The sequence below is a fragment of the Bison bison genome, unplaced genomic scaffold, assembly GCF_000754665.1.
Source record: "Bison bison bison isolate TAMUID 2011002044 unplaced genomic scaffold, Bison_UMD1.0 scf7180017864491, whole genome shotgun sequence".
Classification (NCBI taxonomy): Eukaryota; Metazoa; Chordata; class Mammalia; order Artiodactyla; family Bovidae; genus Bison; species Bison bison.
The window spans coordinates 463,798-526,884 of NW_011495050.1; the positions used below are offsets into that span (position 1 = coordinate 463,798).

The window sequence follows — 63,087 nt, forward strand, 5'->3', positions numbered from 1 at the left end:
GTGGAAAAGAATCTGCCTGCCAATACAGGAGACACAGGAAAGTCAGGTTCAATCCCTGGGTTGGGAAGATCCCCTGGAAAAGGACATGGCAACCCACTCTAGTATTCTTGCCTGGAGAATTCCATGGACAGAGGGGCCTGCCAGCCTGCAGTTTTTGGGGTCACAAAGAGTCAGACATGACTTGAAGCTACTTCTCATGCACACATGCGGATATATATACATATATATATATATCCCCTCCCTCTTGGACCTCCCTCCTACCCATCCCCCCACCATCCCACCCATCTAGGTCAACACAGAGCACCAAGATGAGCAACCTGTGCTATACACCAAGTGCCTACTAGCTATCTGTTTTAAGCACAGTAGTTTACTATTCTTATACTCTCTCAAACCACCTGAAAATTTAAATACCTCCTCTTACCTGTCCTCACACTTAGCTTATGAGTCTCCTTCATCGAGCAGATGAAATAATTGTACGATCATTTCCACACACTCCCACTAACACCTTGCTCCACCTTCCACACTTCCGCTCGGCCATCCTGTCTGTTACTACAGGTGGGCTGTTCAAAGGCAGCCCTTCCATCTGTGCCCTAGATCCCACCTCTTCTCACCAGCTCAGAGAGATCGCTCCAGGTATTCTTTCCTCTCCCTTCTAGTTCATCATGTTTTTCTTTCTACAGTTTCAATATTCAAACGGCCTATTATTTCTCCCACTATAAAACAGTTTTTATTGATTTTTCCCACTAGCTATTGACATTTCCCTCTTGCAGCAAAATTCCTAAGGGTCCCCTCACTACCCTGTGTCTCCTCTTCTCTCATGAACCCTCTCCAATAAGGCTTTTACCTCCATTCTACTACATGTACGCTGTTCTGGTCAGGTTATCAGTGATTTCCAGGTGCCAGATACAAATCGGTAAATACTCAACCCTCATCTTATCTGACCTATTATTTGACATAACTCTCTCCTCCATGACATCTTTCTTCACTTGGCACTCACTACCCTAAGTTATTTTGGCTTTCCTTTCATCTCAGTGTTGCTGTTTCTCCATCTCCTTTGCAGAATCCTCTGCTTCTGCCCAACCTCTAGGTGTTGGAGCCCCTCAGGGATCAGTCCCTGGACCGATCTACTCTCACTCTTACTCCCTTGGTGTTCTGTACCAGTCTCAAAACCTACAACCTATAGCAAGGAGCTTAACCCCTCTCCCTCTGTTTATTCAGGTAAATTTGGGGAATGATAATAGTACCAACCTCATAAAGGTATCAGTTCAGTTCAGTCACTCAGCTGTGTCTGACTCTTTGCCACCCCATGAACCAAAGCACACCAGGCCTCTCTGTCCATCACCAACTCCCATAGTCCGCCCAGATCCATGTGCATCGAGTCGGTGATGCCATCCAACCATCTCATCCTCTGTCATCCCCTTCTCCTCCTGCCCTCAGTCTTTCCCAACATCAGGGTCTTTTCCAATGAGTCAATTCTTCACATCAGGTGGCCAAAGTGTTGGAGTTTCAGCTTCAACATCAGTCCTTCCAATGAACACCCAGGACTGATCTCCTTTAGGATGGACTGGTTGGATCTCCTTGCAGTCTAAGGGACTCCCAAGAGTCTTCTCCAACACCACAGTTCAAAAGCATCAATTCTTCAGCACTCAGCTTTCTTTATAGTCCAACTCTCACATCCATACATGACCACAGAAAAAACCATAGCCTTGACAAGATGGACCTTTGTTGACAAAGTAATGTCTCTGCTTTTTAATATGTCTTCTAAGTTGGTCACCTGCCTCAATAACCTCAGATATGCAGATGACACCACCCTTATGGCAGAAAGTGAAGAGGAACTCAAAAGCCTCTTGATGAAAGTGAAAGTGGAGAGTGAAAAAGTTGGCTTAAAGCTCAACATTCAGAAAACGAAGATCGTGGCATCCGGTCCCATCACTTCATGGGAAATGGATGGGGAAACAGTGGAAACAGTGTCAGACTTTATTTTTCTGGGCTCCAAAATCACTACAGATGGTGACTGCAGCCATGAAATTAAAAGACGCTTACTCCTTGGAAGGAAAGTTATGAGCAACCTAGATAGCATATTCAAAAGCAGAGACATTACTTTGCCAACAAAGGTCCGTCTAGTCAAGGCTATGCTTTTTCCTGTGGTCATGTATGGATGTGAGAGTTGGACTGTGAAGAAGGCTGAGCGCTGAAGAACTGATGCTTTTGAACTGTGGTGTTGAAGAAGACTCTTGAGAGTCCCTTGGACTGCAAGGAGATCCAACCAGTCCATTCTGAAGGAGATCAGCCCTGGGATTTCTTTGGAAGGAATGATGCTGAAGCTGAAACTCCAGTACTTTGGCCACCTCATGCGAAGAGTTGACTCATTGGAAAAGACTCTGATGCTGGGAGGGATTGGGGGCAGGAGGAGAAGGGGACGCCAGACGATGAGATGGCTGGATGGCATCACTGACTCAATGGATGTGAGTCTGAGTGAACTCCGGGAGTTGGTGATGGACAGGGAGGCCTGGCGTGCTGTGATTCATGGGGTCACAAAGAGTCGGACATAGCTGAGAGACTAAACTGAACTGAAGTTGGTCATAACTTCCCTTCCAAGGAGTAAGTGTCTGTTAATTTCATGGCTGCAGTGATTTTGGAGCCTAGAAAAATAAAGTCAGCCACTGTTTCCACTGTTTCCCCATCTATTTGCCATGAAGTGATGAAACTAGATGCCGTGATCTTAGTTTTTTGAATGTTGAGTTTCAAACCAGCTTTTTCCCTCTCCTCTTTCACCTTCATCAAAAGGCTCTCTAGTTTCTCTTCAATTTCTGCCACAGGGATAATGTCAACTACGTATCTGAGGTTATCGATATTTCTCCTGGCAATTTTGATTCCAGCTTGTGTTTCATCCAGCCCAGCATTTCTTATGATGTACTCTGCATATAAGTTACATAAGCAGAATGACAATATACAGCCTTGACGTACTCCTTTCCCAATTTTGAACCAGTCCATTGTATAGAATAGGGTATAAATAAATATATTTCCACTCACAATTATTGTGATCACAAAGCCCAAACATGTTAGCAAAATAGATATTCGGCTGAAGGAATACAACATTTAACTCAACAATAAGAACCACTTATAAATTTAAGCAGTTGTCAACAATTTTCTGTCCGTAATTCATTTGTTTATTCATTAACAAGCACTCATGTCGCCACAATATTTTGCCTATATACCTTTTTTATTATATACTGGGAGGTGAACACTTACTAAATTATACACTATTAAAAACAATGAGGAGCAACAAAACGCCTCAAAGATTTCCCCTAGAGTTTAACCTTTAAATAATACCTCTCTGGGAAACTTTTAATGTTGCTGCATTCAATATGAAATTAATGGTTACAGAAGAAAAAAATCATTTCTAGTCCAGAGCTATAAATCAAGCCTAGTTATATAGTATCACAAAAGGAGTGGGAAATTTGTTGTTGTTGTTGTTGTTTAGTTGATGTCATGTCCATGGACTGCAGCCTGCCAGGCTCCTCTGTCCATGGGATTATCCAGGCAAGAATAGTGGAGCAAGTTGCCATTTCCTTCCTCAGGGGATCTTCCCAACCCAGGGGGAGAAACTGTGTCTCCTGCATTGACAACATGAGCAATTATAGAATGCCTATTATAGGAAATAGTTGGGGAAACCGTGGAAACAGTGTCAGACTTTATTTTTCTGGGCTCCAAAATCACTACAGATGGTGACTGCAGCCATGAAATTAAAAGACGCTTACTCCTTGGAAGGAAAGTTATGAGCAACCTAGATAGCATATTCAAAAGCAGAGACATTACTTTGCCAACAAAGGTTCGTCTAGTCAAGGCTGTGGTTTTTCTAGTGGTCAAATATGGATGTGAGAGTTGGACTGTGAAGAGGGCTGAGCGCCGAAGAACTGATGCTTGTGAACTGTGGTGTCGGAGAAGACTCTTGAGAGTCCCTTGGACTGCAAGGAGATCCAACCAGTCCATTCTGAAGGAGATCAGCCCTGGGATTTCTTTGGAAGGAATGATGCTAAAGCTGAAACTCCAGTACTTTGGCCACCTCATGCGAAGAGTTGACTCATTGGAAAAGACTCTGATGCTGGGAGGGATTGGGGGCAGGAGGAGAAGGGGACGACAGAGGATGAGATGGCTGGATGGCATCACTGACTCGACGGACATGAGTCTGAGTGAACTCCGGGAGTTGGTGATGGACAGGGAGGCCTGGCGTGCTGCAATTCACGGGGTCGCAAAGAGTCGGACACGACTGAGCGACTGATTTGATCTGATCTGATTATAGAAAGTCTATTACAAAATCACATACAACCTTCTTGTTAAACTAGTTTTTATTCTTTTTTCTAGGTTTTCAATTTTGTAAAATGCTGGTGCGCATGCTCAGTCACTCAGTCATGTCCAGCTCTTTATGACCTTATGGATTGTAGATTGCCAGGCTCCTCTGTCCATGGGGTTTTCCAGGATAGGTTGCCATTTCCTCTTCCAGGGGATCTTCCCTACCCAGGGATCAAACCTGCATCTCCTGCACTGCCAGGTGGATTCTTTATTACGGAGCCACCTATGAAAACCTTTGTAAAATGGTCTAAGAGCAAATGCAAGAGAAGAGAAAGGAAAAAAGTGTAAAAATAGGACAGCCTTTGCAAAGAAAAAATCTTACCCACCTCTAATCTGTTCTGTGTACGATAGCCAAGGTGGAAATTCATAAAATTGATACCTGATTGGGTCACTTCTCCACGTAAAATATTTTGGTGGCTTCTCATTGCCTTTAAGTTATTCTAAATGCCCTAATCTAATTTACAAACCTTTGATCTCACTGCTTTCATGTCTTATCATTACAGCCCTATAATCTATATGACAACCTTACTTTCTGTAGTTTCTGGAAAATACCATGACACTCTCTCCCAACATTTAACAGAGTGCCTGGTTTGTAGCAGAAGCCCAAAGAACATTTGTGGAGTGAGAAAAAAATGAAAGAAAATGAATGAAACAAAGGGAATGGTTTGATTCATTTCTTCCTTTCATAGTTCAGTGCAGAAGCCTGACTACTGACATTTTAAATTTTGGAGGGTAAAAAAAAAAAAAACTCAGAAGCAAAAGTAATCTCAAGGGATTAACAAACTGATTTTTCAGACATTGAGCAGATCTGCACATAATGTATAGGAACAAATTGTTGTGTTATAAATCAAGGGCAATAATTTTGAATAGACATATTTCAAAAATTATTTCTTAATTAAAATTCTAAAAGCAAAGGGTGGCTTCCTCTAATTTGAGCAACAGCATAAATGGTTTAAGGAATAATTTTTTTTTAAGAAAACATAATTAAGAAGCCTCCAGTTAGAGAAAGATGGAGGCTTGGATGCACTCATTTCTCATTGTTTTTGCCCAAAATTTGTGAAATGGCATAAAAGATAATTAAGATAAAGTAATTCCATTGCAATATGGAAAATAGAATTGTTATAAATGGATCAGAAATTTTGAGCAACCTTTGAAAAACGGTGGCTAGTTGGACTCAGATCTGTACAGAAATCCAGCTAGAGGAAGGCATGTATTTTAAAGATAGGTGCAGCTGAGGAAAGTGCTAAGTCCAGAGTCAAGAGGTAACAGGTGCCAGGCAACCAGGCATCAGGGTGTCTAATTCAGAGTGTACAGAGGAGATTTCCAGGTTACTCAGATGGTAAAGAATCTGCCTGGGTTGGGAAGATCCTGTGGAGAATGAATGACTACCCACTTAGTATTCTTGCCTGGAGAATTCCATGGACAGAGGAGCCTGGCAGGCTACCATTGCAGAGAGTTGGACATGACAGAGTGACTAACACTTTCACTTTCTCTTTCATCTAGACCAGCTGATTTCTTTCCCCTTTCCAGGGTTTAGTAAGCTTTAGGCAGTAAGTCATCTGTGTATTCAAAGGAAAACAATGAGTGTAAGCCCTAAGGACATAGAGGGAAAAAAAAATTTTATATAGGTGAAAGTGGAAATACAGCATACCAAAACTTATCAAATGAAACAAAAGTATTTCTAAGAAATTTACAAAATTGACAAAACTTTACCTAGACTTACCAAGAAAGAAGGGAGGAGGATTCAACTAAATAAAATTATAAACAAAAGAGAAACCATTACAACTGATACACAAAAAACATGACAGATCATAAGAGACTATGAATAATTTATATCCTAACAAATTGGACAACCTAGAAAAAATGGATAAATTTTGAGAAACATACCACCTACCAAGTCTGAATCATGAAGAAAAAGAAAATCTGAGCAGATCAATAACAAGTAAGGATAGACTCAGTAATCAAAACCTTCCAACAAAGAAAAGCCTGGGACCAGATGGCTTCACTGGCAAATTCTACCAAACATCTGCTGCTGCTACTGCTAAGTCACGGCAGTCGTGTCCGACTTTGTGCGACCCCATAGACGGCAGCCCACCAGGCTCCCCCGTCCCTGGGATTCTCCAGGCAAGAACACTGGAGTGGGCTGCCATTTCCTTCTCCAATGCGTGAAAGTGAAGTCGCTCAGTCATGTCCGACTCTTAGCGACCCCATGGACTACAGCCTACTAGGCTCCTCCATCCATGGGATTTTCCAGGCAAGAGTACTAAAGCAGAACTAATAAGAATTCTATGCAAGCTCTTCCCCCAAAAAAATTAAAGAGGAAGAAACACACTCATCTTACTATCTAAAGCAATCTACCAATTCAATACAGTTCCAATGATATTTTCAATATTCTAATGACAATATTCCAATAACATTTTCCCAGAAACAGAACAAATACCCCTAAAATTTGTATGGAACCATAAAAGACCCTGAATAGCCAAAGTAATCATGGAAAAGGTAACAAAGCTGGAGGCATCATATTTCCTGATTTCAAGTTATATCACAAAGCTACAATAATCAAAACAATATGCCACTGGCATAAAAACAAATCAGTGGAACAGAAAAAGAGTCCAGAAACAACCCCATGTACATATGGTCAGTTAACTTATGACAAAGGAGTCAATAATATAAAATGAGGAAAGCATAGTCTTTTCAACAATGGTTACTGGGGAAACTGGACAACCACATTCAAAAGGTGAAAACGGACCCGTAACTTACACCAAAAATCAACTCAAAATAGATTAAAAACTTGAACATAAAACTACTAGAAGAAAATATTGAAGGTAAGCTAGTTGGCATCAGTCTTGGCAATGTTTTTTTTTTTTTTTTTTAATTTGACAGCAAAAGAAAGGACAGAAGGAAAATGGATTCAGTTCAGTTCAGTCGCTCAGTCGTGTCCTACTCTTTGCCACCCCATGAATCGCAGCACGCCAGGCCTCCCTGTCCATCACCATCTCCCGGAGTTTACTCAAACTCACGTCCATCAAGTCGGTGATGCCATCCAGCCATCTCATCCTCTGTCATCCCCTTCTCCTCCTGCCCCCAATCCCTCCCAGCATCAGTAGTCTTTTCCAATGAGTCAACTCTTCGCATGAGGTGGCCAAAGTACTGGAGTTTCAGCTTTAGCATCAGTCCTTCCAAAGAAATCCCAGGGCTGATCTCCTTCAGAATGGACTGGTTGGATCTCGTGGCAGTCCATGGGACTCTCAAGAGTCTTCTCCAACATCACAGTTCAAAAGCATCGATTCTTCGGTGCTTAGCTTTCTTCACAGTCCAACTCTCACATCCATACATGACCACTGGAAAAATCATAGCCTTGACTAGACAGACCTTTGTTGGCAAAGTAATGTCTCTGCTTTTGAATATGCTACCTAGGGTGGTCATAACTTTCCTTCCAAGAAGTAAGTGTCTTTTAATTTCATGGCTGCAGTCACCATCTGCCGTGATTTTGGAGCCCAGAAAAATAAAGTCTGACACTGTTTCCACTGTTTCCCCATCTATTTCCCATGAAGTGATGGGACCAGATGCCATGATCTTAGTTTTCTGAATATTGAGTTTTAAGCCAACTTTTTCACTCTCCACTTTCACTTTCATCAAGAGGCTTTTGAGTTCCTCTTCACTTTCTGCCATAAGGGTGGTGTCATCTGCATATCTGAGGTTATTGATATTTCTCCCAGCAATCTTGATTCCAGATTGTGCGTCTTCCAGCCCAGCATTTCTCATGATGTACTCTGCATATAAGTTAAATAAGCAGGGTGACAATATACAGCCTTGACGTACTCCTTTTCCTATTTGGAACCAGTCTGTTCCAAACCATTCTTGGAAAATGGATTGAAGACTCCAAAATTCATCTCAGAGCTCTTCTGGATTACTTGGATGAGTGATGAGCAGTTTGTATAGGAAATAAGAAAAGAAAAAATAGAAGAAAATTTCCTAGCACTACAGGGCTTCCCACATGGCACTGGTGGTAAAGAATCTGCCTGCCGATGCAAGAGATGTAAGAGACATAGGTTCTATCCCTAAGTCAGGAAGATTCCCCTCAGGGAGAAAATGGCAACCCACTCCAATATTCTTACCTGGGAAATTCCATGGGCAGAGGAGCCTGGTGGGCTACAGTCCATGGGGTTGCAAAGGAGTTGGACGCAACTGAACAACTGAGCACAGAGCAACATGAGTCAAAAGATGGAAAGAACCAAGTGCTGAACAGTAAAGGCAAAAAGACCACACTCACATCAATGCTGGTATTTGTAAACATCCACTCTTTTAAATTGCCAACAGAGTTAAAAATAACTTACCTACAGAGGAATGAAAATCAGATTGCCTCTGACTCCCTGTTGGCAACTCTGAATGCTAAAAGATAAAAGAGAAATATCTATAAAGTCTTGAGGAAATAATGTGGGGTTCTATATCTATCAAATGATCAACCAAATGCAAAGGCAATCTAAAGATATTTTCATTCATATAAGAACTCATAAAAGGTACTGCCCAATTTTTGAGAAAATCACTCAGAGATATACTCTGTCAATATAAGGAGCCTGTAAGGTTTAGCTCTTCTGGATTATTGCTGATGAATATGTTTGGTATCGTCTAACATCGTTTAGCGTCCTTCTCACCCTCTGTGCTTTCCCTAGGAACTACAAGCCTGTGAACTACACTTCCTATCTTCTTTGCCCGCAGAATTCCTGGTACTCTATAGACTCTGCCAATAAGTCCTTGCATTAGATTTGGAAGGTGGAAGGGAAGTAGAAGCCATCCTTTCCCCCTGGAATTGGCAGTGGATGTGTGCGCTTCCCTGGCAGCTCAGCAATAAAGAACTTGCCTGCAATGAAGGAGACTTAAGACACGTGGGTTCAATCCCTGGGTCAAGAAGATCCCCTGGAGGAGGAAATGGCAACCCACTCTAGTATTCTTGCCTGGAGAATCCCACGGACAGAGGAGACTGGCAGGCTACAGTCCATGGGGTCACAAAGAGTTGGACATGACTGAGTGACTTAGCAAGCACGCACATGTGAGCTTAAGCAAATGTGTAGTAATCACATTTTTGTGGCAGTCACACCTGTGACTTCTACAGCAGTCACATTTCTCTGACGATGCCTTACTTCAGAACAACTGTGACCATGGACACTGGCCTTTCCTGCCATCTTCCGGCTCCTGGGTGATGACAACTACTTCCTAATTTTCTGTTCCACACAGCTGAAGTGCCTCTGACTTTCACTCTTTCAGCACTTCCAAAGTTCTGGAAAACACCAAATTCCCTTAAATCTCTTTCTGTTTGACATAATTAAAATGGTTTATGATTGAATTTTTACCAAAAATGCCCTTTTCAAAAGTAATAACCATTTGGAACTTTTCAGAAAATGCTATCCAAAAAAAGTATTATTTAAAAAGAGAAGCTCTCTGCAGTTCAAATCAAGCTTCTTTCCAAGCCTCTTATCAGACTCCTTCCACACTTAGAGGACTCATTCCATATCATTAAAGAATTCACTAAATTTGAGAATATAGGAAACCTCAGTAAAAACAGATGAGTCTTTAAAATTTTACAAAATCTAGAACTCTTGTAAATTGTTGCACTTGACTCTTAAATTTTCAGGTCTTCCAGAAACTGCAATAAATTCTAGAAAGGTCTTGCCATGCAATGGAATTCATTCTCAAGTAATATGTTTATTAGAAGACCCATGAATTTCAGTTAGTTTCTGCAAAGGGAAAAACATTGAAAGAAAACTTCTACAAAATGAATTTTGTTCTGTTTATAAGTGTAAGGTAATATCCTACACTATGAATAACCCAAACCACAATTTTCATGGTGACACATCCAGAGCAAAGCTTCAAAACTTTAAAGTAGGGGTCAACTTCTAGAAGTTAAACCCAGATTTCAGAGGGTTCTCCTCAGTCATCTCACAGTTGAAACCTTACGAAATGTAGGTTGGTGATGCTTTAGTCACTAAGTCATGTCCGATTCTTGCGATCCCAAGGACTGTAGCCTGCCAGGCTCCTCTGTCCATGGGATTTCCCAGGCAAGAATATTGGAGTGGATTGCCTTAAGCAAATCAATGGTCTCAGTCTTTAAATGGCATATACAACAAAGGCACTAGAGAATGAGCAGAACAACACCAAACTGAGAACTAAGGTAGAACGTGATCAATTCAACTGGCCCAGTGCCCAGCACATGATAAACGTGGAATGAAACTGCACAATCTGTAGAACTTCACTGCAACAGATTCAGCTCACTGTTTCTCTGGTAATGAGCACTACAGTTCACTGATTCATTCAGCAAACGTTCGTTAGGATCCAGCATGGAGTTTACACAATCTGAGAAAACTGTCACTTACATTCTCCTGCTTTTGCTCTTTCTTCTACGCACGGACTTGTGCCCATTCTCTTCGGTTATTTCCTACTTGCTTTAATCATCCTCAGGATTGTCCTTCTCTTACTCCTTGTTCTTACTGATTCGTGTCTGCATCCAATATTTAGAGAGTGATTCCTGCACACCAAGCCTTGTGTATATAAATGAATAGAACCTGGTCCTCAGCTGTAAGACCATCCAGATGCTAATCTGCCTAAAAAACAAATGTAGAGGCTTCCCTGGTGATCCAGTGGTTAAGACTCCACATTTTCATTGCAGGGGATCTAGGTTTGATCCCTGTAGGGAACAAAGATTCCGCACACCTTGTGATCTGGCCAAAATAATAATAATAAAAGTTATTTTAAAAAGTGAAAACAGACGTAGCTATCTCATGATCTGACAATAGCTGTCAGTTGCCCCCCATCCCTGTTGGTCCTATCCATGGTGCCTCTGAAATGACTGAACTAATAATCACAGCTCATAGAGCTGTGGTTCTTCAGCCTTGGGCTTTTGCTTAGGTAGGTCTTCTGCTTGCTTAACATCCTCTCTCTGCAGCTCACATGTCCACTGTTTCCTTAGGAACCTATCTTGAACACATCTTCATCCTTTCCCACTTCCCCGCATTGGCTGGCTCTCCTCTCAGCTTCTGTAACTCCGTATGTTTGCTTCTATCAACAATTATCAGGACTTCCTTGACAGTCCAGTGGTTAAAACTCTGCACTTCCACTGCAGGGGACCTGGTTCTATCCTTGGTAGGGGAACTAAGATCCCACATTCTGCACCATGTAGCCAGAAAGTTAAACAAATAAAAACAACACATTGCAACTAAAATTATTTGTTCCAGTTTTATCCATTCACTCCACTATTGATGGACTATTGATGCCAGATACTTGGCTAGCTGCTAACTGCACAATATTGAGTAAAACAGATGGGATTCTTGTTTCCATGGATCTTACATGATTGTGAGGGGAGACTGACAACAAATAAGTAAAAATGTACATATATAAAATCATACAACTTGGGGAAATGGCCATGAAAAGGATGAGATTCATATTCTGTTAGAATAAAGGATACGTAAGATAAAGTTGTCCAAAGATTCTTATCAGAGGATAACAAATGCTTGACATGTAGTAGACACTTAAGAAATGTTTCCTTAACCTTTAAACCTGTGTTTGGCAAAGTTACATTGGAATTAGAAAAGTTATAAATGTTTATGTATAAAAATAAAAACTACAATGTGGCAGTTATGATGGTGTAGATAACATGGTGTAGTAGGGAGAACAATAGAGAAAGAAGTTGCAAGTGTGTGAGGGGGAGGAGAGACAGAGGGGGGCCCTCAGATCCCTCAGGCTAGGATGTATTACATGTTTCCCTTCAGGGTGTATGTTTTGCTTTCTGGATAAAATGTGAGATCATTTTAGACCACCAGAGGGCAGTATGTGACCACGTGTGACAACAACTCTTCTGACCCAGACACTAATTTTGTATGGGACCTGCTGCTGTCTGTCTCATATATTAAAAAATAGAGGGAGTAGACATAAAATGCTATTCATTCCTTTCACATTACTAATAAAACATATAATCATCAAAGATGACAAATATTGTAATTGGATTAAATGCATTAAAAAGGAAGGAAAAAAAGAAGCATTTCATATTCATAATTCTATAATTATCCTTATCTAATGGAACAAATCTCTACTTCCTAATCATTTATAATTTTCATCACTCCACACTAGGTCACAGCAGGTATTAATATCAGGTGAGAAGGAATGTTCCGGTTTCCATTCCGCATTGATGTTTAAGCACTTCCAAGGCATGCTTCCTTCACGCTGAATAGTCTAGTTTAGCCTCATCATAACTCATTGAGGTAGACGAGAAGCAATTATCATTTTTGCTTGGCATACCAGGAAGCGCAGAGGAGTGCTCTGCTAGTTGAGGCAGAATAGAAAATGGCCACCCAAGTCTGACAGGCTGCCCAGACTTCACTCCACTCACTGCCAGCCAGATGAACAGGCCCTGGAGCGCTGCCATCTCCTGGCAGAAGTCAATGGCCAGGTGCTTTCAAGAGTGTGTTGTCTGAGACACCTAGAGATGTTATTCCTGTCAGAGCACATCAGAACCCTTATAAAGAGCTTAGAGCCCCTGCTTGGCCCAATGAAGGTTGTCCCAGAAGTCTCAGCAACTTCTTTACTAAGCAGCATTCATGGGAAAGACCACATACTGTTCCAGGAAATAAAAAGCCATAAGAGTTGGAAAGAAATAATCCAGGCTTTGCTACCTGGTTATTCAATTAACGGACACCCATTAAACAGCAGGGCTTCCCTGGTGGCTCAGCAGTAAAGAATCCAACCCTGGTTTGACCCCTGAATTGGGACGATCCCCTGGAGAAGGAAATGGCAACCCACACCAGTATTCTTGCCTGGAGAATCCCATGGACAGAGGAGCCTGGTGAGCTATAGTCCATAGAATTGCAAAGAGTTGGACACGACTTAGCTACTGAGCACGTTTGCATGTATGTACATTAAACAGCACTGCATGGATCACTGTGGGGATAGCAATGTGTAAAATATTGTCCTTACCCTGAAGGAACTTGATCCAATTATAAGAGCATGGCACATATGCATAAAAACATTTGTTAATAACAATATAAAGGATTCCATTTCTGTATGGTGAAGTTCAAAGAAGATAGTCAGTACCTGTTTGTTGGTCACCAGCTAAGATCCAAACATGAATGAGGTACAGGAGTGTATATAAAAGGCACTGTGCGTGCCCTTGCAGACTTTTCACTCTAGGTGTAAAGAGTATGAGTCATTCTATTTATTAATTTAAAAAATATTTTTTTGGCTGTGCCAGCTCTTCAATCTTCATTGCAGCATGTGGGATCTTTAGTTATGGCATGCAGATTCTTAAAAAGTGAGAGTGAGGAGTCCCATTCACCATTCTTTTTAAAAATATTTTTATTTATTTATCTGGTGGTGCCAGGTCTTAATTGTGGCTTGAGAGATCTAGTTCCCTAACCAGTGACTGAACTCAGACCCCCTGCATTGGGAGCGTAGAGTCTTAGCCACTGGACCACCAGGGAAGTCCCTCTGTTTATTAATTTATTTAATGAAGATTAATGGACCACCTATAACATATGAAGCATTGTGTTGAACAAGAGGAATATGAATAACCAACAGTCCCACTCATGAGGAACTCAGGCTGGTCGGGGATGTAGACCTGGAAACGCACGGTTTACTTTCAGTGTAGTGAATGTGTCTGTGCAGTAATAAATGTTGGAGAAGGAAATGGCAACCCACTTCAGTGTTCTTTGCTTGGAGAATCCCAGGGACAGCGGAGCCTGCTGGGCTGCCGTCTATGGGGTAGCACAGAGTCGGACACAACAAGCGACTTAGCAGCAGCAGCAGTAATAAATGTATTTATTACTTTGAAGATTGAATTACTTGTAGATAGATAAGTATCTACACATACGTATAATTATTGATAAATAAAAAGATAAATTGTAGATAGATTAGACAAATAAATAATGCTTAAGATAAGTGTGAGAACTAGAAGAAACATCACCAAAAAGGTGGCATTTCAAGAGAGTCTTGAAAGTGTTTTCCAAATAGACTCATGAATGAAGGGTCTTCCAGGTAGAAGGAAGTAAGTGTACAAAGGCACAGACTTAGGAAATAGACTTAATGGACTGAGATCAAGGTAAAACTGAGCAATGATGGGATGTGAGAATGGTAGAGGGGGCAGAAGGGAAGGAGAGTTCGGTTTCACACAATAGAAATCCTGGCTTGCAGCCATAAAAGAAAAACTGTAAGAAAATGAATGGGAGGAGTGGAGGATAAAGATTTCAGGTCTAAGTATGTTGAGTTCAAGTTACATGTGAACCAGCTCATGGAGATGCCCCATAAATTGAAAGCTAAGGTGGCCATGGGATACTTCCTGGGAAACGTACTAGATAAATTTATATCCAAAGATCAGTAGATTCTGTGGAAGAGAGGTAGGGAAGAGAGAAGGAGTTGAAAGGGAATGAAAGACCTTCCAGGCAAAGAAATATTCTTAAGGAGAACAAAGCAGTAGGAATAAGACAGTATATGAGACCACCCTGAACAAAGCTGACACTTCACAGATAGAAAGAATCCACTGCTGCTAAGTCGCTTCAGTCATGTCCGACTCTGTGCGACCCTATAGACGGGGTCCCTACCTACCAGGCTCCCCCGTCCCTGGGATTCTCCAGGCAAGAACACTGGAGTGGGTTGCCATTTCCTTCTCCAATGCATGAAAGTGAAAAGTGAAAGTGAAGTCGCTCAGTTGTGTCTGACTTTAGCAACCCCATGGGCTGCAGCCTTCCAGGCTCCTCCATCCATGGGATTTTCCAGGCAAGAGTACTGGAGCAAGGTCGTGTTAAAATTGAGCCATGAGGAAGAGTATCCTGGTGATAAGGTGCAATACATGGTTTAGAGAATCTGGATCAAAGTGGCAAATGGCAGGTTAGGAAATTTTTCAATGCATAAGAATATGAGAACATGTCATTTACCTTAAGAAAGTAAAATGTAGAACCTCCAAAACTGAGTACCCAAAGTAGAGTTTCCTGGTGGAAAACAGAGGTTGATATAATACTTACTATATGCTAGGCACTGTTCTAAGCACATTACATATATCAATATATTTCATCTTCCCAGCAACCATATTGAGTGTTTATCATTATTGTCATATTATGGATGAGGAAACAGACATAGAAGTTTCTAGTAATTTGATAAAGTTCATACAGCCAGCTAGTGGTGGAACAGGGGTCTGGCTACACAGCCTTTTCACTACATCACCTCCCAAGTACTCTAGGTGATCTGACTTAGGCCCTTGCCTTGAGCCCACCCACTACAACTGGCATGCTGATTCCAGGGGAGCTGGGCTCTATCCCTTTGCAGTGCTCACGCAAGCCAACCCCTATAAAAGTCTTAACTAAATAAGAAGAGAAACTAGAGGGGAAATGCAGAACAAGTACTCAGAAAAGTAATCTGACTTGTGAAACACAAGTCTCCAGTCCTTTTCTAACTAGCTTGCCCTCATCTTCCTGATTTTCTCTGAACACCACACTCACTCCAAGGGCTGATAACTCTGTGTGCCACTCATCTGAGATCCACGCCTTTTTACTTGCTCTATGGGGTCGCAAAGAGTCGGACACGACTGAGCGACTGAACTGAACTAAACTGAACTGATGTGGTAAAAGCGTCTTTAAAACACATGATACAGATCAACTACCAAGACATTAACTCAGAGTTCTCTGTTAGAGGAGTTCCTTCCTCATTTCCACAGATTGATGTGGTCCACTTGTTCCCCAGGTAATTGACATCACACGAGACTTCATTCAACCAGTAAGATATCTTGCCCGCAACCCCTGTGCCCACAACCTTCACCCTGAAGTCTGTCTTCAGTCTTCTAAGATCATTTTCTGACACACGACACCAAACATTGTGTACAAATGGGAAGAATAACCTGCCTGTAAAACAGTACTTCCTCACAAAGTGACAGGTGTTAGATGGGGGGAGGGGGAATTGGGGCATACAGAGGGAAAGATTGGCCTTGACAGGGCTAAGATCGGTGCTTTGCTATAAGACTTGAAGCTGAACCCCAGGGTTCAAGTCCAGATGACAGAGAACTAATTGTACTGAGACATTCAGGGAAGTTGGTGTGAAGAACTGGTTTGGGGAGTTAAAACAAAGAATGTGTTCTTACCCAAGTTGTCTGGGAGGTGAGGGAGAGCAATCCAAGTATGGATGTTTGATGCGCAACTGAACGCCTAAGGCTAGAGATAGAGACAAGGATGTCAACAGTGTAAAGGTGAGAAACAACAAAGAATTAATAGATGTTCCAAATTCTGAAGAAGAGACTTTCAGAATCTCCTGACCTGAGATTCTACCCAAGGGGGCAGAATTCATAGCTAGGGGCAAAATGAAGAAGGAGGAGGAAGAGGAAGAAAGAAGAAGGAAATACGTGGAAAAGGAATCATTCCAGAAAAGGGGGAAAAAAACAGAGATACTGCAGGATCATAGAATCACAGTAGATAAGAGAAAGTGAAAGTGTTAGTCACTGTCATGTCCAACTCTTTGCGACCCCATGGATTGGAGTCAGCCAGGCTCCTCTGTCCATGGGATTCTCCAGGCAAGAATACTGGAGTGGGTTGTCATTTCCTCCTCCAGGGGGCCTTCCTGACCCAGGAATCGAACCAGAGTCTCCTGCATTGCAGGCAAATTCTTCACCATCTGAGCCACCAGGAAGATTCTTTACCCCAGATAAGAGAAAGTTTTCTGAAAACAGAGTGATTACTTTAAAATTGTCTGTGGCAAGAGACACCATAATAAGAGCAGAAGGAAAACAACAGACTATGAGAAAACATCTGAACTACATATGGCAGATGAGTTAACTTCAATACAAAAGGAATCTTCCATAGAAAAAGTGCAAATACATGAATAGCAATTTCACAGAAATGTAACTGAAAGTGTCCAGTTTACATATGAAACAGTATATTCATCAATATACTGGGTGGATGAGGTATATATTCAGCCCGGACAGGGACACCTGGCATGCTACAGTCCATGGGGTCGAAATGAGTCAGACACAACTGAGCAGCTGAACTGAACTGATTCATCCATAACCAAGAAAATGCACAGGAAAGCCCATCAGAAATGCTGATTGTAGAAATTCCCTGATGCTCCAGTGGTTGGGACTCCGTGCTTTCACCACTGAGGGTGCAGGTTTGATTGCTGGTCAACAAACTAAGAGCCCACAAGCTGCAAAGCGTGAACAAAAAAAAACAAAATCAAAAATTAAAAAAAAGAAATGTTGATGGCATCCATACTGGCCAGGAGTTCACCATGGAGTCACGCTTTATCGCTTATTGCAGGTGGAGGTGTGAACTAATACAATCTTTTTGACAAACATCTGACACCATTAATAAATTTTCAAAGGCATTTGAAAATTTGTCATTTATCATTTTGACCCCATGACGCCCCTTTTGAAAACCTATCACAAAAAAGTGAAAGCATTGATATATTTAAAGATCCTTGTACTTGATTGTGTTTTTTTGCATCATTTTTGGTGAGGGGAGAGACCTGAAAAATTGAATCCAGGTAAACAGGAAAATAACTGAATAAATTATGGCATATTCAGACCATGAAGTATTGTATATCCCATATTCCATCAAAAAGAACATAAACATTTAAATGAATATGCTATATATTAAAGCAAAATGCAAGTTGCAGAGCAATATTTATTGTGTGATCCCCTTTCTGTATAAAGGCGGTAAACCTCTATTTATGCATATACAGTTGAATGTATTTGCATATGCATAGTGATTGGAGGGGAAGCATAAACAATAACTTGGTTAATTTTTGGTTACTGGAATGGGATGAGAGCAGAGGGAGGGGAAATTAGTTAACTTTTTCTTTATATGATTTCTGGGTAGAGTTTGATCTGTTACAATGTACATGTATCTTAAGGGTTTGGGGGTTGTTCTTTTTGTAAAATACAAATGAATAATTGTAACCATGAAGACCTGAAAATAACAGAAGCCACATTCTTCTAGAAGACTGAACATGGAGACAAAGCCACTGGACAAGTTCTTTTCGAAAACACTTCACTCAGGAGAGTGAAGGTCAGTGGGTGACTCAGAAGAATCTGGAAGAATCCTGATTCCAAGAAATGCGAAGGAGGTGAGTAGTAAATAAATAAATTCCTACAGAATGTTCATGCTCCCAAGGGGGTGACTATTTAATAAGTATATGTTTCTGTTTGTGGGCTTCCCTGGTGGCTCAGACGGTAAAGCATGTGCCTGCAATGCGGGAGATCCAGGTTCGATTGCTGGGTCCGGAAAATCCCCTGGAGGAGGAAATGGCAATCCACTCCAGCACTCTTGCCTGGAAAATCCCATAGACAAAGGAGCCTGATAGGCTACAGTCCATGGGGTTGCAAAGAGTCAGACATGACTGAGCGATTTCACTTTCACTTTCACTTTCTGTTTGTATGACATTTTCCATTTTAAAAATAAACAGTCTTTTTTTTTTTTTAATGAAAGCACTTTCTGGTGTATTATCCCATTTGGCATTTACGGAAACCCTGTCCTGCATAAATATTGCATCTCCATTTAACACAGAAGAGCTGAATCTCAGATAGCTAAGAGACTTTTCCAGGATCACACAGCTATTAAGATGCCCCACTAGCTGGGCAATCAGATCTCCTGGATCAAATCCTTTTATTTTATTCAGCAAAAGCCCCAAATTTAAAGGTTCTTCCTGGACTCCAAGAGAAGTAGGCTGGCTAAGGAGAGCTTACTCTCCTTGCCAGATGGAAAATAAGAGGGATATCCAGTCCACATCAAAATCTGTCTTGCTGGACCCAAGCTGGAGACAGGAGGCCAGAACCAAGAAGGCAGCCTGTTGGAAGTGTCTATTCTTGTCACAAGCTCTCCACAACCTTGAGAAAGTAACTTCACCCCTGTGTCTCAGTTTCCCTCCTTTTAAATAGGATACCCCACCTTCCTCCCAAGAAAAGGCATGCTGAGATCAATGGGGCTTTGTCTGCAATTGCTTTGAACTTGTTGGTAGGAATTACTGCGTGCGTTACCATTACCCACTTCCTTAGAGAACTCGCTCAGGAAGGAGATTTATAGTATGGCCTTCCACCCTCACTCACCTCAAGGTGAGAATGAGCCTGCTAAGTGTGTCTAAGGGACTAAATATAAATTGAAACCACACCTGCTGAAAGCTGCGGGGCTGCCAGGAGCTGTGAGGAAAACCCGATATCTTTAGTGGTCACTGTTTGCGTGAAAGAATGCGACAGACCTCAGGCAAGGCCAAAGGGGACCCACCCTAACCCAAGAAAACCACGAGTGGGTGTGCACGTGTAAAATTCAGCCACACAGATAGGAATCCAGTTCCACTTGGAAAAACTGAGTTTGCCTTTCACTACTTTGAGAAAACACATTCTAACACCCTCAACACAGCTTCTTGGGGTTATTGATGAGCTAAGAATGAGTCAACAGCCATATATGCACGGGCAGGTGGTGAGCAGGGATGGATTTGCATGCATTTTATATTCACCCAGCAAGATGGTAAGTTCTAGAAGCCAAAGAGCTGTCTTGTGATGGTCTATCTGGTGTCTGCTCTTCCTCCTGCCCTGGTCACCCTTCACACATGGCGTCCGAGCAGGGCTGCACACAGAGCTCGCTCATTGCTGAAGCTCACACGCTAGCTTTTCATGGCTGGAAGATTTCTGGGAGATTCTACAAGGAAATGCCAATAAGCAGCCATCAGTGAATTCTAAAACATGAGATTATAACTAAAATAATACCCACACTAGTCACACCCATTTAGACGGTTACAGCCCAACCTATAACCATCTTGGTGTCCTTTTGTCATTTTTCTAAAATTATAGCAAAATAAACAGAGTATCTAACACTGTGTGTGTGTTCTCAAAAGCACCCAGAGGTCCTCATACAGCTAAAAATCAATTCTTGGGGACTTCCCTGGTGGTCCAATGGTTAAGAATCCTCCTCCCAATGTCGGGTACACGGATTTGATCCCTGCTGGGAAACTAAGATCCCACATGCCATGGGGCAACTAAACCACAGGTAGGAAGAAGACCACACTGCAACGAAGACTCGGCGCAGCACCACCCCGCCCAGATCAGCTCTCTCCTCACTTACTGAGCATAAGCCATGCTATAGTTTAATTATTGCATTATGTCATATCTAGTGTGGGGGACTTGAAGTTTTGGTTTGGGGATTTTTTTAAGGCACAGTTCCTTCCTTCTGAAAAGTCCAAGTAGAGTGAGGGAGACAGCCAGTTGAGACTAATAGCCCCAATTTCCACAAAGTTCAATGAAAGTCACTTACGTGAGACAGTAACCTGGATTCCCCAGGGCAAGAGTGTCAAAGGAAGCCCTCCGCTTCCAGAGACAGACTTATAGTCCCCCTGAATGGCTACATTGAGTTTTAGATGCTTGGTTCCACCACATCTTCCCAGGTTCTATTTCTTGCCTATTAAATGTGGAAGCCAAGGCAGTAGATGGCAGAACTATGAAATGAATAAACGTAAAAGGCAATTTTTCTTAATGCCTGCACCCATAATCTTTGGTAGGCATCATAACACAGTCTAGTTTAACTAGGCTTAACTAGAGCACCCAGGGCATCATAAAATGTAATGGATAATTTGGGCAGATGCTCCACTTTTCAATGAAGAAATAACTTTCTTGGATTCTTTACACTGGGAAATATTGGCAAAAGAAAAAAAAGAAAGAAGGGAGGGAGGGAAAAAAGAAGAAGAAAGGAAGATGAAAGAAAAAAGAAAAGAAACAAAAAGAAATCTTTACACTATTTTGAAAATTGAATAAATTCTTTAAAAAAAAAAAACAGCAACTCTACAGATTCCCAGCAGAAATGACATCACTGGATCATCCCTCTGATTTGGGAGGTGGTGGGGCAGAACCAATGGTTTCAAAGTCTAAATGCATTGTGCCAGGACAAGAATCACAAGCTCCTTCCTCAGTTCAGAGGAGCCCCAGGTGTCAGATTCACAATTATTCTTCTCAACCTCTGAATTCTCCACAGAAGTCGCTTCCCACTCCTACCCATGACCTCTTAGTTACCCATATCATTGGCTTTTTGTGGTAGCTCGATGGCACCCCACTCCAGTACTCTTGCCTGGAAAATCCCATGGACGTAGGAGCCTGGTGGGCTGCAGTCCATGGGGTTGCAAAGAGTCGGACACGACTGAGCAACTTCCCTTTCCCTTTTCACTTTCATGCATGGGAGAAGGAAATGGCGACCCACTCCAGTGTTCTTGCCTGGAGAATCCCAGGGACGGGATAGCCTGGTGGGCTGCCGTCTACGGGGTCACACAGAGTCGGACACGACTGAAGTGACTTAGCAGCAGCAGCAGCAGTGGTAAAGAATCTGCCTGCAATGCAAGAGACCCAAGTTTGATCCCTGGGTCAGGAAGATTCCCTGGAGAAGGGAATGGCAACCCACTCCAATATCCTTGCCTGGAGAATTCCAAGGACAGAGGAACCTGGCAGGCTACAGTTCAGAGGATCCCAAAGAGTTGGACATGACTGAGGACTGAGCGGCAAACACTTTCACTTTAACTACCTTTATTATAGACTCAGTGTCAGGTTTCAACTTGGAAACCTGGACAAAGTTAGAGGCTGTAAGAGTCCTTAAACCAGTTTGAAATTTACCCACTTAATTAAAAATAAGAAACTACATCAGGGGAAAGTAGGAAGACATTGGTAAAAGGTTACAGATTTTCATCTCTAAGATAAATAAAGTTTGAGGCATGCTGACTATAGGAAAGAAAGAGAGAAAGAGAGGGAAGGAAGGAAGAGAGGGAAAGAGGGGACAGGGAAGGAAGAAGGAGGGAAGAAAAAGAATCAGTAAATCTAGATTCTTGGTTGAATGGAGGCCTTGGGGCATTCCTAGTGTCAAAGACAAAACAGAGCTGGGGAAAATGAGGAGCTGCCCTGGCGCGTTGCATTTAAAATTTGAAGAACCATGTTGGTGTTGTTCAGTTGCTAAGTCGTGTCTGACTCTTTGCAACCCCATGGACTGTAGCCCACCAGGTTCCTCTGTTCATGGATTCTCCAGGCAAGAATACTGGAGTGGGTTGCCATTTCCTTCTCCAGGGGAATCTTCTCAATCCAGGGATCTAACCTGAGTCTCCTGCATTGGCAGGTGGAATCTTCACCACTGAACGACCAGGGGAACCCTGAAAAACCAGAGCTGGGCCTAAAGAACAATCTGGAAATGAGCATAGCAAGCTCTTCAAACAACTTTTGTTAAAATTCAACTGTCCCTGGGCCAGTCCTGGCTCAGGCCACAGATGGGCCATCAATCAGCACTTCACTCTGCCCCCAGGATCCCTGAAAACGTGCATATCCCCTGGTTGACACAGGCTCAGTTTTCCTAAAATGAAAATGTCCAAGTCACATTAAGCCTGTAGAAAAAGAAAGGAAAAAGCAAAAGGACTCAGGCGTAGGACTGAGATCACTGCGGGAAACACTGATCTCAAGACGATTTGATTTTATTGCCAATGTTCAAGTCCTTAGAGCGCTCCTGAAATGCACAAGATCTCCAGAAGAAAACTTGCAGGAATGGAAGCACTTTTAGTGCCAAAATTGAATCCCCTAGCTATTCTGACTCTTCTTACAGAAAGCTCTCATTCAGAGCACCAAGCTTTGCAGTTGCCACTTGAGCATATAAGACATCAAAGCCTTGCTAAATAGCCCAAGGTCACCCCTTCCTCTTTCCACTAGGGGTTAGAGAGTCAGAGTTCTAAAAGTGAGTCAACATTTTACAACTTTCTTTGGAGATACTGATCTCAAATTATTAGCGGTCCAAACAGCAAAAGAGAAGAGATCCCAGTACGTGCTCGGCTGCTGGTAAGCTGTTTCCAAAATAATTTCAGTAGCCCATTGTCTTCATACTGAATTCCTGATTTCACGTCACTTGGCAGGAGGCAAGTCTCTGCTTCCACAACTGTCCCTTCTGTGTTTCTCAGTTCCTGTTAGTATCAAATCTATCCCCTTAGTCATTTAAGAATCTCATATATTTGTTCAAATCACTTTCATTTTATAGAAATTTGAGTTCAAAGGCCCATGAACCTGTGGTACCAATACCACCTTATGTTAGTTTCTCTATATCTTCAGCAGAGAATCTCGAGAGTTCTAATCATGAGAAGGAATCCCAGCCCTTATTTAGTCAGTTAATTAGCAGATGCTGGGACAGTGGAAAGGAACTGTTCAAGGGTAAGAGCAAGACTGAAACTCAGCCTGCATTCTACCTCATAAGGGTTAAGTGACTTCCTCTGCTCCTGATCATGTGTGCCTTCTTTTTGTCCATCGTTGAAATCACTTTTTAGTGTCTCCTCCACAATCTAACATCTCATGGACCGCAGTGACCTAGACATTCTCCAAGGACTTTCAGACACTGGCCTGGAGTAACCCAGAGCTCCCTCGAGGAAAGGGAACTGGGCTTCAAGGACCATCCTGGCCTTGCCTTTAATCAAACCAGATGACACAAATTCCACCGGTCTTGCCCTCATCCTTGTAATCATCTTGGGAGTTTTCCCAGACTGTTGGGCAGAAATATTCCATCAGAGTTCAGTGTCGGAGCTTTGTTTAAAATACCGTCTGGGTTCCTCCTGAGGTTTCTAGGCAGAAGGAGGATTAGGCACGTGGGAATGTGGTCTGATGGAAGAGTTGCTAGTAGCAAGAGGGTTTATAAGAGACTTTCTGTTACTTGCTGTCTCCCCTTTATCACCATCACTAAGATAATTCTGTCAACTTTTCTGTAACATTCTGTCTCTTTCCAGTAACTCATAGTCACAGAAATTATAAAGATGGGAGAGATGGCAAGAGTGCATTTGCCTAATATGCACCCAGTTCTCTTCTCAGCACTGTAACCTGGTTCTTTTTAAGGAAGAAAGCATAGAAGGAAAGGAGAGAAAGAGGAAGAAATGGAAATGTTTAAGTAAAATGTCCAAAGTTGGAGATATTCTAATGTATAACTTTTAAGGGTAAGGAAGATCATAAAACATCACCTCAAAGAAATGTCTCTTGCACATATGTCTCCCCCACCATTTTTCTGGCAGAGGGCTGGGGGTGTGAGGGGCATAGCCTATGTGTGATGCAGTGCTGCATGCTAAGTCATTTCAGTTGTATCTGACTCTTTGTGATCCCATGGACTATAGCTCACCAGTTTCCTCTGTCCATGGGATTATCCAGGCAAGAATAGTGGAGTGGGTTGTCATGCCTTTCTCCAGGGGATTTTTCCAACCCAGGGATGGAAACTGAATCTCTTGTCTCCTGCATTGGCAGATGGATTCTTTACAACTAGCACCACCTGGGAAGCCCCTGAGAGATGCCACTGAAGGGAAACAACACCTTCAGACGCTGCCCATTCCATCCACGCTAATACAGTCCAACATTTCACAGCAGCATGACACCGAGGACCCCCTTGGGCTTTCCCACTAGTAGTATAATGCAATCTTCAGGCTGCAGCCTGAGTTCCTTTTATGAAGCACATCACTTCCCCATATTCTAAGGCAAGTACAAGTGACCCTGGTTTGTCTTCAATTATTGCACTGTATTTCTGAATCAACAACTCTGACTTCTTTCTTGATCTTTCTCAACTGAGTTATGCATGATGCTCTCTTTATATTTCTACTCATAACACAATCCCTAGTTCCTTAAAGTATTGGTAGCCACCTCATGGACTTTTTATAAGAACTAAGTTAAAGGACTTACCTGGTAGTCCAGTGGTTAAGACTTCGCTTCCCAATGCAGGAGGTATGGGTTTGATCCCTGGTCTAGAAGCTAAGATCCCACATGCCTCATAACCAAAAAACAAACAAACAAACATAAAGCAGAAGCAATGCTGCAACAAATTCAATAAAGACTTTTAAATGATCCACATCAAAAAAACCCCCACTAAATTAAACATAAGCATAATATCACTATAGTACTGCCCAGTACATAGAAAGACCTTGACCAATATCAGCTATTATGAACATCATTATTCACAGACATTTCTCTTTTTATTCCACTCACATGAGTCTCTTTTGAAGATGGGGAATATGGATGTAAAATTTGACCCTGAAATTCGAAATGCACTGGTACCTAAATGATGCTTTGAGGAGGATGGGCCCTTTCTCCTCCGTGAGGCACTGCATTCAGAAGAACCCTGCTCCTTCCCATGGGGAGGTCATGTGACACACATGGGTCTCACTGGCTTTGGGTTTTGGTTTTTTTTTTTTTTTTCGGTTGTGCTGAGTCTCTGTTGCTGTGCTCAGGCTTTTTCTAGTTGCAGTGATCGGGGGCCACTCTCTAGTTGCAATGCACAGGCTTGTGATTGTGATCATGTTCTTGTTGATGAGCACAGGCTCTAGGCACACGGCCTTCAGTAGTTGTGGCTCTTGGGCTCCAGAGCACAGCTCAGTAGTTGTGGCGGAGGCACTTCGTTGCACCATGGCATGTGAAATCTTCCTGGGTCAGGCATCAAACTAACATGCCCTGCATTGGCAGGGGGATTCTTAACCACTGGACCACCAGGGAAGCCCCTCATTGGCTTCTTCTTATCACAGTGACTACTTTGACACTTGTGACTTTGTCATTGTCCCTAGAACCTGATATATATATATTTTGAATTATTTGCCATGAAAATAAACAAAAACCATCTTCACATAGGTTTTATTTATTGGTTCAAGTCCTTCGCTGGTATTTGTTACTCCTTCAATTTAGCATAACCTCAAAGTTGTGAGGTACTGGCTATATCCTTTTTTTTAGGTTCAAAAGGTGTTTGTTGAGGTAAATATGCACGAAGGCATATATAGAAATATTGAATTCGAATGTATCCATCAGTGGCAGGTGATTGATTACATGCTGAGTGCACAGCACTGTTGTGGGAAAACACGACTGATACTTAACAAATATTGATTGATTCCTGCCATGGGCAAGTTACTGGGGGGAGGTTTTCTTATGAGGAAAAGAAATGTAATTGTATAGGGAAAGATGCTTTTTTATTGAAAATAAATATATTTAAGGTGCATAATAACAAGATATTTGCTATAAAGAATCATCTGAGGTATTTCTCCATCAATCACCAACAATGGCAAACATCCCCATCATAAGTTCAGAGCAGATATCAGTAATTGATCATGGCTCAGCCAAGATGAGGGGCTTCCCTGGTGGCTCAGACTGTAAAGAACCTGCCTGCCAATGCAGGAGACACAGGAGACTTAGGTTGGATCCCTGGGTTGGGAAGATCCCTTGGAGAAGGGAATGGCAACCCACTCCAGTATCCTTGCCTGGAGAATTTCATGGACAAAGGAGCCTGGCAGGCTACAGTCTGTGGGGTAGCAAAGAGTCAGACATGACTGAGCAACTAACACTTTCACTTTCACTTTCAGCCAAGATGAAGCCCAGGAATCCTCTTCAACATGGCCAATTTATATCGATCTATCAGAACTCAACTAGTCATTCATGTATTCAACAAATATTTGTCAAGTACCTCCTAGGTGCCAGACATTGTAATGGGTGCTAGGCTACAACAGTGAACAATACAGTATATGGTCCCTGCCCTCCTGCAAGGTCAGTGTGATGAGGCTGGCATTCAATACCAAAGATTTCTCCATTCTTGACTTAGACTACCCACATGCTGTTATACCTTCTCCCTTGAAAAGATAAGACGATTTCCCTGATGGTCCAGAGGTTAAGGCTCTGTGCTCCCAACGCAGGGGACCCAGGTTCAATCCCTGGTCAGGGAATGAGATTCTGCATCCCACAAGAGTCGGATGCTGCAACTAAAAGAACCTGTATGCCACAACAAAGACCCGGTGCAGCCAAATAAATAAATAGTCTTGTGTGTGTGTGTGTGTGTGTGTGTTAAGATATAAGACAAGAGAAGGGAAACAGACACAAATATTCTTCCTCTGTTGATTCAAGGTCCCCAGGACTTGAACTTCAGGGTAAAACAGACTGATGAAAAAAGAGTATTCTAGATTATACTGATACACTAGAAAGAGGATGTATTAGTCAAGATCTTTTTGGCTATGCGTTAACAGAACATCTGACATAAACTCATTTTAAGCAGTAAAGAAGTTCATTGCCTCACTATGTCAGAGACTGAGCTGTCTCCCAATATCCCTCAGCCATGTAATCCCATGATTGCTTGAGCATCTGGCCACCCAGAATAAAAACTACTTTCCCAGCTTCCCACACACTAAGTTTTAGCCAGCAAGATATAAGCCAAAGTGTTTTTGGCAGCCTCTAAGAATCTTCCCCAAGAGACAGATACTTAGCCTTCTTATGCCTTCCTCCTCCTAGCCTCCTGGAAAATGAATGCCTCTGTCTCAGACCTTAAGGGCAAGGCCCATATCCTGGAGATAGAGGACTGATGACCTGGAAGGACCTGAGCCACTGAGGACTTCAGAGAATGGTGGTTTCCACACCAGCCCTGACCTGCTTTCCTACACTTTTCTGTGACAAAGAAATATCTATCCTGTTTAAGTTATTGTTACTTTAGATCTGCATGACACAGTAAAACTTGACCCCTAATGATACACTCCTATAATGGGAAGTCTTGCAGTAGGGTAAGCTTCAGGAATGGTTTGATCTAGTGGTTCTAGCTCTGTTCCTCTGTGATACCCTTGGCCTCTACTCTCCTCCATGATGGAGATTCATCTCAAGCTGGTAATGATATAGGTGCAGTGGTTCTGGACCTCACATAGGCACATAATGAAAATCTAGGGAGGCAGAAAGTAGTTTCTAGAAGTTTTCCCAAAAGAGAGAAAAAGAATATACCAAGAAGTCCCTAACAGACCTCTCCTCTTGTGAAAGCTAAAGTGTTAGTCACTCAGTAGTGTCTGACTCTTTGCCACCCCATGGACTGTATCCCACCAGGCTCCCCTGTTTATGGATTCTCCAGGCAAGAATACTGGAATGGGTTGTCATGCCCTCCTCCAGGGGATCTTCCCTACCCAGGGATTGAACTCTGGTCTTCTGCATTGCAGGTAGATTCTTCACCATCTGAGCCACCAGGGAAGGCTCCTCTTGTACTTTGGCCTGAACTGAATCCTGAAAGAATCCCTGGAAATTGGCCAAAGGTTCAGATACACTTAGACCAAATAGAGCCACCTGCCCCCAGAACTGGGGTTGTGCCAAGCTTCTTCCAGGCTGGGTGCAGGAAAAGGTGAGAGTGAGCCGAACAAAGCTGAAACTGGGTTAGGACAGAGGAAAAGCAATGTTCTGGCTACTTATGGCTCTAGCAAACCACCCAAAACTTATGTCTAAAACAATCTTGATTAGCAATCTTATTTAGCTTACAAGTCTACAATTTGGGCAGGACTTGGGGCCAGGGAGGACACTTCTCTGCTCCCTGTGACATTATCTAGGGGAGGAGGCTGCTTACAGATCACTACAGGGTCCTCAGCACCTCCCTCTGTCTCCATATAGTCGCTGTGTGGTCTCCCTGGCAGGGCAACTTCCAAGTCACTGGATCTCTTCAGAGCAGCTCCAGACTCTGAAGACACATGTCCCAAGATAGAGATACATGTCCCAAGAAAGGAGATCCTGTGTCCCCTTTTCTAACTTAACCTCACTTTTGTCTCATTCTATTTGCACAAGAAGTCACAAAGGCCCACTCAGGTTCAAGACGAAGGAACATAAATTCCACATCTCGATGGTTCCATGGCTAGACTCTGGAAGACTGTACGAGGCTGGAATGATTGTTGTGACTTATTTTGGAGAATGCAGTCTGCTACAAAGTGAATGGGAATTAGGCCACCAATTACAGCCACCACCAGGAGATCTGTCATACCCTCAGACATACACTTGCTTGCTGTGCAAAGGGATTGTGATTTCAGACAAAGCGGGCAAGCGCTACAGCAGTTCAAATGCAGAAGATTACATTTCTGATGGCAGGATGTGCCAAATAAGCATCGCTAGCAGTGGGCCATGAAGAATGGGAATGGCAGATAAATAGGAAAATGTGGGCAAGGGGGTTCCAGTGAAAGAGCAGTAAGTCAGTCCTGAGACACAGGAAAGTACAAAAGCCAACATGGACCTACTGTACGGCACAGGGACCCATACTCAGTATTTTGTAATAACCTATAAGAGAAAAGAATCTGAAAAACAATATCTATATCTATCTGTGTGTGTGTGTGTGTGCACGCATGCATGTGTAAATATGGGCTTCTCAGGTGGCTCAGTGGTAAAGAATCCACCTGCCAAGCTGGAGACACAGGTTTGATCCCTGGGTCAGCAAGATCCCCTGCAGAAGGAAATGTCAATCTACTCCAGTATGCTTGCCTGGGAAATCCCATGGACAGAGGAATCTAGCTGGCTATGGTCCATGTGGTCAAAAAAGAGTCGCACATGATTTAGTGACTAAAGAACAGCAACAAATATGTATGTGTATGTATATATAACCGATTCACTTTGCTGTGCTCCTGAAACACACAACATTGTAAATCAACTTTATTGCTATTATTAAAGTGCACAAGTGAGGAAATTCCAGAATAAGGGATCAGGTAAGTGAACCCAGAGGAACAGGAACCTAAGCAGCCTATCCTTCATGTCTTCTATTTACAAAGATGTATGATAATACTTTCTTAGGGCGCCCCTTTAAAACTGTTGGGAAAATAATTTAAACAAGGAAGTTGAATGACAGGCAGGCAGGCAGACAGAGACACAGCCAGTTGGGTGAGAGAGAAACAGAACACAGACATGGCAGGCGCCCTGTTGGAAGCTGCCAGTTTGCAGGGTTGACCCAAATGGCTGACGACATTCACTGCTGCGGCGTGATGACCTTCATGCCGACTTCCTGTAAATGAAAGGACTGATTTATAAACCACCAGGTGCTCTCAGCCTGTTTCACACAGAAAATGATTCTATTTCTCAGCAACCTAGTTGGGGGAGGTTTAAGGCCAGAGGTGGCCTGCCCTGTCCAGGAGCCCTGGTCACGCTAAGAACTGAGAAGAGCAATAACCCATCATACCAACAAGGTGGTTTAGATTCAGAAAGTGGCCTGGCCTGAGCATGATCTCTGCTACAGCAGTGGGTCTCGGCCCTGGCTGCATATTTTGGATCCGCTAGAGAAGTTTCACAAAATTACAGAGGCAAAAGTCTCCCCCCAGACTCCATTTAATTGATCTTGGGTTCCAGTCTTCCCAGGTGATACTAATGGTAAAGAACCCCCCTGCCAATGCGAGAGACATAAGAGATGCAAGTTCGATCCCTGGCTAGGGAAAATCCCCTGGAAAAGGGTATAGCAACCCACTCCAGTATTCTTGACTGGAGAATCCTATAGACAGAGGAGCCTGCTGAGCTACAGTCCATAGGGTCACAAAGACTCGGACATGACTGAAGCGACTTAGCATGCACACCGCCTGCACAATGGGATCTTTCTTATTCTCCCCATGTGATTAAAAATCATTGTTTTACCACTCAAACTCCCCACCACTGACCCTGAGAAAATGGAGTCTGAAAGGCTTAGGTGCTCAGAGTTCATCTTCACCAGTGGAGTCTCTACCTTGTAGAGCTCATGTTCAGTCACTCTGTCATGTCCAGCTCTTTGCGATACCATGGACTGTAGCCCTCGGTACTCCTCTGCCCGTGGGATTCTCTAGGCAAGAATACTGGAGTGGGTTGTCATTTCCTCTTCCAGGGGATCTTCCCCACCCAGGGATCTAATCCACATCTTCCGCCTTGGCAGATGGATTCTTTCCCTCTGAGTTGCATGGGAAGCCCCTTGTAGTAGTGTTTAAAATTTTTCTACAGGTTAATCAGGAGGGATAATGGTGGTACTTATACATGTATTGTGTGAACCCTCCAACTATACAGAAGCAATTGATGATTTTATTTCCAATCCAGATGTGTGAGACTCCCAGGGGACAACTCTTTGTGGTCTGGCATTTCTAATGGGAAGAGATATCTTTGTTATTAAACACTAAGGAATTTGAGCCTAAAAATCCAGACTTTTCTACAGATTGGCCTCTGCCTATGACAAAACAGCAAAAATATACTGGCCTTTGGCCTACAATTTCCACTGATTCTGCAATGTACTTTTTATTGTTAATTGAAGGGTTGGCAGGATTTAAGCAATCTTCATAGCAGAAGCACATGGGAACATTTCTACCGTGGATAAGACTCTAGTTCACCAGTTCAATCATATCATGAATTAAGAAATACTGTCTAGGGCCACATCAGCCACTAATCAATCATTATTTCTCCATAGTTACTTCAGGGATGTCCAAATCAACCCTGAGGGACTCAGAAACAATGTCTCAGAGCTGTGGGATCAGAGCTGCTACCTGGGTGACTTGGAGACTTAATGGAAACAGGGTATGTAAAAGCATGAGCCTAAATCTCAGCTGAGGAATGAGGCAGGAATCAGGAAGTACATTCAGGAAACTGTGATCACTATGATCCTTGAGCCTGGCTGGACACAGTTTCTAAGTGGATGTTGTCAATTCTTGACTCACCTGGGCCAGCACCAGATAGCTGGCACCAGATAGCCGGCACCAGACATTTTCCATTGCAGACTGTCAGCCCTGCAGTCCTGGGGCAACAAGCTCATGGCAAACCAGATTCAAACATCATCCAGTGGGTGCCCATCTCTTGCAGACATTGATTCTGATATCTGATCCCACGGTTTCACCTTCCCCCTCACAGTTAGGAGTTGGACTCCATGGACATTTCTGCTTGGAGACCTCTTCCACTTTCATGCAGCCATCCTGCCTTCTCCTCCACCTTGGAATAACCTGTGTCTAGAAAGTGCTGTTCCCCATGGCTTTTGCTATGGCTACCCTCTGCTATATCCACCTGTCCCGGTTCACCCCTCTGGATGTGTTGAGAAAAGTAAAGGTGTTAGTCACTCAATCACATTGGACTCTTTGAGACCCCACGGACTGTAGTCCGCCAGGCTCCTCTGTCCATGGAATTCTCCAATCAACAATACTGAAGTAGGTAGCGATTTCCTTCTCCAGGGCATCTTCCAGACCCAAGGGTTAAACCTGGGTCTCCTGCACTGCAGGCAGATAATCTTTAGGGTCTGGGCCCTGATGTGACTATTATTCCATCCCTAACTTGAGCTGCAGGTCTTGCATTTTTTTGTTTGTGCCTTTGCTTACGTTTTTGGTTTTGCCCCATTGTCGTGATTGCCTTTCCAGCTTTTCTTTGTTTCAAATCATGTTGTGCCTGGATCACATGAGCTATCAAAACTTGGGGAATTTGCACTCTCTGCAGTGCCCATGCCTCAAGCAGGAACTGCCCCCAAGCCCACTTGTCCCAGTGAGGAGGCTGTGAACCTCACAGCAAGAGCCAGACATTCAGACTCGCTGAAGCAGAGTTGGCACTCAGCAAACTGAAGGGAGCCAGGCCAGGTCAATAGATTCCAAGTGAAAAGCTCCCTCTGGGGGGAAATGGACTAACCACTGACTCATACCCCCTCCTGGCTGAACATCCTGCACAAAGCCCACTTCATTACTCAAACCCCCCATGAACACTTGACTGCTGTCACACCTGCCAGCCCCACACCTGTCTCCTGGTCCCCAGCACGGCTGCAGAACAGTCCTTTCAAACCTCATGCAGTGGCTAGATTATAGATGAAGCCCGGCAGAGTGGGTGATCTCTCCACAACTAGTTCATGAGTCATGATTGTGTGTTTTATATAAAATTAGATCGACAAAACCACAGATTCTCAACATCGTAAGTCACTTATAATCCAGTAAATTTTGACAACTAAATGTATGCTGTGATTATAAGCTGGATCCTTTTGTTATAAATGTCATTATGAGGACAGTGGGTGAAGTTTAAATGGGGTCTGAAGATTCAATGTTGGTGATGCTTTGGTGATAATTTCTTGATTTCAATGGTTGCATTATAGCTGTATAGGAAAAGGTCCTTCTTTATAAGGAAGATACATCATAGTATTCCTGGGTAATATGATGTCGGGTTGAGAACTTGTCCTAAAAGATTCAGGAAAATAAAAAGATTCTTGTATTGTTACCTCCAAAAGACAAAAAAAAACATCAGATTCAAAAAGCCATCAAATTTGGCTCAGATATTAATATTAAGCCAGACTAAAGGCAACATGCCATAGGGTAAAGGGTATGGCCTTCAGAGCCCCCAGACCAGGAATCAAATTCTGGTCTTAAAATGTAAATTTGTCACTGAACCCCTCAAACCTCAATTCTCTACTCTGCAAAATGGAGGATTTGAATGATGCCCAGTTAGAAAGTTAATGGTGAGGTGGGTATTGGGATATGGAGAAAATAACTGGGGCTTTATAGTCAAGTGGCCTTGGATTCAAAAGCTGTATCTTCCTTGACTCCAGATGGGCAATCTAACTGATACAACCCCCTTCAAAACACAACCACATATAAAATAGATAGCCAATGGGAAGCTGCTCAGGGAAGCACAGGGAGCTCAGCTCAGTGCTCTGTGGTGACCTAGAGGGGTAAGTTGGAGGAGGGTGGGAGAGAAGTTCCAGAAGGCGGGGATATACGTATTCATACAGCCAATTCACTTTCTTGTACAGCAGAAATGAACACAACATTGCAGAGCAATTATATTCCAATAAAAATTAAACAATTTTAAAAAGTCACAAATATAAACTCCTAATTGACTAAAATTATTTTAAAAGAAAAATTTTAGTCCATCTCCAGTGTTCCGCACAGGTGTCTCTTAAAAAGAGTCCTCAAATCTGGTTTAATCAGCCCCTTTGCAAGTAAGAGGCAGATTGATGAGTTGAGGAGTGACCACGGGGACACAGTGTTTCTGCTACGCCTCTCAGAGAAGCACTCACACCTTGTGTTCAGTCACTACGTTGTGTCTGACTCTTTGCAGCCCCATGGACTGTAGACTGCCAGGCTCCTCTGTCCTTGGAATTCTCCAGGCAAGAATATTGGAGTGGGTTGCCATTTCCTTCTCCAGGGGATCTTCCTGGACCAGGCATCGAACCCATGTCTCCTGCATTGGCAGGCAGATTCTTCATCAGGCAATTCTTCATTGCCACCAGGGAAGCAAGTAGAAGACAACTTCAGAGCAAGTGTAAATGCACTGGCCTCCAACCAGAAACTATAAGTGCAGATGGCTCATGGCTTCTCCTCCCTAGGTGCCGGGGAGCTCAGTCACGTGTGACTCTGATCCCCTACCCGGCTCCCCAGAAGGCTCCACATTTCCCAAGTGAAGCTCAGCCAGCTGGGTGCTGCCGGCATTTAGTCAGAGCCAAGTTTATCTCTGCTTTTGTCACCGGAAGTTCAAAAGGGATCACGGTCACTGAGGGTGGTAATGAAGGCGGCTGCCTGTTGTTGGAGATACCAGCTCTGAGGGGACACCCTAGGGAGGCTGGGGGAAACAGGACCTCCTGCATTAGTAATTAACAATTGTTATTAATGGTACAGTCCAGAACTTGGGCTGCAAGCTCTTGATGATGCCTTTAAAGTCAGAATCCGTGGGTTGAGTTTCTCGCATAGCCGTTCACTAGTCATTGACACTCTCAGCTCCAGTCTCCTCGTCTGCACGATGCAGTTTTAACATCATTAAGTTTTGTTACGTTAAAATGACAGCAGTTGGAGCATTCTGATTCCAATATTAAGTTAATCTAAGGGCCAAAATGCTGTAGACCAAAGCATGGGAGCTCTGGAACCACAAGATAAGAATAAAGCTCTTAGCCATTCTGAGCATCTGTTTCCTCCTCATTAAAATGGGAGATGGCCAGTCCAGGGGTGCTGAGTCAGCAGTCCTGGGCTCAGAACCCAGGACTTGTACTGACTTGTACTGAACACTGAGATGTGTTCGTGAACAAATCAGGTAGTCTCACTGAGCCTCAGTCTTCTTCACTCTTCAGTGGAACTAATATGACCTATTTTGTCTGTAATTGTAATTTCTAAATGGAATAATGAATGCATGTAAGGAATCTTCTAGGGAATTCCCTGGCAGCCCAGTGATCAGGACTTCTCACATTCACTGCTCAGGGTGCAGGTTCAATCCCTGTTTGGGGAACTAAGATCCCCATAGGCCAAGGGGCACAGCCAAAAAGAAAAGAGTCTTCTAGAGTGATGCCTAGCATATAAGAGACACTTAATAAAAAGAATGGGCTTCCAAGATGGCTCAGTAGTAAAGAATCCACCTGCCAATGCAGGAGATGCAGATTTGATCCCTGGGTCAAGAAAATCCCCTAGAGAAAGCAACCCACTCCAGTATTCTTGTGTGGGAAATACCATGAACAGAGGAGCCTGGTGGGCTACAGTCCATGGTGTCACAAAGAGTCAGACATGACTTAGCGACTAAACAACAACAACAATAAAAAGAATAAAATGGAAACTATTATTATCATAATATGTCAATACCTTATAATGTGTGAAAGGTTATACACATATCGCTTATTATTAATTTATCTCTTTTCCTAACAATGTCTAAAGATACATGAGAGGTATCTAAATTATTACCTTAGAAAAGTAACTAAATTTAGCTGTGGTCAGAACACTAAAATTCAAATAAAATATTTGGGTAATCAGGAGCTTGGGCTTAGAGTCAGGTTGCTTGAGCTATATTCCATCTGTGTGACCTCAGACAGGTCACTTAGCCTCCCTGTGCTTCTCTAAAATGGGATGACAATTGCAGCTGTCTCCTGTGGTCATTGTGAGAATTAAATAACTTTAATAAGTTGAAACACAAGAAGTCTTTAGAAATTTTCTGACTCATTAGTAAATGTTCAGTAGATGCCCACTGTTTAATTGCTATGTGCCAATGGCTATGTAATGCTTCCGTAAAATCACACATCACTATGCCCTGCATAATTCTTCTCATGAATGATTCATAATTTACGGACGAAAACAGGCCTTATAAACCAGCCCTTGGGTTTCCCCAGTGACACATGCAATTTTGAAAAAGCTCTTTCTTGACACTTTCTTGTCATCTGCTAGAAATTTTTCAAAATAAATATGCAGAAATTATTCAAGGAAAGAATGCCCCCAGGTTTGTGCAGTATACAGCCTCCACAACTGTGTATGGGGACTCTATTGTTCCAGACATAAAAAATGTGGGAGTGTGTATATGCAGTGTGTGCACAAACACACATTTTATTAGGAACATAATAAAAAACCAGGTGAAAGAGGATGGGCTGGAGGAAGTAAAGGAAGGCTATATGATCAGGAGAGAGTGAGAGGTTGGGCCAGGTAAGAAATGGTGGGAAAGCAGTAAGAAATGTGTGATTATCTCTCAAACTGCAGGTACCTCTCCCAGTAAAGTCACCTGAAGTGTGTTGAAATCAGGTTCTTGGGCCTTACCCCAGAATTCCCGAAGCAGGCTTTCAGGGGATAAATTCTGGGACTCTGTATTTATTTATTTATTTATTTATTTATTGCACCTCAAACAATCTCTATACTCAATAAAAGTTTGAAAACCACTGCTGCAGATAGGAGGAAGCCATCCTAAATTCTAAACTGGAGGAAGACCCCTGAATTAAGTTCATTTTAGCTGACACTTCCCTCCCAGTGGATGGAAGGGAAATTTTACACGACAGGAAGTGAGCTGGTGGGTTCAGGGGGCCCTTCTCCGCATCAAGGAAACAACGAGCAGACCCCAGGAGCCAAGAGGCAGAAGAAATTGGCCAACTCCAGGAGGTAGGAAAGTAAAAGGAGACTGGAAATGACATACCTGTGCATCAAAGACATGAGGGCTGAGTCAACTTTTGTTTGCTACACCAAAGAATATACACAGCAGTTAAAAAGAACAGGCTATATATAAAAGATCTCCAGGAAGTGAACTGAAAATTGCAAGTCACCGAACAAAACCTATAGTCTGATCTTCCTTTTTGTAAAGCAAACACAAATACATACAAACAAAGCAATGTCCCCATAACCCGTATTTGTGTACATAGTTGTTCAGTTGCTCAGTCGTGTCTGACTTTTGCCACCCCGTGGTCTGTAGCCCACCAGTCTCCTCCGTCAATGAGATTTCCCCGGCAAGAATGATGGAGGAGGTTGCCACCTCCTTCTCCAAGGGATCTTCCCAACCCAGGGATCAAAATCTCATCTCCTGCATTGGCAGGTGGGTTTGTTTTTTTTTTTAACCACTTAGCCACCAGAGAAGCACACATGCATATAAATGCACATAAATATGTAGCCAACGTTCTTGAATGGCTCCTCAATGCACTGATAATAACAGTGATCTTGGAACAGGTTAGGCTTGAGAAAAGTAGTCAAGGGAGACTCAGTCTCATCATATCATTTTATTTTTATAAGAAGAATGTATTCATATATTACCATGCAATTAATTTTGTGAAGAGATTACAGATTAAAACAGCTGACTTTGAAAACAACACTGTCCCTCTTCCCAATTTTGCTCCCAAGGCAACATTAACCATGCACCCCTATGTGTGTCTCCACCCAACCAGACCCAGGATGGAGACCAGGCAGGACCAAGCTCAGGCCTTCTGCCTCTCAATAAACCACAGAGGGCTGAAGCTACTAATCTGATTAACACATGACATAGAGAATTCCTAACCATTCCATCTGATTCTACACAAGATTGTCCCCATAAGCAGCCTGAAATCACCCTCATTTACCAAGGTTCAGTTGTTGCTGGGCAACCTGGCACAAAGGATTTCCTTGCATCAAAAGCTTCCTGGTTTCGCAAAAAAAAAAAAAAAACAAGAGTGTGTGACCATTCTACCAAGGTAATAAAGAATGAAAAGCCCAAGTGCACATTTTTTTCATCATATGTTTTATATTCTCTCTCTAGTATGATGGAACTGGGAGCCTGTTCTGCCAGGAACTGTTTGAGAAGTAGGTCTTCCGTTGGGATTTTCACCAAGGGATATAGCAGCTAAATAGCAAGGTAACACTTAATTTTCCGTTCACAGCCATCATTAATTAATGGGCTACTTCTTACAAATGCCTGGAATCCACCCAGGAAAACCTGTTGAAGTCACACACAAGAAACTGCCTACAAGCCAAACCTTATTGCTAAATTGAATTAAGTGTTTTATGTGTCATTTTTTGAAAAATAAGCTGCATGACACATTTACCAAACCGGAAACTGCAGAAATACTTAAAGTTTGGATCTTCAGCTATTGAGACTAGTACACATCTTGATTCTATAGTGGTAGGTTTTCCACTGAGAGATTGCAGAATGCAATATTTAAGGCAATTCTGCATGCTGCAGTCCATGGGGTCGCAAAGAGTTGGACATGACTAAGTGACTGAACTGAACTGGGTTATTATAAAACGGGTCAGCGAATGGTCTGTAGCCAGTTTTTCTGTGATACCTAAGGCACGGTTGTTATGTCCAACAAGCTCCCAGAGCTGACTCTGAACTCAGCGTGTCACTCATTACTCTTAGAACTGCCAGCATTGTTGTGTCCTCTTCTTTTGCCTCTGTACTAGATTACTTACAACAAAACAGAACAAAATAACCCTTTAAACAAGAAGGTATCTGTGTTTTCCATTTTAAGTGCCCTCAGTCCATAGTTATTATGGGTTTTATACATGAATATCAATCAGCCCAATACTCATGAAATGCAATCCAATGCATTTAAATACACAAACGCGTTTTACAGATGGTACGCTATAATCAAAAAAGTAACAGTGGAAATTGAATTATCCAGGGTTTGGGTTCAGATGCAGAAGAGCTGAGTTCTTTAAAAGCAAGATCCACTTAGTTGAGAAGACTGTGGACTTATACGCAATAAAAGTTTTGAACCAACAGTTAAATAATATATGAAAAAAACTCCAGATCAGTTTAAGTAACTGGGTACAAAACAATGTTTGCAAATAGGGCTGTTGAGAGATAAAGTGGACTTCTCCATTCACGAATTCATGGGAATTGTGATCCTCCTTCCAAAAGGCATTTCTTTAGTAAATTAGCCATAAGGCCGGAGAGTGTAGTTAGAGAGAGGGAGATAGAGAGATGTCCTCTATTCTTATTTTAAAGCCCTTCCTCTAGAAAATATGTTGCTAAACAACGTTTATTAATTTGTATAATAACTATCTGGAGACGGAAATGGCAACCCACTCCAGTATTCTTACCTAGGAAATCCCATGCCCAGAGGAGTCCATGGCATCAAAAAAGAGTCAGACATGGCAGCAAATAAACCACCAGAACCATCATAATAACTATCATAAAGCTTCTACTTTTTATGTGCTGAAGACACAACTGTATGTTAAATATAACTCCTATCATCAAGGATTTTATGGTATAATAAGACAAAAAGAGATAAGTGGAGTGCTAAGGCAGGAGGAGCACTGCTTACTATAATAGGGTACTATAAGCAGACAACTGAAGAACAGCCCATCAGTTAGTAAGATCCATCAACTGCAAGTATCAGAAAAATCGGGCTTATGGTGATTTTAACACATAGCAAGAAGAGTGGAGGTAAGCAGCACCTTATAGCTCTACCTCAAGCCTTGCTTTTCACTAAATGACCACACCTGACTGCAGCTTGAAGAGCCAACTGGTAGCCTATCAAGTGGCCTGGTGTAGAACTCTGCCCACAGAGGCACGTCTACGGGATTAGAGCTGGTCAGCCCAACGAGTCTCACCACGCTGGAGATGTTTAATATGACCCATGCAAAGGAAGGCTTCCCAGGTGGCTCAGTGGGTAAAGAATCTGCCTGCAATGCAGGAGACACAGGAGTTGTGAATTTGATCCCTGGGTCGGGAAGATCCCCTGGAGGAGGAGATGGCAACACAGTCCAGTATTCTTGCCTGGAGAATCCCATAGACAAAGGTGCCTGACATGGGGTCACAAAGAGTCAGACATGACTGAAGTGACTGAGCACAGACACATGCTTGTAAAGGGAACCAGCAGACCATAGAGTGGTAAAGTTCTAGGAGGAAAAGTAGTGATATAAAATTTTTGATCGGTATAGAAGAACCTGTGTTGCATTCTTAAGTGGGTCATGATGCCATTTATTTATTACGACAAATGATGAACAAATTTTGTTTTTGTGTCAATATTTATATAAGTCTTGGAACTAAATCCTTGCCAACCATTAGGTGAAATGATGATGATGAAAAACAATGAGATGCCTATTTTTAAATGTTCCAAATTCAGTTAGGGAATATGGAAGTAAAATCTTGAAGATTGGTGTTCAAACTGAAAAGCTATGACCCAAGAAACAATGCAGGGAAGCTGATAAGTGGAACACTCATCAACAGCACACTAACAGTGGAAACCAAAGCAAGCTTTATTCAGTGTGAGAAGGTCACATGTGGCAAAGTTTCAAGTGGTGAAGAAGGGCAGAAAGGCATCAGGACTCTGCAATGCATAGCAATCTGTTTCTGCAGGATTTCCAGGTATCCACCAGCTGCCATCCTTCTTCCCATACTTCTCCGTGAGTGACTGTCCTCACTCAAGGTTTTCAAGACTTTAGTTATCAGCGTATCACCTTAATAAGTGTTTCCCTGTGTGCTGCCACCAGGATAATTACTTACTATTGCTTTGAAAATCAACTCATCTTTAAAATTTTAGATTTATACTAAGGAATTACACCCCTAAAGTATATGATGTGATGTGTTAATTCTTCTTTTCCTAATATATAACAAAACTTTTAAAAGTGCCCTATTGTGCCAATTAAGCACATTCAAATCCCAGCTCCAACCAGCTTCAGGGCCCTTAATCCAAGTCATTGAAACTTCTAAGCTTGTTTCCTCCTCCAGAAAAAATGGGAGTAATGATCCCAATTCCTAGAGTTCTGAGCTACACAAGTCAGGTATCTAGTATAATGCCCAGTATTCAGCAAATATTTAATATAAGCAATCAATTATACAACTCATACTATGCATAGAATAAAAGTTAAAACCACTTGCTGGGGACCAGATAGCAAATAGCTAACCCAGTAAAATCAGCAGAATGTGAATGAAACTCAAGCAAAGAGAGAATGGAGGTCCTACCCAATTTCTTTCGGAACATGTGAGTTTTGAATCACTCATGGTGAAAAGTAAAATAACTAACACAAGGCCGGAAGTTTGGCAGTGATTTCAGTCTTCAACATAAGGCATCTGGGTTTGCTGAATGTGTGTGTTTGTGTGTGTGTGCACGTGTGTGTGCTGTTAGTTTAGTAATCCCCTGACTGAAAGTAATCCATCCCTTCACAGATTTGCACAGGTGGCTTCAACACCGACCTTCCTTTCTCTGTTTTCCTCAGAAATAACCTGGACTTCCTGGCTCTGCTCTCCTCTCCCTACATCACCAGAGACTGGACAAGCTTCCTCTGACTGAGAAGGCAGGAGAATCCACTGAACCAGAGTAATATCATTGTAATGGATCCACCAGTGCCAAGAGCTAGACCCACTAACTAACAAGATGGTGGACACCCGTGCCCCATCTCCCGGGTTGGGGGTGGCAGTGGTTAGACTCCACACACAGCCAGCCCTCTTTAGCTCACCACATCTTTCAGCTCCGGACCTTCTGAGATTCCAGTCAGCAGGCTCCTGTGTCTCATTCTACCCATGAAACCCCCGACGGCTGAGCCATGATGGTTTTTCCACGCCTCGCCCTGGGGTATGTCAGCACATAATGCCAAAGTATCTGAAATCTTCTGGATTCAATAAAATAGTTGTGTTACTAGGACCTCCTCACTCTGCTCCCCAGTGTCCAGTACTCTGGCTCCCCACACCCCACTGTCCCCAGAATTCACAATCCGGATAGATCCCATTAATAAAGTCATGCCTAGCTGTCTCCTGGTGGTCTGGAAACAATAAGATTGTATTTAATTCCCACTTGTGCCTGGTTTTATCTTCAGTAGAGCCATAGCCTTGCTACCTCCCACATTAGCATCCCTCTGAGGCCATAAAAGATGTGATGGAGGCCAAAGTCCTGCTTTCCCACAGGGGCTGAAATTGCCATATTTCTCAGAAAGCTGTATATTTTTATCCAGAACTGATTTAAAACACTCCAAAAAAGAACTTTTTTCAAAAAAAAGTATGATCAGAAAAGTAGAAGTCAGAACAACTAAATGTCCTTTACTTGGTAACTTAGTACTTCTTGGGAAAAAAAATATTGGGTGGGAAAAGAAAAAAAAAAAAAAAATCTCCGGGCCTCAGAAGACAGCAGCATGAAAGGAATACATTTTTTTTCCAGAGATGTTAGAAGACAGTGAACGCAAGTCTTCCAGCTGATCTTCTGACAAAGAAGCTCAGCACATCAGTCAGCCACTTAAGACTTGAAGGCCTGCCAAGCACTGCTTGTGATCAGACAAGGAAAACAGCATCAGGCTGAAGAGCTTCAGTTCTGGAATCAAGTAGATTCAGAGATCATTTTTCTGGGTTCTTATGGTGAGTGGTCCACCTGGCTCTCCCACATACTAACTATATGACTTGGAATAAATAATATCTTAAATCTCAGTCTCTTTCTCTGTAAAATGAGGCTAATTACATCTGCTGGCTTGCAGTGAATTTAAATACGGTAATATTGTATGAATAATAGGGTAGGGCAACAAACACTTGTAAGTGCCCACTTATGTGGCACTTATGTGGATGAGTGAGTGCCATCTAAGGAGCACTTGAGCTTCCCAGGTGGTTCAGTGGTAAAGAATCTGCCTACAAATGCTGGAGACAGAGATTTGATCCCTGGGTGGGAGACCCCCTGAAGAAGGAACTGGTAACCGACTCTAGTATTCCTGCCTGGGAAATCCCATTGACAGAGAACTTCCTGGCAGGTTACAGTCCATGGGGTCATGAAAGCATTGGACAGGACTGAGCCACTAAGCAACAAGAAGGATCACTTAAAAATGAATGGGTGATTGAAAAGGAAATGGGCACTGCCTTCAAATAGCACACAACCTAATGAAGAAGAAAAAGGGCAAACTGATTACAATATAACACAATACCTACCCTAACTGAGGTTGGATAGACTGTTCCAGGGACAGAGAACAAGGACATTGTCCTGGAAGAGCCAGAACACAGACACTGGCTGTCTGATCCCAAGCCTTCTGTTCTTCATCATCACGTCCAGTGGTGGCAAAATACCATGATCATCAGTCTAGCTCCAACCTTATGACGTGAGAAGATTCAGTTGGCCACTTTCTGTAACCCTGGTGGACCCACTGAAACCAGCAAACCTCCCCCCCTCCCACCCCATGCCTATCAGAAAATAGATTCTCCCTCAAAGGACTTTGGCCACTTCATTTATTTTCTCTAGGACCTTTGAGTCCACCCTACATCACCCAGTCGTTCAGCTGTGCACAAAGTCTTCCATCAGAATCTTCTCATAAGGATGGAAATGTCAACATCAATTTCCTGGAAAAGAAACAAAAATGGATTTTTTTTTCCCTTAAATGGTCTTGATAGCAAAATTTATGAGAGTAGAAATACATCCTGAGGGATTGGATGAAAGGCTCATTGAAAGAGTCATTTTCATCTGGACCAGGGAAAGCCCTAGAGAGGAAACTGCCCTGAGACCCAGAGGGCAGACTATATGTTGGAATTTTTCTTTGTTTCTAACAGCTACAGTTGGTTTTTTTGTTTATTTGCAAAGTGCTGGTTGTGTCTCAGGGGTAGTGAGTTGGCAAAGCATTTTACATGGGAAAACCAAAAAAGTCAGTGTCACAGATAGAGGTTGGCATGTCCCACTGCAGATAGCTCAGTGAAAAGTGAGGTGTGTCCAGGGGCCAAGGACATTTGGAGAGACCCTGTACCCTGCTAAGCTGTCTAGAGCTTCCATCTACAAGGACTGCTAAAATCTAATGGGAATATGTCTGAAAGCATGGCCCACTGCACCTCAGATCATCACCTAGACTCACTGCAGGAATGGTCAAAAAGTAAGCTGGTTCCTCTGCCCCAGAAGAGACAAGGCTCTGAAGTAAACGTTAGAAACAGTTCTCTCCCATCCTGGCCCTGTGCCCACAAATGAGCTTTGAGGAGAATTTAAAGATGGTCAGCCTGAAGGGTGCCAAGTCTCTATCCCGCCCCCATCCAGTTGGTCCAGAAGCACAGACCACTCTCCCCCGAGTATCCTGATGAAGAGACTGAGTGCACCACGGGGACAGTTCAGGTGATCCCTCAGGTCTTTAAACTGCAGGGATAGCCACAGTGGTGGGGCCCCAGGGCCCACTGATCACCGGAGCCCTGCACCTCAGCGGGCCGTGTGTGGGAGGCTGGTCAGGGCTGCAGCTGAGTGACAGCTCCAAGGATGCAGCAAGGCAAGCCCCAGTCAAAAGCAGGTGATGACTCCGGCTCCGGACTTTTGAGGAAGGGCTCCAGGGCAGCCATTTGGTTGGAAGAGGACTAGAAAAGCTGAGTGTGTAAGCACTTGACCCAAGACTGAGAAAACAGCAGTCACCCACATCCAAAAGTATAAGGGCTGTGGAGATTTGGGAGGATAGCTAGAGCCTCTCGAATCACACACTGCAAGCCACCCGGACACGCAGAATGGAGAAATTTCCTGGAAGAGACCCAAAGGTCGCTGCACTAAGGTCCCAAGCAGAATTAGAAACCAGGGTTCACAGTAGGGGGACAGGATCAGGCTGCCAAAGTCAGCTGCAAGATGTCCTGTCCAGCAGGCTGGAGGCAGAGGAATAGGAGTGAGCCAGGCCTGGGATCTGGGGCCCTTTGCTGCTGTGCTGCAATGCTTGCTCAAGCAACAAAATACAGAGAAACTATATGGGACTAAAAACCATTGTGTGCCTGTGCGGTTAGGGGCTTCCCCGATGGCTCAGTGGGTAAAGAACCCACCTATAATGCAGGAAACACAGGAGATGCCGGGTTCAGTTCCTGGGTTGGGAAGATCCCCTGGAGGAGGGCATGGCAACCCACTCCAATATTCTTGCCTGGGGAATCCCATGGACAGAGGAGCCTGGCGGGCTACAGCCCAAAGGGTCACAAAGAGTCGGACATGCTTGAGTGTCTAAGCACCCACAGACGCACACATGTGCAGCTGGAGCAAATTCTGGACAAAAGATACGAAGAGACCAAAAACCCAACTGCCACTTCTGAGGAGCCTGGAGTAAAATCAGGGTGTGGGAAGTAAAAACAGGGTACTTGGGCATGCCCACTGCACACCACACCACCAAAGGGGTAGGCAAATCACCTAAGCCACCCCACTGGCCTGGACGGGCCCCTACCCTCGCCCCATATAAGGACAAGCTTGGAAAGCAAGCAAGCAAGGGAAGGTGGTGCTTTTTTTCCCTCATTCCTCCTGCTGTAGTAGGAGCCCCAGTAAAGCTTCACCTGAATTTCTTATGTGGCATCTGATCAATTTCTACTGATTAAGGAAGCCAGGAACCCTGGTCTGTAACAGGAGGGCCTGTGGTAACACCCCCATCCAGACAATTCAGGAACCCAGTGGTCAGCAAATGGACAAGCATCCTGGGTGAGGGGGCAGTGAGGATGTCTGGATGGGGTGTGGAGGTGGGGGTGGGGTGGCCTGACCCTGTGGAGAGGCAGTGCTGGGCTCTGCTTAATTGTTTCCTGCCTCCAGCCCACACTGGTCTGGGAAGGAGGCAGGGCCCCGCTGCAGGTGGGAAAGCTGTGCATGTGGCCAGCTGTGGCTGTGACAGAGCTGGAGGAGGCTGAGTCAGGGGAAACGCCAGGGAAGGTTGGGGAGGGGGGTTGGGAACCTGCTGAAAAGAATCTGTGAATGTTCTGGGGAAGGAGACAGAGCTCACTCCGTGTGCAGCAGGAACTTCCTTCCTTCTTTCTTTCTATTCCTTCCTCTCTCTTCCCTTGAAGGCAAGCAGCCAGAGGCAGGATGAGCTGTCTCAAGGAAGAAGAAATAAAAGCAGCTTTTAAATGACTGGAGGTCACATCCTGTGTGAAACAACAACAAGAAAAGAGAACACAACACTACCTCTCCTGCAGAGACCGGGCTGCAGTCATCTCTGGCCAAAGGAGTAGCCGGAAGACTTGAGGACGTCTTTATAGCCTTGGGCTGAATTGTGACACCGCAAATCTCCCTTCCTCACTTCTTTTTTTTTAATTAAAAAAGTTTTTAATTGGAGGATAATTGCTTTACAATGTTGTGTGTGTTTGCCGTGCAACAATGTGACTCAGCCATAGGTATACAAATATCCCCTCCGTCTTGAGCCTCCCTCCCACCCTACCCCCCATATCCCACCCTTCTAAGTCATCGCAGAGCACCAAGCTCAGCAGCTTCCCCCTAGCTATCTATTTTACACATGTGTGTGCTTAGTCGCTCAGTCGTGTGACCCCATGGACTGTATTCCACCAGGCTCGTCTGTTCATGGGGATTTTCCAGGCAAGAATACTGGAGTGGGTTGCCGTGCCTTTGATCTTCCCAACCCAGGGATCAAACCCAGATCTGCCTTGCAGGCGGATTTTTTACCACCCGAGCCACCAGGGAAGCCTATTTTACACATGGTGATATATATATATTTCAATGCTACTTTCTCAATTTGTCCCACCCTCTCCTTCCCCCACTGTGTCCATAACTCCATTCTCTCCATCTGAGTCTACCATCTTTCTAGATTCCATATATATGAGTTAATATATAATATTTGTTTTTCTCTTTCTGACTTACTTCACTCTGTATGACTAGGTTCATCCACCTTACTGGAACTGACTCAGTTTTGCTCCTTTTTATGACTCTTCCCTGGTGGCTCAGTCAGTAAAGTGTCTGCCTATAATGCAGGAGACCTGGGTTCAGTCCCTGGGTTGGGAAGATCTCCTCAAGAAGGCAATGGCAACCCACTCCAGTATTCTTGCCTGGAAAATCCCATGGATGGAGGAGCCTGGTAGGCTACAGTCCATGGGGTTGCAAAGAGTCGGACACAACTGAACGACTTCACTTCACTTCACTTCTTCATGGCTGCTTTCTTCACTTCTTTAAAGAAGCTGCTAACCACGTCCACATCACCCCATGATCCTTTCACTTTGGATGTTTCTGCAAGGTCTTCCTTTCCCATGAGCTGAGTATGGCAGCCATAACCCAATAGAACATGTCTGGGGCTCTGTTATCCTTGACTTATGCTCCTACACATTTGGCCTAGAGAGTAAGGAAGGAGACCCTCCCACCACTACCGCCGCAGTCACAATCAGACAGGCCCTGAGCAAAGCTATCACAGCTCCCCTTTCCCAACACAGCTAAAAATTGACTAATGACCTGAGAAATAGTCATCCCTTTTTTTTATTTTCAGATGAAAGGTACCTGTCTTCAAGGTGTACATCTTCTGAAGCCTGCCCTTTTCCATCCAGTCTTCAACCTGATGGCAACTATTTGTTAAACACAGGGAGGCAGGAGGCCATGAAGGCAGAGCACATGACTGTCAGTGTTTTGATGCAGGAGTAAGCCTCCCCTAAGAATCTTAGAAAAAAAGAGATAAGATTTTACAAGAGATCTCCAAGAGATGAAATGTAAAATCAGTATCTGGAAAAACAGGCCCAGTCACTTTAAAGCATCAGAACGGCTCCTTGAATATGGCAGACATTTGCAGTGTTGAGTGGGAAAAAAGTAGGGCTAGTCCACCATCCACAGGACCATGGCAAGGCCCGGCCGGCACATCCGGGGAGCCAGGGACCTGAGTTGCTGTGTTGGCTCACGTGGGCCAATGAAGAGCAGAGAGAGCCGCATGAACAGAGGAGTACCAGGCTAGCTGGAGCTCAGGGCATGAAGCAGGAGTTCTTTGACTCACCGAGCAATCTCTGAGGAAAATCAGGATCCACAGAGGCAGAGCTCACCAGCTGAGGGTCAAGAGTACGTTTGAGCCCCCTCAGCACTACTGGTTCTTATAAATTGCCTTAATTACTTAATTCCCAAGTAATTTTGGTTACTGCAAGTCTGCCCTTGAGGGATTGGGTCAGTTGGAAATCTCAGTGCTATGGTAAATTCAATCAACATTTACCGAGTGAACAAATGAGTAAAATTAGACTTCTGTAACTGCAAGATTAAAGATTTCAGTCTGAGCCATAGGCAATCCCTGGTGGCAACACCTCCCTGTGAGCAATTTGGGAGATACCCTGCTGGTCTTTCATGGGCTATGAACCACCTGCCATTGCTCCTTGGTCAAACACGCAACTAACATGTTACTAACACAGACAGAAACAAATAAAACCAGCTCTTTGACCAGGAAGGAAAACACTGATACATCAGAGAAAGCAACAAATGACTACTAGATCATGTGATTTACGTGCAGGAAGGAAGGAATGACTAAGAAGGGACTTATGGAAGAGATGTGCATGAGTTGGCTCTAGATAGGGATTGAAATATGTGGGACCTGCAAAGAAGGTGGGAACATTTAGAGCAGAAAGTTTCGGTGTTGAAGTCTTGGATGTGATGTCAGAGACTTCAGAATCCTGGCCAAATCCTTCGGTGTCAAACTCCAGGCTGCTGCAGGTTCATGCAAGGGAAGCAGACCTAAGAAGACTGAGCTGGTAAGAGTACATAGGCTGAGTTACAGAGGAGAAAGACTGAAAGTAAGGGAAGAGTTAACACATGAGTGCAAGAATACATGGAAAAGGCTTATGAAGTCTATTTTTTTAGAATTTTGTCCCTTCCTTTAACTCTCTACATTTTTCTTCCTATCTTCTATTATGTCAACTCAGCCCACTTTATTTTGCTGACTTCTGCTCTACCTACATTATCTCATTTAACTCTCCCAACAAATGTAAGGTATATATTCTTTTCCCCAGTGTGTAGATGAAGATCAAAGAGGCTGCTTACAAGTTCAGTAACTTGCCTAAGGTCACACAGCTGACTAGCAAATAGTAGGTCAGAGGCAGAGCCCTGAATCCAAGCTCAGGTCTGCCTGAGCTGAAGGCCAAACATTCTTTGTGTGTTTCAACAGTTTTCCAGCTATTTAGAGACATTAGATAATATAATTTCTTAGCAGAGGCTTTAAAAGTCAAGTTCTATATTTGGCATCTAGCTTTTTTTGTATGCTTTTATAACTACATCACATTTAGTCCAGGAAGACTTGGCTCTCAGCAAGCATTAATTAAGCATTAGGTAAGTGAAATTCTCAAATATATTCAATTCTCATTAATATTAACAGGATCAGCATTAATTAACCCAGTAAATCACATAGGGTTTATGGCTTAAGCCAGATGAAAGTTTATTACTTCCTCACAGTAATGAAGTCCAAGAATAAGCAGTTCTACCCTGGTGACTCAGTGGTAAAAGAATCTACCTGCCAGTGCAGGAGACACAGGAGACTCAGGTTCGATCCCTGGATCAGGAAGATCCCTTGGAGGATGGCATGACAACCCACGCCAGTATTTTTGCTCCTCTCCCATGGTCAGAGGAGCCTGGTGGACTACAGTCCATGGGGTCACAAAGACTCGGACACAACTTAGGAACATAACAACAGCAGTAACAGTGGCACCATAGGGCCATCAAGGCTCCACACTCCTATCTCCCTGCTCCAACATTCTTAACCCAGGAGCTTCCATCTTCAAGGTCAGCTCAAAATCCATTATGATGTGAAGGTCTAGCCATCAGGGCCACGATCCTGGTTGGCACTGAGGAAGTGGGGAAGGGCAAGGAAAAAAATGCCATTCCTCCATGTGTCACTGTCAAAAGGTATACTTTCTAGAAGCCCTTCCTAACAAATTCCACTTGCAACTAATTGGCCATTCCAAGCAGAATGGGGGCTGGAAATGTGTCTTGTTCTAGGCAGTAATGTGCTCAGCTAAAAAAATCTGTCACTCAGGAAGAAGGCAAGAATAGATACTGAGTAGGCAAGTAACAGCCTATATCACTCAGATCACCTGAATCAGCAAGGAAGCCAAAAATTAATTGAAATTCAGACAGTATTCTAGGATTCCATCTGCATGTGAATCATGGAAATCTGAGGCTCTTATAGAACTTTTCTGCAGGTCAAAGAGTGCAAAGATTTGAAAACATATTTGAGAATCAGGCCAAAGAATGCAAATATTTGAAAACATAATTTGAGTACCTTTGGGTATTTTAAAGAAAGAAATTTGCTTCTGTCAAGTAAGCTTCATTTCCTGAAACTTGTCAAGGTGTTCTCTTATTATATTCCTAATATAAGCTTTTAGAATATAAAGGATGAGAAATACAGCTATCGGGGTTGGGAAGGTTGATGCTGGGTCTGTAAAGGATTAAACAGTGAAAAGATGGCCCTTTTACACAACATGAGGTTCTTTTCTGATAGCTCAGCTTATCCACAGAACTAAGTTGTATCTTGAGAATTGTAGGGTGTAAAAATTGTGTAATATTTTTAAAGCCCACCCCAAAAGGGATTATCTTATTTCCCTAGGACCACCGGAAGTGGCCTCTTATTGGTAAAGCAGATTCCTCTGGCCTTTCCTAAATGGCCAGTGTGTTTTAGGATGAAGACTGCCTTGGAAACTTTTCAAGAAAGTCAGAGTCCGGCCATCAGCCAAGCAATTCTGATTTTGGGAACTCATGACAAAAGGACCAGCCATCTCTGTAATTTTCCAGACTTGGCCAATTTAGAATAAATAGATGGAAACACTCTCTTAACCATATTCCAAATCTTCCAATTATGCCAGAAATAAAAATCTGCAGAATTTCCAAGACCTACCATTTTTTGACACTTTAAAAATAACATAAGAGCATTTTCAATTGACGCTAACTTGGGAAAACCATTATAAGATAGTGCTGAGCTGAGATAAACAGCTTTAGTTCACCTTTAAATAAAATAGTAACCATTTTTTAGAGACGAGGAGTTTCGGTGTTTTACCATTCTGGAAGTAAACAGCATCAACGATCCTTCTGTTTCAATGAGCACAGCTGTCTGGGTGGGGACATAAACATCCCCCAGCCGTGTTGGGAATCCAAACACAACAATGTCAGGCGGCTGTGTGAGAACCAGGAAATGAAGCTGACTACAAATGGCACAAAAACTGACGTAGTCTCATCAACCAATCAAAATGAAATAGTACCTACAAAACAATAGACTCGAGCCTCTTTTAGATTAGCCCTTTTGTCAATACACGCTTCTCCTAGAAGTGCAAAATACTGATGGAACTCTGTATTAATTTTCTTTCTTTTTTTCCTTATTTCAACCCACCGGGTCCTGACAGAGAAATCAACAGGTGTGTTAGAATGATTTATTTTAATTAGTCAGGGTCTCTAAAGAACAGGAGAGGGGGTTCCCTGACTGGCCAGTGGTTAGGACTTGGCACTTTCACTGCTGGGGGCCTGGGTTCCATCCCTGGTCAGGGAACTAAGATCCTGCAAGCCTTGCAGTGCAGCCAAAAATAAAATAATATAAAGAACAGGGAAATATCTTTTTAAATCTTTTAAATTTTCTTGTTTGGCTGCATTGGGTCTTAGTTGCAACATGTGGGATCTAGTTCCCTGACCAGGGATGGAACCCAGGCCCCTGCACTGGGGTCTTGGAGTCTTAGCCACTGGATGACCACAGAAGTCCCCAGGGGAGATATCTAAACATGAATTGAGTCACTGTAAAGATAAGGCATGGGGTAGTGGATGGGGGTCTCTAAAGCACCTGCCACCCAGGTGGGTCCTTAAGGGCACAGGCAAGATGTACTTAATTCAACTCTAGATATGGATATTGGTCAAGCATCTTTGCCACACCGAGTCCCATTGTAGCCCCAGGGACTCAGTGACGATGTGGCCCTGACCTTGAGGAAGCTCACTGTCTCATGAAGAGGAGTGGGCATGCACAGAAAGGCCCCACAGTACTGCGGCAAAAGTACAGCTTAACATAAGGATGACCATACTGCCTTAGGAACAGAATAAAGATGGTCTAGGAGAGATCACCAGAGAGAGAATATTTGATATTTAAGCATTTTTTACAAATTACTCCTTTTTCTTTTTCTTTTTTTTTTTTTTGCTGTTGTTTCTTTGGGTACAAAGAAACCTTAACAAACTTTTTAAGATATAGATTTCTACAGTCAATGCTCTGATCGTAATCAAATGACATTAAAACAAAAAGTAAAAAGGATATTCAAGCTGGGGATGTTCTGTGTCTTGATTGTGGCAATGTTTATCCCAGTAGACACATTTGTCAGAACTCACTGAGCTAGACCCTTAAAATGGGTGCATTTTATTAGAAGAAATTCATTCCCAAATAACTCCTGGATCAAAGCACAAACCAAAACTAAAAAGACATTTGTAGAAAGCAATGAAAAGGAGAAGAGCTCAGAGGATTTTCCTGGTGGTCCAGTGGTGAAGACTCCATAGTTCCACTGCAGGGAGAATGCGTTCAATCCCTGGTTGGGGAGGTAAGATATCACATGCCATGTGGGACTGCCCCCCAAAAATTTTTTTTAAAAAGAAAATGGAAAGAGTTCATACCCAGGCCTGAGGACATGACTAAGTTGGACTTGGAAGAAAATTCTTGTTCTTAAATGTTTGCCTTCTTCCAGAGAAAAGAACAGTGGTGAAGGCACTTGGCTTTTAGAAATTCTGATGAAACTTTATATTAATTTTATTTTTTTAGTTTCTATATTTTATGATGTTTTGACTTCTTGAGGGGCCTAGCTGGCCAGGGAGAGACTGACCCTCCCAGGGCTAATTCCTAAGATAATAACTTGGGAATTGTCTGTGAACACACTTTTCATACGCAGACCAACCAATCCTGAGTCCATTTCCCCAGCCACCTTCTATATCTAACAGGACCATTCAAACTAGCTGATCCTGAAATGTTTCTCCTGCTCTGCCTTCCATTCCCACAGAAAACACAGTAGAGACCTTAGCCTGTGTGTTCCTATCACTCCTTTCTGTCTGCTGACGGATGCTTACCCACGTGGCCCAGTGTGGTATGGCATGACCTCTCCTTTTGGGAAATGCAAGTAATAAAAATTTTCCTTTGGTGACGATAGATATGCTATCATAAAGTCACCTCTATCACTTAAAATTTCTTGGGTACCAATAGAGATACAAAGCCCCATTCACTAGTGTTTTAGAACATGGTCCTAAATGCAGATGTGAAAGTCTCAGTTCTTTGTCCATTATCCACTCAGCCGGGCCCAGTCTGTGCAGTTGGATAAATATGACATCTGGCAGGGGAAAAATACTTTCCCAAGTACGTAAGTGTCAGAAAAATCTCACCTCACAAGACTCCAATACAGTTGTGCCCTGACTTTCCTCTTACTCCGAGAACAAAAGGGAAGTTCCTTCCACACAACAAAACTCTCCTACCCAGGATGCAGGAGATTCACCCTCTCACCCCCTGCCTGGACCACGTGGTGTCCCAGACTCATGCAGCAGTAAACAATGGCAGCGTGTGGGCCACGTCTAACCCACAGATGGATCTTACTTGGCTGTCATATGATTAAGTAAATTTAAGCCAACATTTTAAAGTCATGAAATTTCATACAAAAATCTAGATTTCCAGCTTCTTTCAAAATCTGAAAGCTTGTGTGGTGCTGGCCTGTTTTCTCACCTGGCCACCACCAGCTGCAGCCAAGGTGAGTGTGACACTTACTGGGGCTTGTCCTCTTCAACCCCCAGTGCTCCATTGGTTCAGAATACGGAGAGCAAACGTCAGTGGCCATTTAACCTTGGGCTTGCTCAGTTTATCTCATACTACAGGTATTCTTCTGTACCTTCAAGGGCCTCAAATAAAGGGCTCTGGAACAAGACACTGCCCGGGTCCAAACCCTGGGCCTCACACTGTTGTCATGAGTTTGACCTCAGGCAGTTTTGCTCATCAGCTTATGCTTCAATAACCTCATCACTGAAAGGAAGAATAAGAATAGCACCTACCTGGCAGAGTGGTTGTGAGGATAAAAGATTTAAAAGCACTTAAAATGATGTCAAAGTGGTACAAAATAAGAATACACGATCTTAGCTTTTAAAATCCATGTTTTTATTCAAAATTGAGTCAGGAGGAGCAGGGAGGCGGGGCAGGATGAACTGAGAAGACTCAGTTTAAGACACATATTTAAAAACACTGATAAAAGGTTTCTTGGTAGAATGAATAAAACTAACCCCCCCCAGATGTTGAGCAGGGAAACCACCAGCCAGCTTCATTCGGTCACTGCTTGTCTGGACTCTAGGGGCAGTGCCATTTAATGGACCCCAGCTTCAGGCTTTCTGGTCCCTGGTCCAATGTGTGAACTCTTTCCAGAGTATTCTTCCCAGAGAAAGCTCTATTCATTTCCCCCACCTTTAAAGGAGTCGCCTGCCTAGTCTGACAGCAAGGTCCCCTGTGATCACTGCCTCATCACTCCCTTTCTATAGGTTGCATTTCAGCCAGATGACCAACTGACCATCTCCCCAGATAAATCATCAAACATCTCCTGAAGTAACAACAGAACACCTCCCACACCTACAGTGCTTGAGGCCACCTTTGGATCTAGTCCCTGTCATGTTCTTCCTGTCCTTCACACAGATAGGTCAGATCCAATCCATCCTCCAGCTTTGACACAGAGGGCTTCTTCTTTATGAAATTGTCTTAATCTTTCCACTTGAAAATAAGCTTGCTCTCTAAACTCCCTTGGCTTTTTCTGTTACAGCACTTCACACTTTATTCACCGAATTGAAGTTAAACGTATATGTCTCTTCTTTTTCTCACTAAACTGTAAAATTCCTTTTTTACAGAAATTTTAAAGAATCTACCTACAATGCAGGAGATGCAAGTTTGATCCCTGAAAATTCCCTGTAAAATAAAGAGCATTCTTTATTTCTCAAAGCATCAATCACAGAAAAATGCATTTAACCTGAAATTAACTAAGAGACTGGAGGACAATTTTTTTTTCCTCTTTTGAAAATATCTCCTAAGAGATAGTCTTGTTTTGGTACAACACAGAATTCAGCTAACAGTGACAACCTCTTTCGATTTCCCAGAAAAGCAGTGGAAGGTGAGTCATGGGTGGTGGAGATGGGGAAGCTGGTGGGGAGGAAAGGAAAGGAAAGGAAAATACAACGTATTCAAGATTCAAGTGATTGCCAGAACTGGAATGAATTTTCAGGGATGTCAAGACAAGATGGACTGGATGCAGAAACGTAAGTCCTGGTGTACAAATGCAAGGCTACTTGAAACAGAGTAAACCCGCCTACCAAGAAGAAAGTGGGAAGCTGTGATGAGAAAATAGAACTAAGGAATTCCCTGGAAGTCCAGTGGTTAGGACTTCAAGATCTCACTGCCTAGAGTCCAAGTTTGATTCCTAGTTGGGGAAGTAAAAGTCCTACAAACTGAGCAGTACAGCAAAAAAACAAACAAACAAAACAAAAACCCTACTCTTAAAAGTAAGAACATAAAAAGGATGGACCAACAACCAGGGAATAAATTAAGGAAGCTGTCAGTAAAATAACATTCCCTTCAAAATAAAAGTGAAGATGTAAATATATAGAAAAGCTAAGATTGTTGGGATTATGTCTTTTCCCCCATGCTGATTTGTAATTTATAGCTTTTCTAGGACTGCTTCTATAAAAATTAAAAAATAACTACAATTATTTGTCTTAAAAATTTTATGAAATACAAAATGAAGTGACATTAGATATCATATTTCCCATTAGAATAGAACTTTTAACTACCTATTTTATTTATAGTTAGCATTTATTAAGCACTTACTATGGCTCAGCAGTAAAGAATCTACCTGCAATGCAGGAGATGCAAGTTTGATCCCTGGCTCAGGAAGATTCCCTGTAGGAGGAAATGGCAACCCACTCCAGTATTCTCGCCTGGAAAATCCCATGGATGGAGAAGCCTGGTGGGCTACAGTCCATGGGGTCACAAAGAGTCAGACACAACTGAAAGAATGAGCACGTACACATGCATACACACACACACATGCACTGAATAATACCCTGCGATTTATTATCGCCTCAATTTGTCATCATGTCATACAATTTACTTTTAGGAAATGAGGTTTGGCAAAACTAAATAACTTGCTTCAGGTCCCACAGGTAGGAAATGGAAGAGACCAGTTTCACCTAGACACCTTGGATCCAGTCCATGGCTCTAGTTTGAACCACCAGGTATATGCACACACGGCTCTGCAGGGGGCGCTGGGAGACACTCACATGCTGCTGCAGGAAAAATATACGTTACAATCGTTCTAGAAAGTAATTGTGCAGTGAATGTCAAGGGTTTTAAAAATGTTCACATTCTTTGCAAGTAATAACGTTAGGAATATATGCTGAGGAAATAAGCTGAGATTCTCCAAAATGTTATGAATAGGGTGTTCACAGCATCATTATTTATTATAGTGAGAAAATGCGAACAGGAAGCTGAGTGCTGAAGAATCGATGCTTTTGAACTGTGGTGTTGGAGAAGACTCTTCAGAGTCCCTTGGACTTCAAGGAGATCAAACCAGTCAATCCTAAAGGAAATCGTCCTCAATATTCATTGGAAGGACTGATGATGAAGCTGAAGCTCCAACACTTTGGTTACCTGATGCAAAGAACTGACTCACTGGAAAAGACTCTGATGCTGGGAAAGATTAAAGGCAGGAGGAGAAGGGGACGACAGAGGATGACAGGGTTGGATGGCATCTCTGACTCAATGGACATGGTTTGAGCAAGCTCCAGGAGTTAGTGATGGACAGGGAAGCCTGGCATGCTGCAGCCATGGAGTCACAAAGAGTAAGACACGACTGAGCGACTCAACTGAACTGATACCCTACTCTGTCCCCAAAATCATCATAGATATTTGTTTATGTTAATATGGTTTCCCAGGTGGCTCAGAGGATAAAGAATCCACCTGCAATGCAGGAGACAAGGGTTCAATCCCTGGGTCAGAAAGATCCCCTGGAGGAGGGCATGGCAACCCTCTCCAGTATTCTTGCCTGGAAAATCCCTTGGATAGAGGAGCCTGGTGGTCTACACTCCATGGGGTCACAAAGAGTCGGACAGGACTGAGCAACTGAACTGAACTGATATGTCAAAGAAGTGTGTGTGTGTGTTCAGTTGCTCAGTCATGTCCAACTCTTTGCAACCCCATGGACTGTAGCCCGCCAGGTTCCTCTGTCCATGGGATTCCCCAGGCAAGAATTTTGGAGTAGGTTGCCAATTTCTCCTCCAGAGGATCTTCCCAACCCAGGGATCAAACTCGCGTCTCTTGTGTCTCCTCCACTGGCAGCTGGATTCTTTACCACTGGCACTACCTGAGAGATAAAATGAAAGTTGCCCAGTTTTATCCAACTCTTTTCGACACCATGGACTGTAGCCCACCAGGCTATTCTCTCCATGGAATTCTCCAGGCAAGAATACTGGAGTGGGTTGCCATTCCCTTCTCCAGGGGATCTCCCTGACCCAGGGATTGAACCTGGGTCTCCTGCACTGCAGGCAGATTCTTTACCGTCTGAGCTATCAGCGCCACCTGGGAAAATATGTCAAAAAAGGGAAACAGGTAAATAAATGATAGTCTTTCCATTTAAAATGATTTTCAAAGACTTCAATAACATGGAAAAATCTTAAATAAAAGAAGTGAATTATGAAATCTAATTTCATATAATTCTGTTTTGTAAATATACAGAAATCTATTTATGTTTACATGTATAGAAAAAGAACTAGGAGGAACATCACCTAGCTGGCATTCATTGAGATGAAGATTAGAGATTTTTTTAAAAAATTTTCTGCGCTTTTCATATTATGATAAATACATTATTTCATTTTCATAAAAATAAATTTTCTTATACAAGATTCATTCTTTAAAAGCCCGATTTATATTCAACTTTCTGGATTGCACCTGTTGCTTCAAAAACACCTTTATTTAAAAGGAATGTTTTCAGATTTTCCCCTGGAGAAGGAAATGGCAACCCACTTCAGTACTCTTGCTTGGAAAATTCCATGGATGGAGGAGCCTCATAGGCTACAATCCATGGGGTTGCAAAGAGTCAGACATGATTCAGCAACTTCACTTTCCTTTCCTTTTTCAGATTTTAGTTAATCCCCAAAATATTTAAGTAAATTTTAAGCATTCCATATGAACCATGTTAATGTTAACAATGTAATATAATAAATATAATCACGTAGAACCCCCAAATTAAAATGCAATCACTGCTAGACAAAAAAATTAGAAAATTGTTTTTATCTGCTGCGAAGGTCTGTTTATCTTGAATCCAACTGACTGGGAAACTAAGAGAAACATAATTATTCCATGCTGTACCATTGAAGGGTAATTACTGTTCATAATAATAACTCAAAGGCATTGCAAGACCCTAAATGTCGTCTAAGCCCCCAAAGAAATATTGCATTGCAATGCATTGTATTGCCTAGCTTCATCATTAAGACTGTTTTATTGTTCTGGATTCTCAGAAAATTTACTAAAAAATTGACTACATTTGGCAGGTACAGTTACTTTCAGTAAGCTAAAATTATCTATCAATGAGAATGCCCTATTCCTCCATGCTTTTGAATAAACCAGAGTGCACTATATATTCATTAAAATTTGTTGAGAAAAAAGGAGGAGTATGAAATGCCTCTGAGCTCTTTAAGTTTACCTTGACGACAGGGGGTAGGGGAGGAGGCTGGGAGTCACAAAAACAGAGACTATATGGGATTGGTAAAAGGAGAAAGAACCCCTGCAGGTGCTTCAAGAGTAGCTGGGAAGATCCCTGTCTGAAGACAATGCGATGCTGGAACTGCCAAGTTCCATTAGCAAAAGCGGGTGAAGGGAAACTTCAGCACAACTGCTAAAAAGAGGTCAGAAGCCAGAAGAATTTTGGCAAACACGAAGCTTGGAGCAAGACCTGCTGTGGGAACTGTAGGATGCTCTCGGCAAAGGACAGTGGTAGCAAGAACCTTTCTTCTCAGTTTTCCCTGGTAGGAACGCAGTGCACTGCCGTCCTGAGAACAGAAAACACGACCGCAGGGCTTCAGGTTTGGGTCAGCGCTCTGAGCAGCGGTCACCCATGTTGTCCTTCCAAAGAGCTTTGGGCTTCCCAAAATCACATGGTGGCTGCCTGGGACCCAGTTGGGGAGGAAAGAACTGTGCTGAACTCAGTTGACACAGAGAAGCTGAAGGCTGGCGAGCAGTACTGGGCAGTGGTGGTGTTTACCAAGAGCCACAGAGAGAATGGCAAGTTAGCTAGCATCACAGCAGCCTTGTGGCTTTTAGATCCACCCATGGACAGACCATGGTTGACCAAAGGCGGCTGTACCTGTCCATGGAAATAATTGCTATTGTACCAGAAAACCCATGAAGCCATTGGCTAAAGTAATGTGTCCATCTGGAGCTGTGCTGCCCAATACGACAGGCACATAGTCTCATGTGGCTATTAAATTAATTAAAATTAAATATAATTAAAAATTCATCTCCTCAGTCACTGCAGCCACATTTTAAGTGCTCGGTAGCCACGTGTGACTGGTGGCTACTGTGTTGGACAGTGCAGATATAGAAACACTCCCATCATCAAAGTTCCTCTGAACTTACACTGAAGCCAATGTTAATATATCAACAGAGAGAAATACAAGACGCTTACGAGTTTTCAAGACAAGATTGTTGGTTGTGTGTGCTCAGTCGTGTCTGACTCTTTGCGGCCCCATGGCTTGTAGCCCACCAGGCTCCTCTGTCCATGGGATTCTCCAGACAAGAATACTGGAGTGGGTTGCCATTTCCTCTTCCAGGGGATCTTTCTAACCCGGAATCAAATCCACATCCCTTTCATCTACTGCACTGGCAGGTGGATTCTTCTCTAACTGAGCCGCCTGGGAAGCCCAAGACAAGACATTAATATGAGAACTTAATAAACGTTTGTGCGTGCACCTGGTTACTTTGAGCTAAGCCCCTCGGACCTTCAGGTATACCAATTTATCCTCCTTTTGCTGGGAATGTTTGAGAAGTATCACATAGTGGTCAGTCAGCACCTAGAACACTGCATCCAGCATCCCTTATAGACTGCGTATTGGTTTCATGAACCAGAGGAGAAGCCAGATCTCAAGACTGAGACTATTCTCTTGGACTTCTCCTGCTTCTAAGCAGCTTCTTGTTCAAAAGTAGTAATTAGCTACTCTCAGAAACAGAAAAGTAAGTTCAATTTTCTTTTTTACCCTCAGGTCTTCAAGACCCAGCAGTCATGCTTCCCCTTCCATCCTTTGGCTGAGCTACACAAACTGGTGGGAGAATCACAGGCAAGATGGCCCAGTTCCCCTCAGCATGAAAACAGGTAAAAAAGGGGGCAAATGTTTGTATTTCAAGGGTTCTTTCCAGAGTAATTTTAGCATTTATTAGTCATTGTGTGCTCTAGAATACATGGGTGTCTCTAAGGACCTCATGCTTCCTGTGGCTGTTTTAACCTCCACCCCACCTTGGTGAGGTTCAAGCAGTTCTAGAAGAATGCTCTCTAGTTCAACAATTGAATATCTTAAGCACAATAAGTCAATCTTTTCAAAAAAAATGAGGCTGAAAGTCAAACCTTGTAAAATAAATCAGACATTTTATAGTGTTGTTCTGATTACATACAATTCCCACAAGAAGGGAAGTACCTTTAAAATAAGGACTATTCAATACTAGTACAGGATTTCCTCTCGTTGTTGATAATTTCCTCCTAACAGAAGACATGACACAGTCCAAACCAAATTCAAAGGAGGTGTCCAGAGACGACAGGGCATCTATGTTCCGTGGGGAACATTGTTCAGTCTAATTGATGTTTTCCTTACAAAGCCATAGTGAGTGGAACTATTTTTATCCAGAACAGATAGGTTCCTGCTTAAAGGTATGATTTGCTCACCCCAGCTCTTTTTATATATAGTCAGAATCACAACATGTCCCCTGGAGAAGGAAATGGCAACCCATTCCAGTATTCTTGCCTGGAGAATTCCATGCACAGAGGAGCCTGGGGAGCTACATTCCATGGGGTTGCAAAGAGTCGGACAGGACTGAAGTGACTTAGCATGCATGCACACATGACATGTACCTTTTCAAAGTGAAAGTTTCCATGAAATGTAAGAAACAATAGGCAAATGCACATGCCAAACTATGTTCTCACCCAGCAGGCAAACCTTTACCAGCCACAGAGTTTTGAATTGTGGAAATTCTGGTCCAGTCATTTTACTTTCAATGGATTCTATCTTCTCAGCAGGAGTGATGCTCAGAAAAGGGTCCTCAACTACTGTGAATTTAAAAATCTTCCTCTTTGCTAGCACAATGACACATGTTATCTACAAATCCACTGAAGTTACCTGTAGAGGCTGAGGCCTTCAGTTATATATGGTCAAGTTCTCTAAACAGGCAGTAAACCTTGATTCTTGTATATACAATGGCAGTAAATCAGTAAGCACATTTTGGCAGAACATTTTTCCAATTTCCTCCCCTCAGTCAGAGAGGCACAATCCAGCCTCACAATCTGGCCAGACTTTCTAGAAGTAAATTAAGGTTAGCCTTTTGTCCAATTATGTAAACATACCTAATGAAGAAGGTGGTTCTTACATTAGGATGAATTAGATCAAATGGCGCAGATGGTAAAGCGTCTGCCTGCAATACGGGAGACCCAGATTCGATCCCTGGGTTGAGAAGATCTCCTGGAGAAGGAAATGGCAACCCACTCCAGTATTTCTACCTGGAGAATCCCAGGGACGGAGGAGCCTGGTAGGCTACAGTCCATGGGGTCGCAAAGTCGGACACAACTGAGCGACTTCACTTCTTCACTTCATAATTGTGAAAAATGAAACTGCCTAGAAGGGAGAAAATGTAACAAAACAGTAGTAGGAAACTTTTAAGGGCCTTAAGGACTTCTGGAATTTTAGCATGAGAACTTCACACAAGGGGAGGACATGAGTCAGCATAGCCCAGAGCTCACCTACAGGCATTCAAGAAATGCATATATAAAGAATGATTCATTATAATGAATAATCTAATCTAATTAATTGTCAGAACAATATTACATGTTTCCCAGATCACATCAGCAATCTGATGGCTAAAGTGAATTCACAGCAAGAGCAACAATAACACTGTTTCTTTGGCTTCATTTTTTCCCTCTACCATGTATATAAAAGGTAAGAAGATGGGCTCATAATTCAGAGAGATCAGGTTAGATTTCCTGTCTCAATACTCACTAGCTGTGTGTGAGTCCTGGGCATGTAATTTACTTTCTCTGGAGACTCTTTCCTCATCGGCAGAGCAATTATAATCACGGAACCTACTTTACTGTGATGTGAACCTTAAATGAGCCTGGGTGTGGATAGCTGAACCTGCTAATCATACACTACTAATAAACGATTGCGTTCAGTCACTTCAGTCATGTCCGACTCTGCAACCCTATGGACTGTAGCCCGCCAGGCTCCTCTGTCTATGGGATTTCCCAGGCAAGAATATTGGAGTGGATTGTCATTTCTTCTCCAGGGGATCTTCCTGACCCAGGGATCAAACCTGTGTCTCCTACATTATGACAGATTTTTTTTTTTACTGCTGAGCCACCAAGGAATCCCATTATAAACAATTACATTATCATTAATGTATATAATTAACCTATTGTCATCGTTATCATTATTATACTGTCCTTGTCATCTTGCGCTCATTGTGGCGGTTACTCTCAAGCCCAATTCCCCACGGCTAGCTTCTTTTAGTGGCCCAGGGATAGCTCACAAGTTTTTCTGGCATCAAGATGACATTTTCCTTTTCTCCTATTTAGCAGCTGCTACCAAAGTTGTCCGCACCACCTCAAAGCTGCCAAGACCACAGAAGCATCATGGCTTCCCTACATCCTTTCCAGACCCTTTGTGCTCAGAAGGCTTCCTTCTGGGGCAGAGATAGCTGAAGAGTAGGGAACAGGGAGAGCTTGTTCTATTCTCCATCAGCTTTGACAGTGACCTGTGGAGAAAATACCCTTCATCCCCAATCATGCTGGGCTGTAGCTCAACTTGAAGTTCTCAGTGCCATTACAGCCATTTTAGTGAGATGCCTCTTTAATTTTCAGGACTGTCTTTATTGCAGGTCCTGGCATGGGTCCTTGGGGACTGAGCTGGAAGAAAATCTAGATGACAGACACCATGCTGTCTTCAG

The 63,087-nt window shown here is 43.0% G+C and overlaps 1 non-coding gene across 1 annotated transcript; it reads left to right on the forward strand.

Annotated features, from left to right (window-relative positions):
• The first annotated feature begins 26,975 nt into the window (after positions 1-26,975).
• On the forward strand, positions 26,976-27,048 carry TRNAG-CCC. The gene has a single exon. It is a non-coding gene; the product is annotated as a tRNA-Gly (tRNA).
• Positions 27,049-63,087: the final 36,039 nt, after the last annotated feature.